Genomic DNA, 71,735 nt, shown 5'->3' with positions numbered 1-71,735 from the left:
TTTAGCTTGTATGAAACTCATACAATTTAATATACAGTATCAAATTTGACATTATATATCAGTTAAAAATTATTGTTGTGACAGACTATCACATGATGAGAAGACCTCAATATAAGAAGCTCATATACTAATAATTGTATTAATTGAGTTATTTAGCTCGTGTAAGAAAAGTGTCTCAACTCACATGTAAGATCTCCTCACATAAGAATTTGCATTAATTTAATCACTTACAATTTTAAAGTGATTAATTAGAGGAATGGGCTAATTATATAAATATGTCTCACCAGTCTCATACAAGTCGAGCTATTTTCGAGTTAGTTTCGTGTCTAATTGTTCCAGGTTCAGATCAACCTAAAGAACCAAGGAGTTTTAAAATACAAGTCGAGCTATTTTCGAGTAAGTCAATAATTCTCTATTTTACCTCTATTTTATTCTCATTCATCTCATTATTACTTTATTCTAAAATAGATGGAGATTTTAATGATAATTTGAAGAGATATTTAAATTAGAAAAATCAAAAGGAAAAGGAAAAGGGATTTATCAATTCTTTTGCAACAAAGGTCTAATCGCAACAAAAATTATGCAAAGGATGGAGTTTTAAAAATTTTTCAAAAGGTGGGATTAGTAGCAAAGAAAGGGCAATAGATTGGATTATTCGGGACAATTTTTCCTATATAATAATATTACTAAGATTCTAATATTTTCTCGAGCCGGGAGACTCCTTTGGCCGCGCTCTCCTTTATGAATATGAGTTGCCGCCGTCCTTTGCTCCAAGACCCTGCCCATAGTTTTTCTATGAACGGGATACACTGGATAGGATGATGACAATGATAATAACGACTAAGATTCTAATATTACACTCCATCTATAAATTTAAAATATAGTACATTTATTGTATTATACTTGTTATTGATAGTAAAAAAAAATTCATAATATGTCACAAATAGATTACAATTGCATATAAATATTTCAGAATGGAAGAAATATTTTATGTCCATTGACAAAAGTTAATCCTAAACCACATATCTCAATTTTTTTAGCGATAAGGTGAAGAGACAAATTTCCTAAGAAAAAGGTGAGAAGACAAATTATTTCATCTACAATACTCTTACACAACAAATATCGGCTACTTTATTGAAAACGTTAAAATCATAAACATAACTTTTAAATATTTTTTTTCTTGTGATAATTCTAGAAAATAGTTGAACTATAAAATTCAACATATAATAAAATTTTTGACAAGTCTTTAGTTGACATTTTAATTCTACAAATCTGAAATTAATTAAGGCCATAAAACTTAATATGACCCCAAAAAAATTATAATTTTATTATTTGACACCAAAGATAAGCAACTACGTCAACAAAATTCTTAAGAAAATACTTCTATAAAGATACATTGAACCTAGACATACCCATAATAAATCTTACTATATATAGAGATAAACAATAACATGATTTCTTTTGTGCCAAAAATTGTTCACCCAATTCAATTGCACCCTTAAGTTGATCTTCCTTATACTATCCTTTATCCAAACACTACACAAAAACCAACCAATCACTTTTTTCCAAAACATATTATTATATAGCAGTGTTCATTTGAGTCATTCTATGTGTTTTAAATCAGTTTAAAATCGAGTTTTATGTCGATGTTAGTTTTTACATAATTGTAAATCCGTTTTTGAAGTCAGGCCAAATCGAATTCAGTTACAACATCGAGTGAATATCAGATTGTCGGGTCTGTTTTGAACATATCTCACCTTTCCCGCAAATTAAGTTAATTTGGATATAATCAATGGGTCCCTCAAGTAAATATAGCAATATTTATAATGAAGAAAATGATATAAAAAAACGTAATGAAGAGTTAGAAAAGAAATTGAAAGAAAGCATAGTAAGGGAAAAGAAGATAAGGGAAGAATTAGATAGAGCATTGGAAAGGGTTAGAGTGGCTGAGGAAGGAGAAGAGATGCTTTGTTCTGAATTAGGGCAGCTTGAAGCTGAAGCTGCTGAACAAGCTCGTGATTTTCGTGCTCGAATGTTATCCATGATTGAACAACTTTCTCAAGCTCAAAAAAAATTACATCAAGTTCAATCAATTATCAGGATTTAGCATTAAAAGAGAAAGCGGATCGAGTATATTTAAGAAGATGTAGATATTTAGTAATTAAAAAATAAATAAATGAATGGTGTTAGATGAAATTTGAAGAGAGATAGTATATGTGGATTAATTTACTAAAAGTGATGGGTTTATTTTTAAAAATAGAAATGAAATAAATGAGAAAGATCGTCTATAATGAAAAAATGATGCTTAATGAAAGGTACATGGGGTGTATTAATTTAAGGTGAGTTGGATTTGTATATATGTTATACGTACTTATTTATGTTTGAATATGTTTATCTGTATGATATTGTAATTTGGATATATTATGTAACAATTAGAGTTTGTTTGGTTGACACCGAGCAACAAAGAAATTTGAATTTTTTAGTAAATGTCAAAATGAATTGTGTTTGATTATTAATTAACTTAGAAAGTTAAAATTACAGGAAAGTTAAATTCTAAAACTTATAAAATTCAATTACCATGGCATTTCTTAAAAATGGAAATTTCTATATTAATTTTGATTCCCAATGTGCTACCAAACACAAAATCGACTTACTAGAAATTTATTGAGAAAAGCTCAATCAACATTCGATGTCAACTAAACGAGTTCTCAAATTGAGACGAAGTTGATAATTTCGGCTTTTGATACCTATTTTACTGAAATTTTCATTTTTTATGATTTTGTATATGTTTTGCCTTTTTTTAAATTGTATAAGTAATTGAATTTATCAAAAAAGAAAAAAGAACTAAAAGCTCATTTAATTTCATGAATTAATCACATTGATTGAATAAAATGTGTTTTTTAAAATAAAGGGACAAATTAATGATAGGGAAGTTTATATATATATATATATATATATATATATATATATATATATATATATATATATATATATATATATATATATATATATATATATATATATATATATATATATATATATATATATATATATATATATATATATATATATATATATATATATATATATATATATATATATATATATATATATATATATATATATATATATCATGTAATATTAATTGACTTGATCTTAGTGACTTAGTGTGACAATAGTGCCTTCATGACTACATCTAACATCTTGATTAGAAGGTAGATTCTTGCTCTAGCTTTTGAGAGGAATGAAACGATTTAAACCGAATTTAGTCTTAGTTTTTATAAAATGGTCTTAATATTAGATGGTTATAGGTGAACTAACAATTGGAAAAATAAAGAAAAGAAAAAATCAATGCGTATATGCATGAGTATAATACATAAAGAATAGCAACTCATCGAATTTGATCTTAGTCATCTATAAAAATGTAATTTGATTTGACTATGAAAAAAAAAATTGACTTTTAATTTATTATATACTTAGACTTTAAGTTAGAGTTGAATCGACTTAAAATCCAACAATCAAACTCAACTTCAATTTTAACTCGAATTTCATTTAAAGAAGTTGAAAAAATAATCCACATGTTATCTCACATTGAAGAAATAGGAGTGGTCGACTAACATATAAACTTGATGGGTTACTCCTCCTATGACCAATTAGTTTTAGGATGGAACCTCATTGGGTATGTGTGCGGTCAACTCTTTTTTAGTGTAGGTCTTATGTACAAGCCCAAATTTATCATGGTATACATCAGAAGCCAAAGTGACAAAAGGTTACAGGTCCGAATTTCAATCACTCCTCATTTATAGTGGAATATTCAAAGTTAAGTATGAGGAGGGTTTGTGCGGCTGCATCCATACTTCTAGCCCAATGGGATCTCGTGTGAGGGGCACGTGCTAGAGTATGTAACATACCCTGGGGCCTCAATCATCACTTTAAGCTTTTGATGGAGTTGATTCCTTGACACGGTATCAGAGTCGATGTTTGGATCAAAATTTAAAATGGTAGGTCAAAAAAAAATAGCGTCCCTTCCCTAATTAATTGCTCTCACATGCACACTTGACGGGGGTTGCATGTGAGGGGAGTGTTGGGACGTTTTATCCCACATTGATGAACTAAAGATGGTATGCACACTTTATAAGTCAATGAAGCCTTCCTCCCAATGCCATATGGTTTTGGGTGGTATCACCTTGGCTTATAAAGTGTATGCATCTCAAATTTTTCCGATAATGTATTAGCATTCACAATGAATTCAGCTAAATTTAACAAAAAAAATGTCTGTTTTGATATTCCTTTACCTTGTCCCTTACTCATATCTTCCATTTATTTTCATATATATATGAAATACCCCTTAATATCAAACAAACCCTTTAATTTTTTAATCTCATAAATTTTTTTAAAATAGTAAAGTCATTTTTGCATCATCAAATAAATTATGAACTGTGATTTGAGCAATATTTCAAGTGGTATCTAATATTATCATGTAATGAGTGTATATTTATAGTAGGTATAATCATCCAATGTTATACCTCATAATAATAATACTAAATGGTAGTATCAATAATACTAAATGTTGGTATGAATAAGAATTATATTGCTATAGTAATAATCATCAATGTAGTAATATTGCATCCTGAAGAGGAAAAAAATCAAAATTAATGGGAAGGAGTAAGAGGAACTTCAAAGGGTAGTTCTAATATTATTAATGCGAATACTAAATGTTGATATGATATAAATGAAGTAGGTGAAGAAGAAGAGTAGTTTATTAATAATGATAAAATTTAATAAGAAAATGCAAGAATACATAGGGTTGTCCATTAAGTAGGTAATGGTTTGATGGATTGTTGTTGTTTGATTAAATGGGGGAGTTGAGTAGTTTCAATTTAACTTGAAAATGTAAGAATACATAGAGTAAATAAATACAATAATGCATAGAGTTGTACATTAAGCATGTGAGAGTCTTGTTGAAAGGAGTGATATGACACTTGACATTACAAAATGCTTATATAAATTGACACTTAGCACAAATAGTTATATAAGATGCCATTTAAAACAAATGCTTATATAAAATGACAAATGACATAAATACTTATAAATTAGTAAATTGTATAATACTGATTCGGCGATAAATGTACGTAGGAGCATGGAAACTGCCATGAAATTTCAACTATTGTCAATTTGTTACTCCACTTAATTATATTGAATATCGACTATTCAGTATTCACTAGTGCGGCCTTTAAAGGGACTGGAGATACAACCTTTCATTAAACTTTTACTTTACAAAAAGAAAATATTTAAGTGGAATTAAAGAAGAAGCATATTCCAGTATATTCTCCTACTTGTTGCATGATTCATGATTTAAACTTCTTGTTCTTGGACTTTTTTATTTGCAAATGAAATGAAATATCCTCTCTGTTTCTTTTTGTTCTTTTTATTTATCTTTTATATAGTATTCAATGTAAATTTTAAATTTTAATATTTTTAAATATATATAATAAAAAATTATTAAAAAATATATTTTAAGACAAATCTATTGAAATTTTATATGGATATATTTTATCTTTTAAATATGTGTCAAAAATATTAATTAAATTTTTCTCTCCTTCTGATGGAATATTCTAAATAGGAAGAACATTAGAAATAGAGAATACTAATTATCTCATAATTTTTCTATAATTGATTTTTATTGAATTTTCAATTTTGACTAATAATTGGTGGGGAAATTCAATTAAGAAAACATAATAGAGAGATGAAGAAGGAAAATGAGTATGTAGATGAGAAAAAAAAATAAAATAAAATAAAAAATAGAGGTGGATGTTCACAAATAACAATGTAATAAGTTAGTGGCACAATCATGAATGAAATTATTGTATGTACATATATCACATTTTGAGAAACCTAGGGAATATATTATTGTGGTTTTTTGATTAATTACTTTCAATTTTAATCAAAACTCCTTATAAATTTGTTGAATTTAGAAAAAAATATCCAGTAGAAGCAAGATTTTAAATGTTGTATAATTAATATAGAAAACATGAATATTAGCTGAAAATCAATAATTTCAAGAGTTAAAAGACCAATTTTAATCCATAAAATTTTCATTTCAACTTTAGGAGGTGTTTGGTTTAGTATTTATTGATATAGGTGACGGATTCCATTAACACAATCCATTACTTTTTGTTTGTTATAAAAATTAGATAACCATTACCATTACTTGAGGGTAATGGTTATCATTACTTTGTTACCTCTTAAAAAGTTGTGAAAACAATTATCCATTCTCTCCACATTCTCATAAAACTATATACAACAAGCTCCACCATTAATGCCCCCTTGTTAGTTCTATTGTTTGTTACCCAAACTTTTTAATTTCTTATACCAAAGAAAAATTAACAATAACACTTATTTTTTACCTTTACCCTTTCTTATCTATTCTCTTTCCATTTTCTTTCCACTCTTAATACCAAACACTCTCTTAAAGTAGTTCATTTAAATATTGAAATTAGTATTAAAAGCTTTAAATTTAATTTTTAAATCTTTAAAATGAGTTCTTAAATCTTGAAATTGACATTTCAAATTTTGAAATTGAGCTTAGATCAGTTGTATCTTTAACAGGAGACTTATTGCAAATTTAAGTACTAATATATATTAAAATATGATTTTTTTTTTTTAAGAATGATGCATACTCCATTTATCAAGTTTAATGTATTTTCATAAAAATCTAGTAGTCTCTATCATAGAGAGAACTGTATTTGAAGAAATAATTTTTTATTACACCGCGAAAGTCCTTAAAACCGGTAGGTTCGTAATTTATTTTACCTTGAACAATACTTTCTTTATCCGTTAAAATTGTTGCACTTTTTAATTTAGTATTTTTTTTACTATGCTATATTTTTTTATTTTAGATAGTGTCTTTATCATTTTCTTTGATTGTTATTCACACGTCTTTTCTACTTTTTCTTTTTTTTCTATCACATTCACATAATTTAGTTGTCCCGATCGTTTTCTTAATATTTGAATTTGGTGGATGTTATGAAAGGAGTGGTAGGCGATCAAATACAATTTTTACAGGTTTCACCCCGCTTCCTCTCCGGTTTGGAGCAATGATGGGTATGAGACTGGTGCGTAGTATGTGAGTATGCATATGAAAAGTCATACTCGCCACTTCATCCCATACCCACCTACCCCGCCTCATACTCATATTATATAATTTATAAACCCCGCCTCATATCCGTATTATATAATTTATAAAAAATTAATTTATATTTTTTACTATGGACAATAAAGTTAGTTTTTAGTATTATGATATATTATTATGATATGTTTAACTAGTATAATTGTGTTTTACTTAATTTAATAGAAAATATGTCAATACTTCAAAATTCATATGATGAGGTATTCTCTTTAAAAAAAACTGTATATAATTTAGGTGGAGTGGGGGAATTTTAATCTATGAGTATTTGAATAATGTACCTTTAGTTTTTCTCATTAAACCTCAAATGGGGTATGAGAAGGATATGGAACAGGTATGACATGAGGATGGAGAGGGTTTGAGGTGTGTATGAGCATTAACACACATTTTTCAATATTTTTCTCTTAAGCATTAACTGATTGTGCAAATAAGGCAGATAAATATTAAAAACATCCTGAAAATTAATTTATTTTTTTCCAGTATTCTTCTTTAGTCATTTGAGATTTCAATAGACATACTTTTCGGTTCCTAAATGTTGTTCCCATAAAAATGTTCATGTTCCGGTTGTGAAAAGAACTATCAACATTCTCGGCAAAGTTGAAAAGAATGTCTTTTAAAATTCACAATGGTTATGAACAACTGGAGAGATTAGAGTTTGCTTTTCCAGCTGTTTCACTCCATATCCTGCACAAGGAAGTAACCAAGGACCGGAGAGGGGTCCTCCTAGGGTCCTCCCCTGATGATAAAGTCAGTAGGGACTATGATAGAATCACTGATATAGTTTACTATATGAGCACAACGTATGTGTAATAATCTACCCCCAAGGATAAAACTAAATGCAGGTTCGTTATACAAAAGTTCGATGCATTTAATGTTAGCGGTTGCATTATCGGTAGAACAACAAAATATCTTATCTACACTAGTGGAAAAAAACGTATTTGCTGCTCAACATTTGCTGCGGTTTTAGTATATTAGCAGCAATAAATGGGAAAAAGATTTGAAAAAAAAAAAATTACTAATTGCTGCGGTTTTTGTTGATTGACCGCAGCAAATACCCCATTCTACCGTTAACAAATAGCAAAATTAAAAAAAAAAAAGCATTTATTGCTGCAGTTGGCTAGGGCCCGCAGCAAATAACCTTAAATAGCCGTTAAATTTCATCAAAATTAAAAAAAAAAGCCTTAATTGCTGCGGTTGGCTAGGGCCCGCAGCAAATAACGTAAAGCAACCGTTCAAATTCAGCAAAAATTAAAAAAGAAAGCCTTATTTGCTGCGGTTGGCTTGTGACCGCAGCAATAAACCGCATTGTACACTGCACGCTTCTTCAACTTCTCAAAATACAAGTATAGCAAATAAAGCCCGCCATTCTGATCTTTTCATTTCGCCATTCTCTTCTCAAAAACCCATTGAAAATCCTCGACTCAAGCAATAAACGCACCATTTTCGCCATTCAACATTTCATTCTTCATCTTCATCGTCTTCTAAAAAACATAAAATCATTTCAAACCCACCATTATTGAAAAACACTCGAAAAAACTGAGTGATTGAGTGTTTCTTCAAACTTGTTCTTCATAATCTTCGAACACATAATCTTCACAAACGTTTGCTTGCTGTTTCATTCGTGCATTTGCTTGTTCATCTGCGTGTGTGTGCATTCTTCAAAAGCGTTTGAAACCAAAGGCATTTGCTTGTTCATCTTCAAAACTCACGAATTAAGGTAGTATTTCTCTTTTTAATTTCAATAAGCATTGAAATATCTCATTGTTGCTTACTGTTCTTGTTGCTGGTCGCATTGCTTTGTTCTTGTTGCTGGTCGCATTGCTTTGTTCTTGTTGCTGGTCGCATTGCTTTGTTCTTGTTGCTGGTTGCATTTAATGTCAAAACCCTTCTGTTCTTGTTGCTTTGTTCTAATGTAGATCATGATCAAAACAAAGAAATGAAAATATCGTTTAGAGATAGGTATGGTCTGTATGATATGTATGATATGGGCTAAATGATCTGTATGATATGGTCATCTTATTTTAGAGATAGGATTGCATATAAAATATCATTTATCCAATCTTGATGAAAAAATTATATATATATACATATATATATATATATATATATATATATATATATATATATATATATATATATACATATATATATATATATATACATATATATATATATATATACATATATATATATATATATACATATATATATATATATATACATATATATATATATATATATATATATATATATATGGCATGTATTGTGAATTACGTTTAGATGATAGATACTACTTACTAGATAGACTATGGCATGTATTGTGAATTGGTTATAGTTGTGTTAGAGAACTACCCACTTGTGATCATCGTAGAATTAAAAGGGTCGAGGGAATGAACGATATATTAGTGCAACTTGAACTTTGTTAATGATAAGTAGACTATGAAATGTATTGTGATTTATTTAAGGTTAAGTTAGTGAGCTTCTCACCATCTTGATTTTCACTTGGAAAAGTTAGAGTAAATATGTTTTTAGGAATGTGGTTTGTTGTTTATTATTTATATTGTGGTTCGTGGTTTGTTAATTAATTATTAGCATATTTAGTAAATATGTTTATTATAAATAAGTATATATGTTTAAAAGTTGTGTATTAATTTTGTTTTGAATCAATTAATCACACTAATTAGGATGACAAACGATCGTTCTTGGATGTATGGAAGCATTGAATCGTCGAAATTTATTGATGGCGTATTAGAATTTTGTAGTATTGCGGTTGAACATCAAGTTAGGACGGGGGGAGTTGGTTTTTATTGCCCATGTGTCAGTTGTGGCAATGTATCAAAGGTAGATAGTGTTGATATCCTTAGGGAGCACATACTTCGACGTGGGTTTAGGCCTCAATATCATGTTTGGGTTTGGCATGGTGAGGAGGGAGTTTACAAAGAGAAAAGTGTTGTTGAGGACGTCAATAATGTGGCCGATGTCAATGAGGATGTAGTAGATCATGTTGATGGGTATGAGACAGATGAAGAGAATGTCGATGAGGATGTGGATCGTGTTGATGAGATGATGGAGGGAGTCGAGGATGAGTTAGGAAAACGTCCTCGTGTTTTTGACTTGATGACAGAGGCTTCTCAAAAGCCTTTGTACCCTGGATGTACAAAGTTCACCAAACTAACAGCAGTGTTGACAATTTTCAACATTAAGTCAAAGTTCAATTGGAGTGACGCTAGTTTCACAATGTTATTAGAAGCGTTAGGTGAGTTGCTTCCTGAGGGAAATGAACTTCCAAAGTCGACATATTATGCCAAAAATCTCATGTGTCCTTTCGGCTTAGAGTACCAGAAGATTCATGCGGTCCGAATGATTGTGTGTTGTATCGGAATGAAAACAAGAACTTAGAAGAGCGTCCTAGGTGTGGGTTATCGCGCTACAAGCGTAAAGGGGCTCGGGATGCTAAAGGGCCCCCGGCTAAGGTATTGTGGTATCTTCCAATAATACCTAGATTCAAGCGCTTGTTTTCTATAAAGAAAGATGCGTTAAATTTGAGGTGGCATGCAGATAGGGTGAAGAAAGGTCACTTGCTCACACATCGATCTGATTCTCCGGAGTGGAAGAGTATTGATAGGTTGCATAAGACTTTTGGGGATGAGGTTCGTAATTTAAGGCTCGGACTGTGTACGGATGGAATGAACCCGTTCGGCAATCTTAGTTCTCAACATAGTACTTGGCCGGTACTTTTAGTGATCTATAATTTGCCACCTTGGTTGTGTATGAAGCGTAAGTACATAATGCTTTCGCTTCTTATCTCGGGTCCTAAACAACCTGGCAATGACATAGATGTGTATTTTGCACCTCTCGTTGAGGATTTGAGAAAGATGTGGGATGAAGGCGTTTCAGTGTTTGATGCATATGCTAATGAGGAGTTCACCTTGCGTGCAATGCTTTTATGCACCGTTAATGATTTTCCGGCATATGGCAACTTATCGGGGTATAAGAACAAAGGGAAGAAAGCATGCCCGATATGTATCGATGACATAGAATCCACGTGGATTCCTAAGTGCAAACACGTATTCATGCACCATCGAAAGTTCCTCCCACGAGACCACCAATATCGTAAGAAGAAGAAGTTGTTCAATGGGGAGGTTGAGGACCGTGTAGCTCGTCGACCGTTGACCGGTTATGAGGTTTATGAACAGGTTAAGGGAGTTGAGACTATATTTGGTAAAACCGGGCAAGTGCAAGGAGGTGAAGGCCGATTATGGAAAAAAGAATCAATCTTTTGGAAGCTTCCATATTGGAGAGATCTACAGGTTAGGCATTGTCTTGACGTTATGCATATAGAGAAAAATGTATGCGATGCCATACTCGGGACTCTCATGAACATTCCGGGTAAGACAAAAGATGTTAGGGCCGTGCGAGATTGGTTTGAATGTAAGGGTCTTCGTCCGGAGTTGTGGGCACATGTTAAGGTGAGTAAGAAAAGCAATAGAGCTGATGATGAAGTTGGTGACAATAAGAAGAAGATGCTTAATGACAAAGTTTATTTGCCTCCAGCTTGCTACACATTGTCCAAAGCAGAGAAGCGGACATTTTGTGAGTGTTTGTATGGCATTAAGGTTCCGTCTGGGTACTCATCCAACATGAAGAGATTTGTTAGCCTAAATGGTGAGCTGAAGTTGGGAAGCATGAAATCTCACGATTGCCATGTAATGATGCAAGTGTTCTTACCAATTGCAATCCGTGGAATACTGCCAAAACATGTGAGATATGCTATTACCGAACTATGTTCGTTCTTCAACACAATTTGTAGTAAAGTTCTTGATCCCTTTAAACTTGATGCACTTCAACTCGACGTGATTGTAACTTTATGCAAGTTTTAGATGTATTTTCCACCTTCTTTCTTTGACATAATGGTTCATCTTATTGTCCATCTCGTTCGTGAGATCAAACTTTTGGGTCCAGTTTTTTTAAGGTGGTGTTATCCTTTTGAAAGACACATGGGTGTTTTACAAAACAAGGTGAGGAATCCAGCACAACCCGAGGGGAGTATGATTCAAGGCACTGTGAGCGATGAGATTAGTAACTTTATAGCCGAGTGTTTGGCCATGGCAAAGCCTATTGGACTTCCCACCTCTAGACATGAAGGAAGGCTTGAGGGAAAAGGAACAATTGGCTCCAAATCGGTCACACCTCCTCGAGAAAGCCTTCTACAAGCACACTTGTATGTGTTGCATCATATTCCGGAAGTTCATCCTTTTTTGAGTGAGCATTTTGATATATTGCGCGCAAAACATCCTTCTAAAGGGGATAGGGCATTGATGCAGTTGCATAACAAGACGTTTATTAATTGGTTTCATAATCGAGTAATATCCGAAGAACTCAAGGGTGTATCCGAAATTGTTAAGTGGTTAGCTTTTGGTCCTCGTGATGATGTCAACAAATATGAGGGTTACGATGTCAATGGCTTCACATTTTGGACTGAGGGTCAAGACAAGAAGTCATCGTATCTACAGAATAGTGGGGTTTCTATTTTGGCGTCATCTACATTTTACGCGAGTGCGAAGGATCAAGCGCCGGTTGATGCTAAATTGGTATACTACGGGCGGGTACATGAAATATGGGAGCTTGACTACTCTACTTTCAATATTGGTCTTTTCAAATGTAAGTGGGTAGATAATAATCGACGATGCATAAAAAATGACGACCCTTGTGGATTCACTCTTGTAGACTTAGCTCGTTTGCGTGATAGTGAGGAGCCATTCATACTAGCCACACAAGCCAAGCAAGTATTCTAAATTGTAGACCCGTCTGATAAAAAATGGTCTATTGTTGTACCGGGAAAAAGAAGCATTCTTGGTATAGGTGATGTTGAGGATGAGGAAGAATATGAAGCTTTTGAAGACTCCCCTCCCTTTATCAATCCAATATCAGTGGATCAAGATGATGTAGATGATGTAGATGTTGGTTATATGCGTGTAGATCACACGGAAGGAATACATTTGAATTAAGTGATTCACAAGGTATGAATTTAAAGCTTTTAAAAGTTTTTTTGGCACTTGGTTTGTTTTGCATGAAACTTTGCACAGAACACTTATTTGTTATATATTATTGTGTTGAACGTACGTATTAGAATTGTAAATCATAGTCATATTCTTAATATTACTTAGCTTATGTTCTAATATATTTCTATTCATACTCTTTCAGGTACTGATATATAATGCATCTATTCAGAGACGAAATTGTCCCCGAGATTGAGACCTCGGATAATGAGCATCGTAGTTACGACAGTGAAGAGGACCAAATTGTGAGATTCGAGCGTATGGCTGAAGACGCTCCACCTCTAGACAATGATTTTGAGACTGAAGACGCCCCACCAATGGATGCTCCCACTACCAGTAAGAAAAGAAAAGGGTGAGGTCCTACGAAAAACCTCAAAGTCACGGAACCAATGCATTTGGAATACAATGCATTGGGTCAACCCTGCGGAAAATGGCGTAGGCAATATGGAAAACAAGTGGGCCTATGTATCCGCAAGATTTCCATATTGCACGCATGAAACGAGGTTCCAGAGGGTTTGAAAAACTCTCTATGGAATGATACTGTGGTAAGCAACTTTACTATTTTTACTCATTTAGTTTCATTTTAAAATTAATTTAATTGACAGTAACAAATATAAATTTTTTTTGTAGAATCTTTTCCACATCGAGAGCGATGAGGACAAGAAGAATGTGTTTCTTTCAGCTGTTGCTGAAAGATTCAGAGATTTCAAATCCAAGCTAGTAACTGGCTGGATTACGAAGACCCGTGCCCGTACGACCAAAAAGGTCAAAACGGGAAACGAAGGTGGAGAGCAAGCACCTTCGAAGATGCCCTACGAAATATGGGGTCACATATCGAAGAGGGATTAGGAGGCCTTTGTTGCCAAAAGAACAACTCCCATAGAAGTTGTAAGTATTTCATATTATATTATAGTTTACCAATTTGAATTTACTTCTTTTGATTCAGTCATTAAACTAATACATGACATTCGATTTCTATTGATTAATTAGGAAAAGCGTGGTAAAGCTTCAGATTCTGCAAGCAAAAGGAAGTTTTACCATCGCTTAGGCCAGAAAACGTACGATGAGGTTCGAAAAGAGTGGGTGGATGCGGGTTTATACCCCAATCAAAGTTCATCCACACCCTCATCTACGACTACCTCCGCATCCGTACATACTCTTGCTGGAGATCGGGTGCGTGATTGGTATTGCGGGCTTCATTCCCGAGATGCAAGTGGTAAATTTACCATTAATGATCCGGGAACGAAGAAGGTTGCTGATGCTGTGGTGAGTTTTGAAATTATTAAGTATATTCTTCATTTGTTTTGTATTCTTTGGCTTTGATGTACTTATACTAATTACTATATATGTCACTTTTTATTTGAACAGATGGGCTGGAAGGAAAAAGAAGCTACGGGGGAGTTCACCCCAAAAGGCAATGTTGACGCATTGCATATGGTCTTGGGGAAAGACCACAGTGGGCGGGTAGTCGGAAAAGGAGGCGTCCGCGTGGGGTTACAGAAGGCATTCGGCAAAGAGTGTGTTGCTACTCAATCCCGAACGGCACTGCGGGAGGAAGCAGCAACCCTCCGAGCGGAGATTACGAAGGACGTTCTCACGAAGTTGGCCACCGTGTTGCAAAAGATGGGTGCACCCATTGTGGACTTGGCAAACCTGATTGTCGAGGATCAGGGAAGTCAACATGGGGATTCTGACGCTTTGGTCGAGCCAACACTCGAGCCCATTACCCCCGTAGCACCCCAGCTCTTTACTAATACCCCCGTTGCTCAAAATCCGGAGCCAACTCCGGTGCCAGTGCTACAGGTACATAGTATTTAATTATATAAGCACTTATTAATTTAAATTGCAACGCGTAATTAAAATTTTATTATGATGCTTATTATACTAAACGACACAATTTTCAGGAGGCGACTCCTTGTTCTCTTTTGCTGCCTCAGTTAGGTGTTGCTAGTGATGGCGACTTAACTGAGGTTGCATATGGTATGGCACAGCCAAATAAAGAGGGCCAAACAGTGCATTCAGTGCCTGTTACAAGTGGCCACATCAGTGTGGCCGTGGAGACTATTGTAAAGGGGTTTGAAGATTTCTCACTCCCAATTCCAATGCCAGCATGGAGCCTTGAGAAACTATCAGACGCCCTAGGTAGTTTCGTCACATGGCCATATGCTTGGGTCCGATTCACTAACACGGTAAGAATCATTTGTACCTTATTTATTTTTATTTTTTAATTGCATGCTCACACTAATTTAATTTTTATTTATAAATTGAAATAGCAAAAGAGTCCAAAGGGATCTTGTAAAGAGGTCGGTTTCTCAGCAAAGGTGTCGACTGGGTCAAAGTCGATGCCAAGCACTCCAATTTTGACTGATGAGGAGCTAAAAGATCTCTCTCAAGATTGCAAATGGCTGCATTATTGTGCATCTCGCATAAGTGAGGAGGACCCAATCATGTTGCCCCTGCTGAAGGAGCAATACTGCTTTTCAGAAGACCCGTATGTAATTATTGGTCCTAGTGACATCGGGCAATTTTTGAGAGGAGAGATGCTGAACGTAGCTCTTTTCCATGTCTACATGAGGTGATGTTCATTATCTTACAAGTTAGGCATTGTTGTTTAATTGTTTTAATGACCGAATTACTAACAAAATTCTCTTATTTGTGAGTTTAGTGCGGTTTACGAGGAGGTAAATTCTTGCGAACCTCCAATAAAAATTGGATGGTTTTGTCCGGAGACGATTTCGGGTAGTAAATGTAGAAATGATCCAGATGTCGTCAGAGCATACATTGAGACTGCTTTGACTAATTCCCTTGCATGTAAACACACATTCATTCTGGCTCCATATTGGGAAGAGTAAGTTTTATTTTTGAAATTGAACTTATCTTTTGATTTTTAAAGTCACCTAATCTCTAATTTGTTGATTTTAAATTTGTGTTTGTAGTTTGCATTGGATACTTCTGATCATATGTCCTTTAACGAACACCGTGCACGTCTTCGACTCATTACAAAAACCTAACAGCCTACCTCGCAACACAAGATTCAAAGCATTGTTGAATGCGTACGTAATATTAATTATTTTACCAATTTGATTTAATTAAGTGTTATATATATATATAAATGGTATTACTTTTCCCATGCGTTTCAGCGCAATGAAAAGAGTGCGTGGACAAATGGGATCTACATCCAGAGCCACATTTCCAAAATGGATAGCAAGAAAGGTACACAAATTCGATTTTATGGGTTTTGTATAGGTTTGGTCAAATGATCATGAAAAGAACACGAAACAACCACAAACACTTAAACATAATTCTGATCTAGCAAACTGTCGACCAGCCCTCCTTCGGCTCAGCTTCTAGGAGTCCACGGGGATTGTTAGAATGGTTTTAGGACCTTGATAGCTAGATCCAAGTACCAAGATTCCATTTCCACTTTAGCCTAGGTCCTGGATGCATAGGTTTGGTCTCCACGTGTCGTGCAAGGTGGTCTGGTCACTAGTTTGATGCTGTCAATTTCGCGTTTTTATTTGTCAATTTCGCGCGTAAAGTAGGTCAAACATGGTTTGTTATGCACGAAACTTGGCACACAACACTATTTGGCATATATTAATGTGTTGAAATGGTTAGAATTGATAATAATAGTCATATGCTAGAAATTAGAAGTTAAGTTGCAATTTTATGCGTTTTTAAGCGTTTTTGTCCATTTCGCGCGTAAAGTAGGTCAAACATGGTTTGTTATGCACGAAAATTGGCACACAACACTATTTGGCATATATTATTGTGTTGAAATGGTTAGAATTGATAATAATAGTCATATGCTAGAAATTAGAAGTTAAGTTGCGATTTTATGCGTTTTTAAGCGTTGTTGTCAATTTCGCGCGTAAAGTACTCAAACATGGTTTTGATGCAAAACAGGGGCTGATTAAGGCCTTGGTTATGCAAGGATTAATGTTGTGCGTAAGCTTTGATTAATGACACAGTCAAAAACTACAAATGATCATGAAAAGAACACGAAACAACCACAAACACTTAAACATAATTCTGATCTAGCAAACTGTCGACCAGCCCTCCTTCGGCTCAGCTTCTAGGAGTCCACGGGGATTGTTAGAATGGTTTTAGGACCTTGATAGCTAGATCCAAGTACCAAGATTCCATTTCCACTTTAGCCTAGGTCCTGGATGCATAGGTTTGGTCTCCACCTGTCGTGCAAGGTGGTCTGGTCACTAGTTTGATGCTGTCAATTTCGCGTTTTTATTTGTCAATTTCACGCGTAAAGTAGGTCAAACATGGTTTGTTATGCACGAAACTTGGCACACAACACTATTTGGCATATATTATTGTGTTGAAATGGTTAGACTTGATAATAATAGTCATATGCTAGAAATTAGAAGTTAAGTTGCGATTTTATGCGTTTTTAAGCGTTTTTGTCCATTTCGCGCGTAAAGTAGGTCAAACATGGTTTGTTATGCACGAAACTTGGCACACAACACTATTTGGCATATATTATTGTGTTGAAATGGTTATACTTGATAATAATAGTCATATGCTAGAAATTAGAAGTTAAGTTGCGATTTTATGCGTTTTTAAGCGTTTTTGTGAATTTCACGCGTAAAGTAGGTCAAACATGGTTTCTTATGCACGAAACTTGGCACACAACACTATTTGGCATATATTATTGTGTTGAAATAGTTAGAATTGATAATAATAGTCATATGCTAGAAATTAGAAGTTAAGTTGCGATTTTATCCGTTTTTAAGCGTTTTTGTCAATTCTGCGCGTAAAGTAGCTCAAACTTTGTTTGTTTTGCACGAAACTTGGCACACAACACTATTTGGTATATATTATTGTGTAGAAGTTGTTAGAATTGAAAATCATAGTCATATTCTAGAATTTATGTGTTAAGTTGCGATTTTATGCGTTTTTAACCGTTTTTGACACTAACTTCTATTTTCTCTTAGTGCTTTCAACAACCTCCTTCTTCCGTTGACTACGGCTACTACGCGCTGAAGTTTATGGACGATATTATAAATTCCGTGAAGGAATTTGGAGTCGAAAATATAGATGCCGTAAGTATTTGTTACGTTCTTAATTAAATATATTATTGGTAAAATCTAAATGTTTCTATATTAATAGCTTTTATTTTAATATTATAATATAGGTTTTAAACGACATTCCGAGGGAAACACGCGCTTTGAGAAGTGAAGAGATGCGCGAATCAAAAGACAAGATTGCCGTGTATCTTGCTAATATTTGTCCTTGATAAATTGTAATTAGTATATATTGATTATTTTTTATAGTTTATTTAATGTATATATATATATATGTACGTACATATTATATTATATATATATACGAGCGAGAGTTTATTATTACAAAGAGATTAATGTTGATTATCTGTGATTATCATTGGATTAATCACTGTTATTACATTGTAATATTATTGCATTATTATAAGGATTAAACAGAAAAAGAAAAAAAAAAAAAAAAAAGAGACTTATTGCTGCGGTTTTAGGCCTGACCGCAGCAAATAATGCCACACTAATTGCTGCGGTTTTTCACCCTGACCGCAGCAAATAGCACCCATTATTTGCTGCGGTTTTAGCCTATGACCGCAGCAAATAATGCCCTTATTTGCTGCGGTTTTGAACCGCAGCATTTAAAGTAGGACATTTGCTGCTATCACTATTGCTGGGGGCCAAAACCGCAGCAAATAATGGCAAAAAAACCGCAGCAAACGAGGTTTTTTCCACTAGTGCTAATAAGTTCCATTCTTAACATATCTCTACTAATCTGTATTTTATGTTTTCAACCGTATGTCTTTCGAGCTTTGTCTCAAAAGCAATTATTCTTTTTTGAATAATCCAATTTTGATCTATCCAATGTGCTGTTACACACATATAAGGTTCTAAATGTGGGGGAGTAGACCAAATATCAGTTGTTATGCTAACCCTACCATTAAAAGATTTAAACATTTCTAATAATTCATAGCGCACTGATTCATATAATTCAATTGTGCATCGTTTAAGAGTGTTCCTAGGGATTGCTCTATATTGTGGTTGCAAAGTTTTTCTAGTGTAATGCTCGTATGCCCTACTTTCACCATGGTTAAATGGCAATTCATCACAAATTACATATTTAGAAAATTCATCAATCATATCATTACAATTATATTTAAAAGGCATACATGTGCTGGGAATGTCCCACTGTCGGCTTCCACTTGTGGTCCCGCTGCCGCTTGCTGCATGAGTTTCTTTTGTAATTCCATGCTTCTTTGCTAAATGTTTGTTAAAAGATCTCGTACCACCACCTAACGCGTATTAACAAAACACAATAAATGAATTTTTAATACATTCTTGATTTATAAAATATGAATATATAATGTATGTATAAAAAACTTAAAAAGTATTTACCTCTGGTGAAATTATATGCAACTAAGGGCTTTATTTCTTGACTTTCACAAATTTGACAAGTGCATAAGAAAACATCTGGATTGTCGGTTGGTTCTTTTGTAAAATACGACCACACATGTGAAACAGCTCTACCACTAGGAGGTGGCATTGCCGGAAAAGGTTGTCTTACTGGTTCATCTTCATCTAAATTTAAATATAAAGACATACATAAATACCACAATATATAAATAAATAATAATTTAAAATTTAATCAATTTGAAGAATAAAATTATAAAACTAACCGATAGTTTGGAAATTGACTCGTTTATCACGAGCTTGTCTTTGTTGTTGTTGTTGTAATTGTTCTTCATGTGATCTTGTTGATGACTGTCGAGATCTATGTATCCCGGAAGGGGTCGTTGGTTCCTCTTCTTGTTCTTCTTCATCAATTTGTATTTCTCTTTCCACTTCTTCTACTTAATTGTGTAATTTTTTGTCGTACCCTCTGGATAATTTCGTTCATAATTATAATTACTAATCGAAGATGTTGTTGATACCAACGGAGTTGTTGATACCGACGGAGTTGAAGTGATCTTTCTTTTGGAGCTAGAACCTCCCAATGATTTTGCCACTTTAGTAACTTTTTAGAGGCTTTTTTTAAAAAAGATGACATGATAATATTGAAATAATAATAGAATTAAAAAATAATTAATTAATTAATAGACTAATTATGTAATTAACTAAATTAAAAAATAATTAAAAGACTAATTATATAATTAAGAAAATAATTGCGTAATTAAGTAATTAAGTAGAGAGAATAAGTAGAGAGAGTAAGAGAAAAGATGAGTTATGAATGAAAATGATTGAAAGTGATGTGTATTTATAGGAAAATTTACAACGGCTATAAATGGCTAGTATAACGGCTATATTTTCGGTCCAGTTCCATGGAACCGTTGGGCTGGTTCACCGGACTGGTTCCGGTTCCGGCCCGCGGTTCTTAGGTCCGGTTCAAGCAGTTTTTTTCCGGCGGTTTCACGGTTCTAGCAACTTTTTTTCCGGCGATTTCACGGCTCTGCGGTTCAGGCCTGTTCGGAACCTGTCGCAAACGGTTTCGGTTTTGAGACGGTTTCGAGCGGTTTGGGACTTGTTCGATTCCTGGTAACCCGCTCCGTGTCCATCCCTAATGCTTGTATACATATGCAGATGTTTTACTACTTTTTCATCTGATCAGGATGTTTCTCTCACCCTGACGTAAAATCCCACAATACTCAATTTTTTCTTAACTTTTTCACAATTGCAGTAAAAAAAAACACATAAATCCTAGATACATTGAACCTAGACACTCGAACTTAGTCCTATAAAAGTAGGCACCATTTCACATACACCACAATTCAACAATTCTTCACAAGTTTAAACTTCAAACACTCCCTCCCTTTCCAAAAACACATAAAATTACATAAATGGCTCCAACAATGGCCATGTATTCATCAGAAAACAACAGCAAGAAACACATAAAACCCATAAATAACGCCACCAAAAAACATGGCAGCGGGGAGAAAGAGGAAAAAGATGTGGAAGTTTCTAGAAGAAGAGAGGAAGAGTTAGAGAGAGAATTAAAGGAGAGTTTAAAGAGAGAAGAGAAGCTGAGATTTGAACTCCAGAAAGTTCTAGAAAGAGTGAGAGTTGCTGAAGAAGCTGAAGAGATGCTTTGTGCACAATTAGGAGAACTTGAGGTTGAATCTGTCGAACAAGCGCGTGAATATAACGCGCGTATTGCTGCCTTGATGGATCAGCTTTCTCATGCTAATAAGCTCCTCCAATCTGCTTCCATCCCTATTCACCAATAATTTTTTTCTTTTGTTGTATTTTTATTTTTATTTTAATGGTGGATAGATCATAAATATGGTTCAGGGAGAGTTTTGTAATTAGATAAGCCAATGAGTTTGGCTTAAAGCAAGAATATGTAAGATGAACTATCAATACTATATGAATATATATTATTCCTATGAGTTTTTGTAAAACTTGTGTTGTCTAGTTATTGAATTTTTTTATTTTTTTGTTTTTACTTATTTTTTAAAAACAAAATAAAAAGCTAATTTTGCATTGATTTAAATAATCAATGTTACAAGATGGTCGAATAAGCATCCAATCAGCCAAACATCTTTTCTTCATTTTGGAAGCGTTATTGACTGTATTGAGTAGTGTAACTTTACCACCCTCTTTGATTTGGAAATGTGATAAGTAGCGTTATTGAATGGGTAAATTATCCAGAATAATCCCAATAATCCCAATTATCAATTAACCATGAATAATCTCATGTATTGTATTATTTTATCCGGAGTGTAGTTGAATCCTTTTTGACCTATTGTTCCGGTAAAGATGTTGTTGCTTTGTTCTCTCATTCAACCCAGCATCATCATCTTCCTCTCTATTGCTTCGTGTTACTCTTCATTGGGAAAATATGTGTTTTGTGACTAGTTTTCAATTCTTTTTGCAAATTTCCTTTAAAAGATTAACTTGATATATACCTTTTAATTTTTTGCTACTTTAGTAATTAACCTGGGAAATCTTAGTTTGCCATGGCTGAAGTGAAAAGCGATTGAACATATATGGTTAAAGTGAGGTTATTTGCTGCTAGGGCTGGTAAGTGTTGTAGTGGTCACTGGTCAGAATGGCCGGTCAGGGTGGGGTTGATGGCAGTGGGGAGGGCAGGTGAAGGTGGTAACAGCGGTGAGGAGAGGTCTCGCCGGTGAGGGACGGTTGGGGAGGCGGGTGATATTCCTTTATTTATTTTTTATTTTTAGATTTGTTTAGATTTGTTTTTTATTTTTAATTTAGTTTTTCTAATATTTTTTGCAAAATTACCTGTTAAATAGGTTATAGGTCACTTGGGTGATTTTCAACTGGTTGGTGCTCAACTGGTTCTTAGTCAAACAAGCTAAAAATAATATTCGGTAAAAGAGTTTTATTGAGAGAGTTGATTGATATTAATAATATTTGCTAAAAGTAATACTCCCTTTTATTCATCTTAAGAGTCTCATTTGACTTTTAACGGATTTTCAGGAGAGTTAAAAGTGGGACCCTAAGGGTAGGAAAGAGAGTAGTATTATGGGTTTTTAATGTAAGGGAGAAAAATTAGTATGGGTAATGGAGGGTATAATTGAAAATAGGATAAAGCTACTAAGGGCATAAAGTCAAAAACCCATACAAAAAATAGAAATTGGACAATTAAGGTGACTTGACCATAAAAGGAAATGAGACACATAAGCTGAATAGGATTTTATGCAAATGGACCATTTTACCCTTTTACTATTCTTCTTTTTACCCTTCTCATAACCTGTATAATTAACATTTCCCCAATCTCTTGGCTCATACCATACGCGATTACCTTTTTTTAAAAAAAAAATATTCTTGTTATAAATATTAATCATGATTTTTAGCTACATAGTGCTTTGAGTTATGTCTATTGACTTAATATAATTTTAACTAAGAATATAATTTTTAATTATACTTTTATAAGTTTATTAATATTTTGTAAATTATTTACTTAAAAATTATATAAACCAATAATAGATGTTATTTATAAGTATATTTTTTTTTGAAGTGATTTATAATTATACTTTTATAAGTTAGTCAATTCAGTTAATAAAATCAGTAAGTCAAATTAATTTCTTTAATCAACTATTAATTTTAAACTATTAATAGTTTACTAAACATCCCATTATATTAGATTAGTAATATTAACATACGAATAATAGCATTGGCATATTTCTGCAACTAAATAAAGGATTAAAAGTCTAGAATCCAGATCTCAAAAGAGATGTACTCTATCATCCTTGATTCTATTATATTGCATAAATCAAAGTGATAGTTTTTTACATTTTGTTGTGATAGAAAAATGAAATGTACATGTGGCTAAACCAAACAACAAAAGACGGAAGAAATCAGAGTTTAAGGGGTGTTTAGTAAATAGTTGATAGTTGGTAGATTATTATATTGGTTAATTTGATTAATTTATTTTATCGGCTAGTTTGACTAATTAATTTCGAACTCGCTGTTGTAAGCAGTTTGTTTAAAAATAATTTATTTATAATAATTAGTTATTTCAACTAATTAATTTATCAAATACTAACATTAGATAATTTGACGTCTTAAACCTTTAATTATAATAAAATAAGCTAAAATTATTAAATAATTTTTTTTCCAAAATGCCCAAAATATCTCAAAATCAAGGTATCAGGAATAACATGGAAAAGACGGCAAGGAAATTGACTCAAACAATTGTAAGTGGGAATTCTCTGTTTTTTTTTTATCATTAGTTAGGAAATTGCTTACATCAACATTAGTGGCCCATATTTGCACTTCTTTAGTCTTACGTCCATAAGATTTATCGTCTCAGACATCATTTTATAATGAAGCAATTTTAAAATAAAAAGTATATAAGCTTAATATTTTTATTATTAAACTATTTAATTTAAATATGAGACATATCTCACGATAAAATTGTGTTATATAAGAATTTATGCTTAAAAATTAGGGTGCGACAAGTGCGAATTTATTAGAGTAATTTCATACAAGATTTTTTTTTTGCTACTAATTTATACCATTTCAAACTTTAGAACAAAACACCATTTAAATGTTGTTAGATATCATGACATGCGAGGAAATTATAAAGATTTCACTCATAAAGAGTAATGGATAAGTGATGAGTATGATGTCTTAACTATCCTAGCCATATTTATTCGTCCCGCATCATGTTCATAAATCTATTTTATATTAATTTTGTATATTTTTATAAAAACTATTGACAAAAAATTAATTAATTTTATGTTGTATTAGATTTTGTATGGTTTATATGTTAAATTAGGCTGGACTTATTGTGAATGCCTGCATATTAACGGGGATACACAAGTGCGCACACTTCATAAGCCAAGGAGATATATACCATCCCAAAACCATATGGCAATGGGAAGAAGGTTTCTAATAGCTTATAAAGCGTGCACACCATTTTCAGTTTATCGATGTGGGATAACTCATCCCAACATTATATGAAATTAAATGTACAATCAAATTTATAAAAATTTATAGAATATATAATGCAAACTTAAATGTAAATGACGATCATAAGGTTGATGTACCCATAATGAATATATTCAATTGACCATAATAAGTAGGAATGAATTAAATATATGTCTAGGTGGGCAGTTTTGAATATGAAAATTTTATCTACCATGAGTATGAAAATTTTAAATGGATATGAATATAAAAGACCGGGGAGGACATATCCAACCCACACCCATTTTAAATCCCTAAATGTTGTCAAAGAGCACCTATTGACTTTTATAAAGGTTACAAATTAAAGTATGAACCTTATTTAATTTTTGGGTTTGATTTTTGATCCATGAAATTGAAGATGAAAAGATCTAAACAAGCTCACATGGGAGGCAACCTCCTTAAATTAAGCAAAGAAAATAACGTTGGAGTAGATAAGCATGTAGATTAAGAACCAATTAAGAGTTTTGACGTATTTGTTTTAGCTCAATTTGGAAGATATTAAGTATTTAGAAAGACTAAAACTAGACGTAATTGGAGGAACACCATTGGATACAACTAGATGGATAGATTAGATGTCATAAATTAACTTCATTGCATAAGCTCTTTACTCATGGTTATCGCCCAACTCAAACTCTAATCTTTTCGCATTAGATTTCACTAATTTTAATTTAATTTATTATTTTCAGAGTCAAACAAACTTTCTCTAATTTTGCACTTTATTTCGAATTCATTTCAAATTTACTTTTATATGTTTAAAAATATATTTCTATAAAAATATAACATATGACAGTATACATAAGTTATTGTGAAAGAATCTTGAATCGAAAATAGTCCTTAACTCAACTCATAACTTTTCCCAAGACTTTCCCCTTTATCCCCAAGTCTTCTCCTAAAACTCAAGCTTAAGACCCTAGTGAAGAGAAGGAATACACACCCTCTTAAGGTTGTCTAGTGTGTTTGCCTATTTTATCTACATACTTGCTATTATGGTTCATTTGATATTTAATACTAAGTAGTAGTTAAACGATTTATAGCATAATTTTTCAAGAAGTGTAGTCTGTTATTTCCAAGGTAAAAAACTTTGATCAATAAAAAAAATTTAGAATTTTCCATTGTCATCTACACCTCTAAGTGGTAAAGTAATGAAATTAATATTGTAAAGAAAACGAAATGATTTAATTAGAACAATTATGACTAATTAACTTGTAAAAAAGTTTTCCTAATCATATTGTACTATTTTTTCATTATGATTTACACCATCTAACACTAACAGCTATAACGAGCCGTCAAACATATTGGGTGATAAGTAGAATTTATTATCTTCCAAACAATACCTACAAAGTTAGACATATTGACGTTTTATTGGGAAAAATTTTGTTTACCCACTGAGTAAATTACCCATCTAAAATAGTATTGAGGATATAAAGATTACATGCATTCATTTTTCACTAACCACTTATCTAAAACATATTTAATTATTTATCAAGCTAATCATCAATTGCCACCTCACACAAATAATCTATCTAGTGGGTAGATGAAACTAAGGTCTAACCTCAATTTTGTTCCCTAATTCCCTATTATCAACCTTGAAGTAAGTGAACTTTGCATGATATTTACTCTCATGTCCTTTTTAATTTGCATCATTTTTAAGTTTAATTTGACTCATTAATTTTGTACGCTTTTCTTTTTTGACAATAATTTTACTCTCTTTTCGATCTCATCCACAATCTTATCTCATCTCTATATTTCAAGTCTTATTCTTCACCATAATTTCCCATTACTCTCTTTTAATGAACTGTTAACCACTAAAACACCAAATCTCCAATACTTATGCATGAAAACTTCTCAAATTGGTGTAATTTGTTAACCTCCTAGTCTACATTTATTTATTAAAAAACACAATGTTGAAAATGGTGGAGAGAAAAAATCGCAATTCGGAGACCATATGAAATTTCTCTAATTTAAACGAGAGAAACCCAATGTTATTTATAAATAAGGTCATACGCAAACCAAGTTGAAACTTAAGGATTACCATGCTGAAATTTTAAAACTAGAAAATGCAAATTATGGTCACCAATTCTTGTGTGAGACAGTCTCACCATGAGACGTTCTTCATATACAGGTTGAATAGTCCAACTAATAAAATAATTAGCATATGGATTCCTTGTTTTGAGGTCGTCTCACCAAGAGATGATGTCCCACCAAAGTAACTCAATTATGCTGCTTTTATTTGTACTGAATTCAGAATAATACTGTCAAAAACCTAATTGGTCTGATTTATAGCATAATTTAATGTAAATACATCACATTCAATGAAAATTTCAAAGCCTCAATCTACCCTTTAAAAAGAAATAACTACATACAAGATTTCAATGCCTTCCTACCAATATTGTGACTCCGTGGATCGCCTAATTAGTTTGAAACCCGCGTAGGTTGCTTACTTTAACTTCTTCGCCTCTCCTTCAGCTCTGGATCCCTGATAAGTTCAAAAACCCAAGCAAACAAGGGTCAGTCCGTAAATGATTCATATAGATAAGATGAATGAATGAAAGAACGAAGCACAAGATCAAACCTTTCGATTTGGTCGAGAATTATAAGTCTTGGACCTGGAGGGATGTTTACGTCTTTAAGAGCACTGAAAAGAGTATCCGGAACATATAAAACGTTAGCATACATAAACAGACGAAAGTGGGCGCTATAAATGGACTAAATTCCAGGTCTCTTTGAATCACTATTTCTCCGCTATTGTTTTTTGTTTGCATGGTCTGAGATTAAAGGTACAGGGGGAGGCGGAGGGGGGCGGGCACTCTTGTGTTAACCTCACTATACTATTCATAGTTATGGGGCACTATGTCCTTGCAACTTCTACGAGAAGCAAGTGTCACCAAACACGTGCACCCGCAAGGGAGGGGGTAACAATGAGTGAGCTGCTCCACTCAAACCTCTTACTTTGCCCGCTGGGTTAGATTCAGCTCTCGCCACCTCAAACTGGATTTTCGGGATTTTCGGGGCAAAACACCGTGTTACTTATATAGATGTACAGGTTCATCGTTGATTTAGCAGCTAAGGTTGATGAGGGGGAGGGGGAACAAGAATATATCGAAGTAATTAACAGGATCACAGGCCAATATAATATAATCAAGCTATATCCTCCTTCCATTCAGAATAAAGGTCATTCATACTAAATCAAAATGAGAGATTATGTGCAATGATAACTTGCCTATCGGTGAGCAATGGCAATGTACGGTCATTAAGCAGTCCTTTTTTGAAGTTTTTTTCATAGCTCTCGAGGCCAAGCCTGATTAACATGCTTCTTGTTTTTGCATAAAATGGATCATCCTCTTGCACTTGCGACTTAGAGAACTTTTCTCCCAGCTGCATACATATATTATAAGTAAGCCTGGAAAAAAAGAGGGCGAGGGGATCTAGATAACCTTTCTGAAGCACGGCAGCAGCATGGATCGTTAGTGCGAGTAACATTGACTTACAACACTCAAGCAGGTAAGATGCTTGCTTAGGCAAGCACTTTTATTCAATAAAAAACAGTAAAATGAGTTTCAGTTGACAAATAACGGATGAGAAGATCTGTGCACAACAGTCCAAACCCCCAGTTTCTGCATTAACCTGATTCATTGCCATATTTCAATTTCGTAAAAATTGAAGTGAGTGGAACAAGGCACAACATCCCAAATACCCAACGCAATCAGATTCATGGCCATAAGAGGAACTTTAAAGCTCACATATAGCTAAGCGGGACGAAAACAATTCGTGCAGGGGCAAGTACAAACCTTGTAAATACCACCTTGAGCAAGGGCAAAGAAAATTCCAGACGAGATCATATTGGGTAGTTGGTTTGGACCACCCATGCCACTAACCAAAGCAAACATTGATCCAGAACCAAATGCTGCTATCATACTGCAATTTAGTACATCGAGTTAAATACTAAGCAAAGGAAAGACACTAGAAAGGTAAATGACATGCAGGGCTCTATGCCCAGAAACGTCAAAAACAATAACTTTAGGATATTTGACAACCAGCACATAATTACATGATTACATCCATAGACTCTTGTGAAGTCACCAACATTTACCAAATAATAAGATTTTAATGACTCACAATGGTCAATAAACTTTAAGGATCGACAAATAAACTGCATTTATAAACAGCACAAAAATATGGACAACAAGCTTCTTGGAAATATGCAAGTCCACAAATATAAAATGAAGCAAGTTTACCTAGACCACACATCCTCTTTCCCCTTCACTCTCCTTAAAACACAAGAGATGCCAACATTGACGCCCGTCATAACAGCAAAATTGCGAGCTTGAACCAATGGACCCCCTGAAAGAGCCTGCAAAAAAGGAAATTGATTTCATTAAAACTTGCACATAGACTAAGGACTAGTCAGTTATTGCATTAATATTCAAAATTGAAAGTAATATTCCAGTGACATTTGCATTGACAAGTAATAGCACATTTATGTTTGAAGTGACATTAAATGGAATAAAACAGCTAGATATATGGACATATAATAAGGAATCAAATCGTACTGCAGTGAACAAAGACATGAGTTTCGTTCCAGGTATCTTAAAAGACTGTGATTGTCGTAGGCTAAAAAGAAAAGTAGCTTCATCATTATTGTTGTTCTCTCTACCGATACGCTTCATCCCCCCCAAACCAAAGAACCACTTCCTTTTTTCACTATTTAGTTTCCATTTTCTTATCCAATTCTTTTGTGTTTTTCGTCTAAATGAAATGCTCCATCCCCCAAATAAACCAAGTGGTTGGTGATTACGTTGGGAAGTTGTAAGCTGACCTCACAACCCACAAAAAGTCTTTTCGGAGCATTTCATTCTCACATGTGTGAGCCTTAGGAATTTCCAATGAGATCACCCATCTTAAAGTAGTCCATACGAAGAAGATAAAGTTGCTTGAAAAGAAGATGTATCTTATAGATATGGTTAGTACTATTAATCCTTTAAAAACTTTTCTTTGTAATCTCAACTCTGGATATTACACAATAGGCACCAAGCCTCAACATATGAATAGAGGTCTAAAACCAAATAAGTAATTTAACTTCCCAACAATTAGTTCACTTTATTAGGTCCTACTAAACTCCATTGTTAGGGGATTCTATACCTACTAAACAATTCCTCTTTGCCAAATCCCATTGTTCCGAACATCTCATTTTCACGTAGTAAAATACTTGGACATTTTCTTACCTTATTTTAGGTGAAATGAACTTTCTTTTAACCATCACTCATTATTTTTCTTTGCATTTTTTCATTTTAATGAAAGTGAATGATTTGGTAGAATAGGATAAGACTTTATTCCTCAAACCACAATCAAAGCGCCCACAATATTGAACTTTCAGATTAAAATTTGTTGGTTGAAGAGAACAAGACTTTTGCCCTTTGTTGTTTATCTCACCAGAATAATCATTACAACATGACATTACCATATTGGCTGCCTAGGTGAAATTTGAGACTCAAATATACACAACCTCAGTCTTTAATAACAAACAGGCAGCTTTCTGTTGAAAAATGACATACAAACCAAAACATTAATACAAAAACAACAACAAGCCACAACACAAAGTTCAAGCCTCGAATCAACTCCCTACCAATAAAAGATCCCAACTAAATTTGGATCCATATCATCTTCTCTAGCCAAAGATTTGTAGTTATGGGTTTTGAGTTATAATGGATTATATTAAAATAGCACATTAAATCATGTACACGTCTCAAGTATGTGAATCTGCATATATGAAGTTTGCTACCTACTACCTAGCTTTAGTGGGAAACAACCTCTGGTGAGAGCCACTTAATGACATTGGATTAAGGGAATGTTGTTTTATTATATTCTCAGCAAGAACCCACATTATAATTTTTTTCTAATTTAGTATAATGAATTCTCAATAACAAACATAAAAGCAAAAGGATTAACTAAAGAATCAAATGACAAGCTATAAATCCTAGATGAAATTGAATATCCATTGAATACAGTGCAAAAGTAGAAGTCTTGGCCAAATTATCAAAGAAAACATAAAATTCAGTTAGTAACTAAAAATAACTATTCGAGATAGACCAAATTGAGAAACCCAAAGGAAAAAAAAAAAAGAACAATTGAAGTAAAAACCATTCACCTGAGCTTGTTGAATAGTAGCCATGGCCTTAGGGTCAAGACCAGGAGCAGGTTGAGGCACCATAGAAGAAGGCAAGTCTTGAGAAAAGGTTCCCATAAGAGCACCAATAAGGGCGCCTTGAGCAGCACCACCAGCAGTAACAACAGCAGCTTCAACAGGAAGAGATTGTTTAGAAAGCCAAGTTTTAAGGTGAATTTCCATTTCTTTGAATTTGGATTGAATTTGGACAATTGGGTTTTGTTGTATCAAACTCTTTATTGGTTCTGTCACCATTAATTCTTGCTTTCCTCCTCCCATGGTTGATTTGTAAGGATTCAGAGGGTTTATGGGGGTTTTTGAGAGGAGAGTGAAAGGGATAAGAAAAGGGGGATTTTGATGGAGGGTTGTGCGACTGAGTGGATAGATAAAACGAGAATCAGGGCTGCATACGACAAGTTTTGCTTATCAGTCTCAACAGATCTGGCCGTCTGGGTACTTTTAAGATACCTAATTTTAGGAGTAATTTTGGTCGTTCATGCGGTCTCGTATAAGACTTGTTTTTTATTTTGTATTAACTATTATTATTTGTAGTTTTATTTATAATAATAGATAATAATCTTTCAAGCCCTTTTATTTTGCACAAGTTGTAATATAGGGAAAATTTAGTAGAAAGAAAATTGAATTGAATAATGAGGCACAAAAAAGTAAATAGTGGGAATGAGTGATTAAGAATTAAGATGGAGAGACAATATAAATTTGTATTAATTAAGTTGTAATAATTTGTATTAATAATTGAGTTGTAATATAAATTTGTAAATGAGATTAAAAGCAGAGTAGGATTAGTGGCAAGAAAAGTGAACAATCAATGAGACAAAATAAAATAAAAGTTAGTGCAAATTCAATTATTCGTAATGTTTTTTCTAGGTTTTTCAAAGTTTTTATCAAATATTTTTTACTATATATGTTTGACATTTGTTATGTGTATGGCACATAGAAAATAATGTAAAGAATATGGTTAACAAATTTTGTGATGGTAAACAAAATCAACATGAGTTATTTAGGTGTACCTATTGGAACCTTTTGTTAATTGCTTTACAGTTGATGAATATGAACACCGTTAAAGAGTTATTTTTTCTTCCTAGTCCAAGAGAAATGAAAAGGTCATGTATTTCATAATGAGAACTTAGGTCAAACGTAAAGAGAAGTTTGTGTGTGTATGGACAAATAATTGTGCATATATGGGTAATTAGATTATTGGCCGAGTTGAGAGCCAGCATTCGTCATCTAAATTATCTTAGCAGTAATAGCTTATTTGATACCCTATTTGAGAGGTAGCACACAAATAACAAATCAACAATATAAGATACTATCAACAAAGTATTGGAGGAACCTATGAGTATCATTCCACGAGTGCTGCGATTGATGAGACCATTGTATCACAAATTATCCATTCATGCTTTGTCACTAATTCTAAGTGAACATAACCGTAAGCTATATCTAGGAAATTATGTGTTTGACATGTGCAATTGTGTTCTTCAAAGCATGCCACTCACGGATTACCTTAAGCTTATTACATGTAGAATCTAAAAATACACCTGGTGTTATATATGTGTTTGACAATTGTGATTGTGTTCTTCAGACCACTCGTACACACTAAGTCCTGCCGCATAGGTTGAAAAGATAATTGATGTTGATGCTCTCACCGGTAAACATCCCCTTCATCTGCAACTCACTCATTGGCTCCCCAAATAAGCTTATGAGAGCCAATGTCCATACCTCCTCTAAAACTTCTTTGGGCAGCGAACCACCAACAAACAACTCATGTTTATGTTGCACGTTGTGCAACTTGATGATCATCTCCCCTGGCGCATGTAAAAGGTAGTGGTATTCGGTTGCCACCTCTAAAAAAACAAAAATCAAAGAAAATATCAACGCGACGATGCATGATACACGACAATTGGACAGAAAGGCAACTCTATATACAACTCATTAGACATATCTCGAAGTCTGATGATGGTCTCCATCGTTTTCTTCCTAGTACGACATTTCAAAATCGGAGGCATATGCTCACTCCCCTGATATAATCCTAGTTATGTGCCATCCATAGCTAGAAAAACATCCTAATATTTGTAGGTCCACATGGTTGGGGTGTACTAATTACCCAATCCCATTGGCTGCCTGCCTATGTCTCTTAGTCCGGGGAGCTACATGTTCCTTTGAGCTTTTCGGTGGGGCATCAACACCACTAGAAGTACTAGGCCCAACTTTTGTGCACACAAACTTGTCTCTTAGTTTCCGTGCAACTCTCCGATATACAGATTGTTTACAAACCTCTGGTATTCACTTTGTCTTTCTTCCTCATCATTAGACCCCAAGAAATTATATGTGCTCAGAGCGTCATTCATATGTTTACGTAGCTATTCTAAGGTGTAAGATAACACCCTTTCACAAAGATCCTCTATAAGAAGCGTAAGTCTAAAAGTATTGTCAGATAATAAACCTTAACAACACCATTGCCTCTACCATGATTATTTGCCCTACTAACACATATCTTGAGTATATTTATCAATTAACATAAAATTGCATAACTAATAATACTAAACACTAATTAATTAATAACAACTAAAAAAAATTAACAAATAACAAAAAAATTAAACAATTAGTAATTGCATAATTAAGTAAGTTCATCTCCCATCTCTCTAACTTAATTCGCATCCCTAACTCAAAACTTCTTCTCTTCTGATTTTCGCCTTAACCCATTTCTTCACCCTTTTCCCTTTTCTTCACGTTCGATAGAGCACACCGGCGACGGCTACTTTACGTCCGACAAGAGGCGACAAAGCAGCACAGTATCAAGTATCAACTGCTTTTCGATTTATCTTCACCCGACGTCTTCTTCTATCTATGAGTATGATGGGTTCTGTTCTTATCTAAATCAGTTTGAGAAGTTTTTGTGATATAATACTGAAATGATGGATTGTTTCAGTAAAATTATTTTCTTATGCCTATCCTGAAATAGGCCTAAATTATTCTTTCGCTTGAGCACACCAAAAAGTTCTAGAATGGTTTTAGTTGTTCAATTTTTGTGCATAAACCCTAAACTCTGTGTTGCCTTTTAATCCCAGCACCTTGATTTCTCAATCTACAAATAATTGACATGGAGGGAATTCTGAAGAAATATCAGCAGAAATTCAAGAAAGTGAGACAAGAAATGGACAATTGGGAAACCCTCCAATCCCGCTTAATTTCTCAGTTTTCTAACGCTTCTTCCATCATTGAAAGAGTTCAGGTTTGCCATTTTACTTAGTTAATTCTATAATTTCTCTATTTTTGATTGTGCGAGAGTTGAAGTTTAAATCTAGGTGCCTTAGTTACTAAAATTTAGTATGTAACATTGCTGGGAAAACATTGTATAGGTGATTGGAGATAAAAAGAACTATGGTTGTTTGAAGGGTATTGATGGGATTGAAGAGGCTGTTTTGCAAAATCAAATGGAGGCGTTGGAGACCATTTTGCTTTCAATTAAGTATACTATGTTAGTTCTAATTAATTCTCCACCACTTAAGTTTTTTTTTTTTTTTTTGAGTTTCACTGTTTACTGTTTAGCATTCTTATCACTTTTTTTATTGTAGAATGCAACAAATAGGGGTTGTTTGGTAAATGACTTAGTCAAGTTTTAAGTTGGCTTTTAATCCAAAATAAAAAGACTAACTAACTTATTATATTGGCTTTTGGCTTGTTGTCCCTTTTTTCCTCATAACAACATGACACTTAATTTTAATTTTAGTCAAACATCTCCCTAAATAACTGACTTATCCAGCTATCTTAAAAACCAATGAAAACAACTAACACTTCAGCTCATCAAACAAACCAACAACCACAACCATTTACTAAAAAACCTAATAGACAATGACTTCATTAACACGAAGAAGGAAAGGGGAAAAAGTGAGCATTTTGAGTTATTGACATGCGAGCTGTTTGACTGAGAATCTGAAGTGTAACAACTATCCGGTTTCTTACAGCATGTATAAAGAAGACTATGAGTTCAATATTAAAAGTGAATATTGGATATTAAGTGATTCTATTGCTTACCTCTTTTGTAAAAACGCTCTAGGTGCTTGTACTTGATTGCTAGACGTAGTTTAAAATGTTTCCACACGTAAGTATAGTAAGCAACATTTTACCTTATTGGAGGAAATTTGTTAATTATGAAAATTTTGGTTAAGTTATTATGTGTTGATGACTTGATTTTTTTATTAAACATGATGTAAAATTGGCAACTACATTTGTGTAGTTAGTTGTGAATTTTGATAATGATAGATTGATTGAATATGATTGTTGAATTTGATAACACAGGAGGAACAAAATATTTTACTCTTGTAATGAGAATTAGTATTAGATATTGATACAATTTGTTTTTGTAAGATAAAAGGGAATAGTATATAGGAATAGAAGTGGCAAGTAAGGAGTCGTGTGGTGTCAAAACTTTGAACTCTGAGCAAGCTCCACATCTGTTCATGCGGTGAAATTCGTGACAGAAAATATTTTTGAAAACTTAGTGTATCTTAGCTGAAGATTGTAAGAAAACTCTAGTTTAGTTCTCGGTTTAGATATGTAAGAAAAAGAATATACGGTTGTAATTAGACTCTTTTAAATATGTTTCTCTGAAGATTGTCTCTTATCTGGTAGCTTATGTCCTAAGGTTTACACCCATGTTATGTTTTAGGGAAATAAATGATTGAATTATGATTGCGGAACAATGCTTTATGAGTTTAGACACTCAGAATTGGAACTATTTGCAGGGAAGATTTCCATAGCATTGTACTTTTTCTGGAAAAAATGGTTAAAGAGAGCAAGCATCTTGCTGGAGGAGGATCTCAGCCTTCTACAAAACAACTACAACAAAGGACAGGGATCAAACCAAGACTTTCAGATTGCTTAGATGGGCTTGCGATTCTGCAGGAGATGCACTACTCTGAGTATGTTCTACTTGGCATTTTCAGCTTGCTCTTATTCATTAGAACTTAAAAGTGTTATAATGAATATAGGTTTGCACCAACTTTTGTATCATGACCAAGGGGCAAGGAGTGACACAGTAGTGGTTCGAGTTGTTTTTGTTAGTCAATAGCTTTGTATTTTCTTGGATCTTGTTTTTCATTCTGTACTATGTTGAAGTTGTACCCTTATTTTGGGGGGATTTTGAGAAATGTTTGACAATTCAGTTTGCAATTTGCATACTCTGCTACATCTTCAGCCAACCATATTTCAAGTTTTCTATATTTCTTTTCCCTTTACTAGTTACAGGTTAACTGGCTCACTAATGCTTATATTCTATTTCTTTTTACGTGTAGGTACCTCCTTAAAGTATCAGTTGTTTCTGCACTCTCTAAAATTGCTTTAAAATCCAGGTATCCCAAGAGAAATTGTGTGGTTTGCGTTTAGAACATTTTCTTTTTAAAATAGAAAAAATTGATTTTGAATTTCTCAACTTTAGGTGTTCCAATTATAATGATCCCAACTTCTGTGTTTTTATCTAAAAATCCCAACTTTAAAAGTTGTCTTAATTAAAGTGCCGGATTATCTGGAACCGGTATAACATGTGAACTTTTGATACTTTCAAATTTGAAGTTTATTAAAAAAAGTTACCCAAAATAAATCTTTAAAAATAAAACAAATAACCTCCTCCACCCCTTTTACCACCTTGGCCATCTCATCTTAGCCACGACCTTCCGGTGACCCCCCTCTCCATTCTCCCCTACCTTTGTACGCTTTCTAATTCAAAAAGAACCACAAAACTCATCATTACCATACAAATTTTTTATTTTTCTTCATATCCTCCCAAGTTTAATCACTTGTCACTACTAAGTACTAACTCCATCATCACCCTGTACTACTATGAAGAAACATGAAAGCATTTGCAAAAGAAAAAAAATCACCTGTGAATTTAGAATGATGGAATCATTAGAAAAAGAATATGGACATTCTAAATTGAATAATGGAGATATTGAAATATGAATAGCATGAAATGGACATTCTAAATTGAAGCAAACATCTTTCGCTAGCATTTTTGATACAGTGATTGAACCAAAGCATTTGGCAGCGTCAAGGAGGTGGTGGTCCGGTGGTGCTGAAGGTCTGGGGTGAATGATGCTGGTGGATCTGTGAATTGTTGGTGGGCAGGAGGTGGTGCTTGGGTTCGGTGGGATTTCTGGTTGTCGCTGTTGCGGACGGGTAAGGGAAAAGTATGATTTCACTTGGACAACGGGGTACGGGTGGCGGTCATGGCTGTTGCCGCCAGGGTGGGGGGAGAGCAGGGGAGGGGGAGGTAGAAGGGTGGGGGTGGCTGTCGGGCTTGTGTTTGCTCTTTTTCTTTTTCTTTTTCTTTTAAATATGTTAACCTATAGAATGTGTTCTACAGGTTACCTACCAGTCAAGTGCTTTAAGATAAGACACTCCCTAAAGTTGAGATTATCATAAAACACCTGAAGTTTGGAGTTTTAAAATCAATTTTTTCTTTTAAATATCTGATGTTTAAGGAAAAGAAAAATGATGCTTACAAATGCTATGTATAGTTACAAATTAGTGACAACTAAATTTTTGAAAGCTATAGTATTCTGCTGTTACTGTCATTCCTTAAAGGATATGATGTACTGTGATAATTAATTTTCAGTTTTAATCTTTCAATTGTTTTGAGCATTATGTTTTTGTATTGCTCAAGTTTTGAATAGGATGTGCTTGTGATGGTAACTGTTTTTTTGCATTATCTATCTTTGGAACTTTATGATCTTGACTTGTGCAAAAAACTTTTTCAGCTCCAAAGATCTGGGAGCATTGCGCCAACTTTTATTCGATCAGCCTAACATTCCGAAAGATGAAGGTACACAATCATGAGATTTGATACTGTTATAAAGTTCCTTTATGAACATTTATGGTTTTGGTTTTTCATGTATATGACACTACAGCTAGAAAATTCAAGATTTGTTGTGTCTAGACCATGCAACTTGATGAATTTCTCAAATCCCCTAAAGTTGTCATATTTAAGTATTAGGGATTTTACTTTAAGATGTACTCTAATACCAAGTAATCTGGTCATTTATTGGTTGCCATGGTATTAACGAAAGTGATATTGAAACAGCTATGCCTTAAGATATAAATGACTGGTGCACTCTTGCCAAAAGATATACTCATTGGAACAACGAGATGTTTTAGTTCCAAAAAAAATTAAAACTAGGAGATGTATTAAACTAGATTTTCGGGCCCTAACTTTGTAATTAGCACAGGGCCTCTAAATATTTGGAACAACCCTGATCAACAGAGTTGCGTCTGATATAGACTTGACCTGGTGAGAATATTCTTTCTGACCCCAAGTATTAAGCACACATGCTGAAATTTCCTAGCCGACTTGGCTGGAAGGTGATAGATCGTGTGGAGTGAGTAGATGAAAATGTTTAATCAGTAGAAGTCTAAATTATACGATGAATTCAATTAAAAAGATGAAGTCAAAACTGTCTTCTCCTTGGTTTTCTTTTTTCTACATAATCTCTTGTTTATTTGAGCATTTTAACAATAATGAAGTTATGAGTCATAGAAAAACATGCTTATCTTATCTTTTGTTTTGGATTGCAGTACAGCTGATTTATGACATTATATTTGCAGAAGACATTTGTTAAAGTGCCTAAGCTATGAATGAGTGGTTTGAGCGCCTCCTTATGATCTAGCTGCCAAATTATATATTGACATCAGATTACCCCCTTGTTGAAGTATATTTAGTAACAATACATTTAAGTTCGCATATAACTCGCACTATTCATGTGCAGATGATATGCAATAGGGAGTAGACTCCTCAAGTCTCAAAAGGTATTCTGTTGAGGGAGTTGGAATTCCTGAAGAACCGACTGTTAGTTCGTATACTACTTTATATAATACATTTTATGTTAGAATTTTATATTGTAGCCTTATTTATGACCGAGAACCAAAGGTGAGCTATAAACTCATTGGAAGCTACCTTAAGACTCGAGATCTGAAAAAAATTGTGGGAGAAACTCCCACTTTCTATTGGAATACATACAATGAGAAAAAGCGATGAAACGAACATCAGCATTCACAGCTGGGTCCACCGTCCTCATACGATTTGGAAGAAGGCACATAAAGGCGTTAGTATGTGAGTCTGTGACATTGCCGTGATGATTTAAACCAAGTAATTCACCATGATTCTCTGCCATATACGGTTTGAAAGAAGGTTCGACCGTCTTCCCCTTCATACGGATCAGTCTTCTGTTGCTTTCCGCTCCCAGTAGCACATAGAGTCGAGGAGATGAGTGTTATTGTCATAGCACTCATGCCTAGCAAGAATATTGTTCCTGTGGCCAATAAAACAATGGAAAACATTTTCTGTTTGACTGTATTAATATTGGGTTTCTATTACTTTTAGTTGTCATTCTAAAGAACCCTTTTTAGCTCATAGGTGCTTGTTTATATAATTCATTTCCTTTGAATTTTACACTTTATTTACCATTTCAAAGGGTGTTGATGTTTTCTATTTGGCCTTTGGGAATTCAAACAACCCTTTTATTCTTTTGGTTTATCTCTTGTCATATTTGTGTTATACCTTTCTTTTTGAATTTGTCTTCAATACTTCGTCTCGACTTTCAATATTTTGCTCTTTAAAGAATTGTCATATCTAGTATTTGTTTTTCAATTGAAGCAGTATTAGATTTTATTTTTTGTGGGAAGTAATTGTGGCATATTATAGTAAAGTTGTTTTGACTTTTGACTTATAATTTGACTATTTGAGTAATTGAGTAGAGAGAGCAAATTTCTATTTTATGTCAAAATAATATAAAAATAATTAAATATAGTAATAAGCGGGATAGTGTAGTAACTTTTTATTAATCAAATTACATCTTACATAATTAAATCCTCTTTAAAGTAGGTAGCAATATAAAAAGTCAGAGCAAGCTCACCAGTCATAACACATTTAAAAATCTATAAGTTAAAGTTCTGTATTGAAACATGTATATTTTAGATATGTGCATATTAATAAAAATACGTTCAATTAATTATCATTCAATGATTCAATCTCATTCATAAACAATTATAAGAAGTGAAAATTGCAAATGTAATATCCATCGTATGAGATTCAATATAATTACATAGAAGTAAATTTTTGTAATGTAAATTCAATATTATCCATGTAACATGTTTTTTTGAGAGATAGTGTTTGTTTTTCCGCTTACTTTTGCTATTCTTTGCAGAATTCCGGTAATTACATAAAAGTAAATTTTTGTAATGTAAATTCAATATTATCCATGTAACATGTTTTTTTGAGAGATAGTGTTTGTTTTTCCGCTTACTTTTGCTATTCTTTGCAGAATTCCGGTAATTACATAGAAGTAAATTTTTGTAATGTAAATTCAATATTATCCATGTAACATGTTTTTTTGAGAGATAGTGTTTGTTTTTCTGCTTACTTTTGCTATTTTTTGCAGAATTCCGGTAATTACATAGAAGTAAATTTTTGTAATGTAAATTCAATATTATCCATGTAACATGTTTTTTTGAGAGATAGTGTTTGTTTTTCCGTTTACTTTTGCTATTTTTTGCAGAATTCCGGTAATTACATAGAAGTAAATTTTTGTAATGTAAACTCAATATTATCCATAATCCATGTAACATGTTTTTTTGAGAGATAGTGTTTGTTTTCCTGCTTACTTTTGCTATTCTTTGTAGAATTTCGACGTAATACGTTTTTTAAAAGGAATTTGAATTCGTTCATCGAACACATAATACTCCCTTCTATTCACCTTAGGAGTCCCATTTGACTTTTCACGGATTTTAAGGAGAGTCAAAAGTAGGACTTTAAGGGTAGGAAAGAGAGTGATATTATGGGTTTTTAATGTAAGTGAGGAAAATTAATATGGGTAATGGAGGGTATAATTGAAAATAGGATAAAGCTACTAAGGGCTTAAAAGTCAAAAACCCATACCAAAAATAAAAATAGGAAAATTAAGGTGACTTGACCATAAAAGGAAATGAGACACATAAGCTGAATAGGAGGGAGTAATTTTAATCAAATAAATTGTATATTGAAAAAGTTATGGTTATTATATAAGAGATCTAACATTAAAGAATTTCCTCTATCACATAGCTATTTGATACAAACATCTCCGAAAGGATCCTTATATCTGGTGTGACTTTGAAATAGAGATATGTTTAATTACTATTGAGTGTATTAGTAGAGTTGACACCCGTGATGACGTTATATATCTTTTTACTATTGAATTGATAACAAAACTCCAAACTCTCAATATGAGAGACTTTAAAACCCAAATATAAATAAATTAAATCTAATAAATAGATAGAATAACTCAATAATATAAGAAAAGAATGGGTTTTAATTCCGATGTAACACTAGTAAAGAAAATCAGTAAGTAAAATTCATAGTTTAATCGAACGGCTGAAAATATTTCCCTCCAATTACTTTTACCAAAAAACCTCCTTCCGCCACTTACCGCCTTTCTCCGCCACTTTCAGCACAAAATTAACTCGTCCAAATCAAAACCCTAGCAATTTCAGTTGAACATCAAAGTTCATACTTCTTTTAGTTCTGATTTAATCTGGTAAACCCCTAATATCAACATTTTTGTTGTTCATTTTTCGTTGTAATTGCTAATTGGATCCAAATACGACATCAATTTTTCTTGCAGAAATACTGAAATAAGCTTGAAACATAGTAATGGGAGGTTCTAGGGAAGCGTCTCCAGATTGGTTGCGAGCTTTTCAGGTATCCTGTGTCAATTTTTACTTATAGAAAGTTGAAATGTGTGTTAGCCTCTAAAGGCTAATAATAATATTAGGGTTTTTAGTAGAATGTACTCTTTTCCAATCTTTGATAGATCATAAATTGGCGGTGAGTTTGAACTTTTTTCTGTTCTTTTAGGGTAGTAGGCTGTTGATATTGCCATTTGAAGTTGTTATTGATAGCCTGCGATGAAGGTTTTCAATGAGTTGCCTGTTCATTCCGTGCTTTTTTTTTTGATAAATTATTTTGTGGAACAGGCCCCAACTCAATCGATTACAACTTTATCATCTGACTCTGAGCTTTCTGGTGACAAAAGTCCCGCAAAAGATAATAGCACCGATTTTAATAAAGATATGAAGCTTAGAAGTTCAAATACATTGGAGGCAGATGAGGAAGAGGATGAAAAAATCTGCAGCATTGCCTTGAAATCACCTAACAAGAAGGCAACTAAAAAAATAGTAGGTGGTGTAACACCTGCCAAAAGGAAAAGAACAATAGAACACGAAAATGGCGGTATGTCTATGATTAGTAGTTTTAATTTAGATACTAGCTCATATGAACATCATGGCTACAATTGTTTCAAGTGATTGAAAGTTCAAATTTTTTAAGTTTACATACTTCATAATTTTGTTATGTTTTTCCAATTTATTGTAAAGAAAATGAAATCCATTGCTTTTCTCGCTGATCTGTGGTATTGTTACTTAACGTTTTCTATTACAGGGAGTGTAGATGTTGAGAACGTTAAAAGTGAAAAATATCTTGACAAGTCAACAGACACTTCTGCAAGTGTAAGCGTCTTGTCTTGCCATTTATCTATATTTTTAAAGACTAATTAGTAGTATGAAGTAACCTTGGAAAAAGCAATAATTGCTGTTGCTTGCTTGCTTGAAACTTTTTAGAGGTATTTGATTTGGGGTAAACTTTGTACCGGAAAATTGTTTTCCCAATGTTTTGTTGTTTGGTTTGACATGAGATCTAAAATGAAAATCTTGGGTGGAAAACTGATTTTCATTCTTTGCAAGCATCTTCTTCCAAATTTGGAAGCCAATTTTCCGTCACTCTTCCATTCCCAACAACTCCGATTTTCTTAAGAGTTTCCCATCACATCAAACAAAAGAAAAGCAATCATCATTTGCATTTTCCATTGAAAAATAGTTTTCATGAAATGTTATTTTCCAACAAAAATGTTTCTTCATCAAGCCAAACAGCCCCTTAGTTATGAGTGCACCATTATTGCTACCACTTAAAGAGTCAAAAATGCCATATTATTGCTTATATGTGTTCTCTTTAAAGCTTGCGTACTCGCTAATTTTGGATGACCCTTGATACAAATGAGTGTTTTATGCCGAACCCCACGATGATCATGATTGGTTTTTCTTTAACAGGCACCAAATCCTTCAGTTTTTGAACTTTCTTCTGATTCTGATTCAAAATCAGATGCAACAGTAAGAAAAAAGAAAAAGAAAATTGATGATGAAGAGTCTGTACCTAGGAGTACAGTGAAGGGAAAATCTCCAAATAAACGGATGAAACAGGAAGACGTTCAACTTTTAGATAAAAGGAAAGCCGACAAGCCTGTGAATATAAAAGGTAGCAAGATTTAATGAAGATACTATGTGAAGAAAAATAGAACTAATTTCATGATTGTATTGACTTAGCCACTTGGCCCCTATGCTTCATGATAATTGGAATTTGACCTATTTTATTTATAACAAGGCGATTTTGTGGTGAATTAAATGTGTTAGGTATATTTGTGTTGATAGGAAATAATGACAACACAGAAGTTGCAGAAGACAGCAAACCTGAGAAGCAGACGGAACCTGCTGTGAGTGACATTAATATATAGATATTGTATGTGTCTACTCGTTAATTTTCTAATGCGCATTATTATGAAAATTGTAGGTTAACTCCTCTACTTTGCCTTTGGTACTTCCTGAGAAAGTACATCGTTCTAAGGTATGTTCTTTCAAGGTTTCAACTTTTTATAGGTTCTAAAACTGAAGTGTAATTTTCAGTTGAACTTTGTTATTTCGTTTGTTCGTTTGTTATCTCCAAGCCCCTTCTCCCCTATTTTCTCCTTTCCCTTTCTTGAAGCAAAGTTAATATTAGAGCAACTCGAACAATCTGGAATCTTACTTGAAATATTCATAATTTCACCTTTATGTATTTTTTAATTAACTAACGTGTTGTTTTGTAGGCACTTGTTGAGTGTGAAGGTGAATCAATTGATTTGAGTGGTGATATGGGTGCTGTTGGGAGGGTAATTATTTCAAAGACGCCATCGAAGGAATCTGAAATGTTTTTAGATTTAAAAGGTTTGTACACATTGGGCATTACATAACTTGATTGTTAACTGAATATATATATATATATATATATATATATATATATATATATATATATATATATATACATATATATATATATATATATATATATATATACATATATATATATATATATATATATATACATATATATATACATATATATATACATACATATATATATATATATACATATATATATATATATATATATACATATATATACATATACATATATATATATATACATATATATACATATACATATATATACATATACATATATATATATATACATATATATATATATATATATATATATATATGTAGAGCTTTATTGAATACCTGTCTTGTTTCTTGTGTGTGAGGCTGTGAGCTTTGTTTCTGAAAAATAAATTTCTAAATTCAAAGTCTTGAAATATATTGATTATCATCTTTGATTAAATATTGTGAAGCTTTTTAAACTCTGTAAAGCAATGGTGATATTTAGGAGTCTCATCTTGTGTCCCATAACATCTATGTTTTCCATATTGTTGAAGTTGCAAAATCAAGGTAGGACGTGGACACAATAACACAATAATATATCACAGCCTTGCCTGATGTGCGAGTTTCTTTTGTACTCATCTTTTTTAGTTACATTCTTCTGTTTTGGTGGTATTTCAGGAACCATTTACAAAACTACAATTGTTCCATCAAGGACATTCTGTGTGGTATGTTGGTTCTTGCTTTTATATTTTGGTTAAGAACATTTTTACTCCTTGTTGTCAGCCTTTGCAATTGAGAAAGGAAAAGCTTTATTAATTCAAATTCATGTTTGAATATATGAAATCAGCACTTATTTACAAGAATCTTGTGTAATTTTACCGCAGGTCAGCATTGGTCAGTCGGAAGCCAAGGTATGGTTGTATGTGCCTGTATCCTTTTTTTATTTATTAGTCGTGTCCATTTTTCTTTATTTCTTTTCTGTATCAAGTTTTGAAATTTATAGTTTGCTCCTTGCATTTTGACCTAGACACTAATGATATTTCTCAGATTATGTGAAATATGTCAGTCTTATCAACCAGAATGATTTGCTTAGTCTTGCTGTGGAGGCTGAACCTCACAATATTTTTTCATCTTATCAGAATTAAAAAGAAATATTTTTTCATCTTATCAGATTATGTGAATTTGTTTATCATGCGTTTTGATAATTGGCTGACTTGTTCTAGTGTCCCTTGAGCAGATAGAAGCCATCATGAATGACTTTATACAACTAAAACCGCAATCAAATGTTTATGATGCGGAGACTATGGTTGAAGGTTAGTTTTATCTTTTGCAATCTCTTTATTCTGCTAAGTTTTACCGTGCAGTATGCTGCTAAGTTTCTTTATTTAATACAAAATGTTTTATTTTGAGTAGGAACACTGGAAGGATTCACTTTTGATTCTGATGAGGAACCTGAAAAGATGACCAAGGAAGTTAAAGGTGATCAGAATGAAGGTGCCGAAGAGAAAACAAACAAGAAAGCAAAAGGAAAAGTTGAGAAAAAGTCTGTAAAATCGGTACGTACTCTACTTTTCGGCATTTGCAATTGTACATTTTTTAATTTCCATCAGCAGAACTTTTTTCTTACGCATGGTGACTTAATATAATGAAGCCCACGACAAAAAAGAAGGGGAAAGATGTGGGAGCAAAGCAGCCAAAGAAAAGGAAACCTCAGGCACCAAAGAAAGGTAAGGCTAAGAAGTAGAGAATGAGATTTGATTTTCTGGTTGATAGATTTACACTGGTATCACGGTATGTATATTCTTGTAGCTACCAAAATAAACTAAGATGGCCAATTTTATTTTCATATAGTTTAATTAAACCCAAAGGTATAGGAGTTTTAACATTGTACTACTTTTTTGTTTGTTTATTAAAAATCATTGCTTTAAATTGTCATCAATTTTCAAATGGAGAACACTGGATACATACATTTTATAAGAGAACTCCGTTTTGTCCTGTTCTGTATAATTCAAAGATGTTAGCAATAATGAATGAATTGTGTGATAGTGAATTAAGTATTTACCATCTGCAACGACTCAACTGGGCCAGCCCAATAAACCGTCGGTCCTATTCACATATACAAGAAAGAGAGCAGCTAAGAATTGAGGAATTAATTAATTAATATTTTGGCTGTATTATGATGTCATTAAATTGTTAGTGATGTCAGCAGGTTGTTATTTTCTTGTTTTGTTTAAATACCTGATGCATGCCTTGTATTGGGTATCAAAAAGTTTGTTATAGAGCTTGCTCACCTGGGAGAAAGCCTCCTCTCGAAGTGGGGTATACTCTCTTTTTTTATTTTCATACTTACAGAGAAATATAATCAAAAAACCTAACAACTTCTCTATTCCTCACACCATCTTTTGTACAGATGTTATTTTTCCCTCAAAATTTATAAAGACTTGTATGGACTTAATCCACATTATTTTAGTGTGCACTAACTTTAAAAGGGATTGAAATATTAAGTATTTTTACTTGATAAGTAGAATTGAGTACAAGCATTGGAAAATACTTACTATTATTAGTTTGGTGCACGCTGAAATAGTGTGGACCAAATCTATACAAGACTTTTACCTCAAGATTCTTTGTAAATCTCATCATTTTGTGTTGAGCACCTTCAGACCTTGTCCTTGCTTCATTTATCTGCTTCCACTCAATATCTCTCCTGCCGTTAATGGAATCATTTCAGCATCATGATTCATGACAGAAAACTGAAGGTGAGAAATATATACACAGGGTATGGTAGAATGTCGTATGAGGAGATCTTCCCCTCAGATGCCCTATAACTGTTCTTTCTGGTTGTCGGAGGTGAATCGTAAATGAAGCTTGATGGTCTACCTTCAGTTGGTGGTGAATTGTTGGTAAACCTTGGTCTAGTTGGGTTTCAATTGTGGGTGAAACTTGTTGGTGAATTATAAATGACATGTGGTGGTGACTAGGGGCGTTCAACGGGATGTGAATGGCCTATTTTAGAAGGGCTTAGTGAAATCGGACGGAAAAGTGCTTAGAATATTCTATCTGGATTAGGGTTTTAAAAGGTTGTTAAAAAGGGTCAAAAAGGGCTTTGGTGTATTCTAAACTACGGGCTGAAAATGAGTTTGGTGTATTATAAAGCTATTAGCATTGTCATTAACTAGATGGTTAAGCGCTATAAGATATTTACGAATTACATTTTTGATCAGCTCTAGACTATATCATCTGAAGTACTTGCTGTTGATATGATTCGTCGGTGAATTTAGTTCACTCTGAATTACTAGCAGCTGAATTGAACTACATGCATGATGCATGGTACATCATGTACATGAATTATATTTTCCTTTGTTTCTTCATTAAACAAGAACATGGTTCAGATTTTCACTAATTTTTCTGAATGATTTCATAATTCACACTGGAAAGAAGCAAAAATAGCTATACTTAGCTTGTTTTACGGATAATGAATTCATATACGAGTATTCCATGAATTAAAAAGTTGCTCAAAACTTGCCCATTTTGATGTCAGAATTACATCCTGTTTCATTGCAAGCACCACCACTCACCCCCATTGGTCAAGGCAACAATAGGCAAAATATAGCAAACCCAACAATGCTAACATCATAATAATCCTTCTCGTTCCTTAGCCACCACCATCATATTCCTATGTCTCTCCACAGTCCCCAGTCAGACATTCCCTTGCATCCGTCCTATCCCATATCATACCCGACCAACCAAGAACAGCGTCAAGCCTTGCACTCTTCCCCGGCCATATTGTAAATGGGCAGTTGTGAGAAAATTTGAATAAAATAAGATTATTTAACAACTTAATTCCAAAAATAAGCTTCGTGAAAACTTAATTCCCAAAGTAAGCGTCGGTACATTCAAACCTAGCCTTGGAGTAAATCGCTATTACTAACAGCGAAAGACAAAAAAAAAATAAAATAAAAGCCATAAGTCGCTGTTACTAACAGCGACTTAGGGAGTTGACCAGTCAACTCCTTAAGTCGCTGTCAGTAACAACGACTTTAAGGTTAACTGGTCAACTCTTTAATCTCGTAGGTTGGAATGAGGAAGCAATTGAAAACTGAAAACTTAAAACGCATTAAGTCGCTGTACTAACAGCGACTAAAATATATATATATATATATATATATATATATATATATATATATATATATATATATATATATATATATATATATATTTTTTAAGTCGCTGTTAATTTTTTTTTTAGTCGCTCTCACTCCAAGGTTAGATTTGGATGTACAGACGTTTATTTTGGGAATTAAGCTTTCACGAAGCTTATTTTTGGAATTAAGTTGTTAAAACATCTTATTTTATTCAAATTTTCATTGTGTGAAAGACAATAACAAAAATATAGGTTTATAGAATCGGATCTTGTCTTGGTTGGATAGATTACCACTTGGTTTGTGTTAGAATTTATAAAATGAGTCTGAGTAATCCAAACAAAGAGAAGAGGTAATTCACATATAAATTCAAAGGAGATTTTCACTATTAAAACTAATTGGTAGTAGTAGGAGTTTCTCCTTAAGTTTATTAGGTGATGTATACTCTTCTCTTTCTCGATGTAAGACAACTCACATGTGAGTAACAAATTGACACTTTTTAACAGTTCGATCTCAACTAAGTCTCATCTTTCTTTGGCCTACCCTATAATAAAAAAAATGTAAGCTTAAATAAAAGTTTGTTGCCTTAAAGCAGCTTCTCGTTTTGGGTATCTGTAGAGAGAAAGGTGAGTAAGGAAAGGCTAAATTGCTAGATAGTCTAATCTAAGCTATATAGTCTAAAGTCTTGAAAGGGTGCCTGGTGGGAAATGGAAAACCCAACAATGGAGTTCCTAAAGGCTACGTTTGACTATTACTGGCAACATCAGGTTATTCTTTTTTCTTCCTCTGCCAAAAAAATTCCCTTAAATCACTCTTGTTAGGGAGGCCTAAGGAGTGAAAGCAATAGCTTAAAGGTGCTTAAAAAAGATTGTAATCATAGCTCCAAACCTTGAAGGTATTCTAATAGCACAAGATCATTTGCAAATATTAAGGTGTGTTGAGCATGAAAACTAACGCAAACAATTACACGAAGATTAAAGGTGTTTCATTATTAAATAGGCTACATCCACCATCTTAGAATGTTGTATTTCATTACGTGTTTAAAGGATAAAAAAATTGAAAGCTCAATACAAATTAAAAGAATTAAATCAATGAAGCATTCGAGTGTTTGTGAGAAACTAAGTAATGAAAGTCAAAGAATTAATCTTTGATAGAGAGGATAAGCTATAGATTTAAATAAGTTAGGACATTGAATATATGACATCATAATTAAACACAAAGGGAGTTGCAGAGGACTTACTCGTCCGAGCAGATCAGATGCTTATTCGAGCAGGGTATTACTAATAGCTTTTGATTCGATTTTTGTTGTCTTCAACGAGTCACTTTGGCTACTTAATCATAGCAACATGCTACAATTGTCCCAAGCACATTTTTTTATTGGTCATCAAGGAGTAATCCCATTTCCATTACTAACCATTCAAAGTATACCTAAGGTCTTGATTGACCATTTGTTGCACTGAACCTTTAGGGTCCAAATATTCATCTAACAACATTGTCATACACATCATGACCAAAATAAAAAAGTACTCAACTCACACTCTTTCAACTCCAAAAATTGGATTATGATAAATCATTCTATAACTCAATTGATAAGAACAATATTGAAGCCAAATACATTGCATTTGAAGACCAAAAGTCATTACAAAAACAAAATAGATCATGCCCTAATCTTAGGGTTAGCTTCACTTAAAAGGAAAAAGAAATCATACAACAAGACACTAAAAACTACTCATCCTACAAAATCAATCACAAATCTAGGCCTAATAATATCTCCTTTAAGTTTTACGCCTTCCAACAAAAATCTACATGCTTCAGGGTTCAGAAATAAGAAATGTCTTAAAAGGAGCAGTAAGCTTAAGAACCTTCATATATTTGTATGAGTGTATGACGTTGACGACTCTTCATTTAAGAAATCCTTTAAGCCTCCAAACACATGCACTCAAAGCTGCCTGAGATATATATATATATATATCTGAAGCATTTCGTGTGCAATGCTAGTAAGGGGATCATATTGAAGTACTGATAAGATCACAAACCTTCGTATGCAATACCATTCAAAATTTAACCCATGGATAGATCACAGTACCAAAGCACCTCACAAACATAGAAGACGTCGAGTTTGTTGCTACGGTCAAATTTGTAATATCCATGGATACATCGATACGCAAGATCAGAAGCTGAGCCAAAGTCACTGAATCTCCAAAGCTGCTTCAAGGATTGATAGAGAGAAGGGTCAGATAGTGATATCAAAATCAGAACGAGCCCCGCAGAAGCATGTTATGGCAGACAGCTCCAGATTGCACACATTGCCAAGATTCATTTTGTGGATATGATTTTGGAAGCAGGAGTCAATAACCAAACTGCCATAGCCATTCATAGATTACCCACCTTATTGATGCTGATTATGACACCTCCATCGGAAGCCACAAATAGCCATATCTAAGCATTCCTGAAAGGGGAAGGAGAAAAACGCATCAGTGAAATCATTGCGCTGAAACTACAAACAAGGAAGAAATCATTCAGTAATGCAGCGATAAGCTAAATTTGAACTCCCTTGACTAGTTTGTGAACCTGCAAAATAACACCAAGAAACGCACGTATGTCAAAACTCAAACAACAATTTGTTATTATCCGAATAGGAAGTATCAAACCACTATGTGCTCATTTTTCTTCTTTTTTTCAAATAAGGGGGATAAAGAGATTGTAGGTACTCGGTCTAATTACAAAAGGGTTCCTATAATTTGCGACCAGAACAACAACATCATTACAAGAATAAGGCTATCTGAGGCATATCTCAACGGAGTAAACAAGAGAAAGGAGGTGTAGAATAATCCACATAAAACCCGCAATATGATACTATCGCGAATAAAAATAAGAGTAAACATCAAATATGATAACATAGGAGCACCAAAGTAGATTAAAGTCTCAAATTATTCTACATAGATACTAAATTAAGAAATATAAGTCTTCTGCCACACATAAGGGGCGCGCTAGGTTCCGCACATACGATTCTCACATAGTTCACCAACATGAAAAGGTTAAAAGCACTAGAAATGAGTTAGAAAGAAAAAGGCTCATAGTGCTTATTGGAGTTATCTAGTTCAGGTCCATGCCATCTCCAACTTGACTGCAGATCGGGCTGAAAGCAGAGAAGGATCTCTCGAATGGTGAAGGATGTAAGTTTGCATCCCGACGACGCTTGAAAGAACAGGTTTCGGAAGGGCAAGCTTCGGCTTCAAGCTTCCTACGAACACCTCTTGCAGCTTGTTGCTCAGTAGGTGAAAGTGGGAAGACCTGTCCACTGACTCTGCACAGCGAGTCGTGATTACCATAAAGGATTCGCTGGTCACAGTTTTGGTCACAGATATGGGTCAGCCCGGTCAGCCTGCATCTGTACATGTTTCCACAAACGTGCTCGTTTTGACATTTCCAATCACATTTGTGGCCCGGATTTGGTCCATCCTGACCCACGATACTCGACAGAAAGATAACATTTGTCGAGCTAGTCATCATTGCTGCATTGTGTGCCTCCATCGAAAGTCTGTTGAACCCCATCACAGGAAAGGAATTGTGTCAATGGGGTTCTCAACCAATTGAAAGTACAAGCATAAACTACCACCCACCCTTTATCTAATCAAGTATAAGCACAAATAACTATCCCTCAATAAAGAACTATCTCTAACAAACATGAATTTGATGAAATAACCTAAATATTCTTATCATAAACAATTAGATTATCAACATTTAAACTCATTTAAAGAAATGGTCTAACTCTATTCAAGATCATCCTAAATCTAAGAATAACTATTGACAATGATGGGTATGCGACATTTGATCCTCCTTGTGATTTCCAAATTGTCAATCATCTTTGGCTTGGAAAGATCATAAGGTAAGACAAAAAATTTTAATCAATCACCCTTATTTGTATAAAAGGAAAAAATTTTTTTTAGTAAAATAAACAAAATCAAAAAAATAAGTTAAAATCATAAAACTCCACCCTATCAAATTCTACCAAGGGGTGATTGACCTCCTTACGATCACACAAGCTCTTATCAAATAAAGAATGTTCTAAAGTGACCATAATTAAACTTGCATATCTATTCATGACTGAAAAACCCATTAAAGTTATCATCAAATATAAATATAAAGCCAAATAGTCATAAATATCTACATAAGCAACAAGATTCTCCATGAACAAGAAACCCCATTAAAATTACAACAAAATACTAACACTACACACATGAAATGAAAAGTACATCTATTCATCAAGAAACTGTCAAATCACAAAATAAAGGTCATTAATTAAATTGTTGTTCATTACCTTACAAGAAAATACTTCTAGCACCTAAACAAATAACAGATCTAAACATCAAGTAATTGAAGAATAAATATCCATGCAAGCAACAACCTTTTTGGGTAGATAGAATTCCATAATACATCCAATTCATTAATTAATTTTTTATATCACCAAATAATACACAAATAAATATTCTTACAATATTATAAAAATCTAGACTTTAACCCAAAGAGATCTTTTCAACAATATTTGAAGAAAAACAAAAAACCATTTCATTATTGAAGGTAAATAACAAAATAAAAGCAAAACTTACAAGTTTAAATTAGAAAAATACTTACTTGTTAGCTCAATTAGACGTTGACCCAAAAAACCCAGTTGACGAACCTACAAAACAAACTGTAGGAAAGACAAAAATACCACTATCCACACACACACTCTATCTCTCTCTTACTTTCTCTCTCTTCTCTTTCTAGGGAAACTATGGAAAATGGGAAATGAAAAGTGAAGGGAAATTGAGTATTTATAGACTGACTGATGATAAGGAAACAAGATTTAGAATTTGGGGTGTTGTCATTGATCGTAATATTATGTAAATTTATATATTTCTTTTCATTTATTATATTTATTATATTTGATATTTTATGTAATATAACATATTATTTTAATTATTTATATATTAAATTATGTACATTTAAGAATTATAAAAAGTTATTATTATGAAAGTATGCAATTAAACGATTCAAATAAGATCTCACTTCACTATATACTTTCTCCATTTTGAAATACTTACATTTCGATTATAAGTATTGTTTATCGTTCAAGTTTATTTTATATATTGCGGTTAATGTGTAACTAAAAATATATTTAAGTGAGATCTTTTTTAAATCATCTAATCGCTTACTTTCATAATATTAACTTTTTGTAATTTTTAGATGTGTTTAGTTCAACTTATAAATAAATAAAATAACACATTGAATTGTGTAAAATGTCAAATATAGCAATCATAATGAAATGGAGGATGTATTTTTTTTACATATTAACCGCAATATATAAAATAAGTTTGAACGATATATAATGTTAATAAGCATAATATAAAAAGTATTTCACAAGAGAGGAGTATGATAATTTTTAAGAGTAGATGTTGAAGATTTAATAAGACGGAGGAAGTAGATGAAATTCAAGTGAAATTTCCTCAAAATGCAACTTAAATTGAATTTCCTATAATAAATTGCATTTTTGTCTCCATTTGGTTAACTTTTTCTTATAATAAATTAAAATAAATTGGTTATAATTTATGATATAATTTATTTTTATTTTATGATAGGCTAAAAGAATTTCTATAAGTAAACAAATAAGCAATTGAAAATGAAGACGTTGAGAATTAAATATTTGTCATAAGAATTTAAATTAAAATTTAAATGAAAGTCCTCAATCACATAGTTAACTTATGCTATACTTATTTCTTCAATTAGAGGTTTAGGTTTACAAATTCATAAGTTGATTATGTATTGGTCAAATAATCAATTTTATTAATATGTTTAGTTAGCTTAGGGAAAAATTAAGAATTTAAATTATGGAGTAAAAATAGTCAATATATTGCGCAAAAAAAATTTATTGTTCAGAATGAATTTTTGAGTTTTTGTTTTCAAAATGAATTTTTTTGTAATTTGCCTTTTTAAAAGTTGGAAGGATATAAAGATGCCAATTATAGATGCATTAATGTTCAAGAAATCTATTAAATTGATTGTTCAATTTTTTAATCAAAATACAAGTTGCGTTTTATTGAGATTGAGAACCAAACTTCAAGTTTTATTTCTTCTATTTGATCCATGAATTTAACTTAATTTTGTGATACATAAATCGCTTTTACGTGATAGTAATATATTATAAAATTATAAAATTTTAAGGGTAAATCGCCAAAAATAAATTAATATTTACTCGATTTGTTGTAAATAAACTCGATTATTGATTATTATTATTAAATAATCTTATATATATTTAGTTTAAGTGTTTATAAACTCAACTATTATATATTCTTGATTATTTAATTAAAACAAAGATTTAAACATGTATATAAACAATAAGTGAGTTTATTTTTAGCAAATATATATTTTTTTAATGTTTATGGTTTTCACTTCCTCCATCAAATTTATTATTTAATGAAAAAATATATTCTATTTAAAATATTTATTTTTTTAAATTACCATGAATATTTCTTGTCATCATCATTATCATCATTATCATCATTATCCTATCCAGCGTATCCCGATTATAAAAAACTATGAGCAGGGTTTGAGGAGGAAAGAACGGCGACAACTCATACCCATGAAGGAGAGTGCGGCCAACGAACTTCTCCGGCTCGAGAAAGATATTTAAGAGGGAATATGAGAAAATCTTAGTAAATAACAGTTATTTATGAGGTTAATAAATCACCCTTATGTGGGAGAATTTAATATGGTAAGAGTTTTGTTGTTTTAATATATTTTTCTTTATTTTATTTATTTTATTATTATTATTTTTATTTTTTATAGTAATTTATATAAATTACATTAATTAAGATTTTTTTAAGGAATGACAAGTGACAAGTGGGAAGTTGGCGAGTAAAGACGAAGGTGAATTTTGGTGTGATGTGCAATGGGATGACTTTAAGCTTATCCATTGAGATGATAACACGTGATGGAATCTCATTCCATCTTGGATGATAGTACTTTTTTTGAGATATCTTGGTTGATACTTTTGATTTGAAATTTCTATATTGAAAATTCCTACATGTGTGGATGTAGCCGTTAGAGTGTATACTTGTATACGTATACATTCACGCGTTTAGTAGTCCCTATTAATAGTGTGAATGCTTGAATGGTAATGAGTTTGTGTAATTTTAAGTGAAAGTATTTTTTAATAAGTTTAATGATTATGTTTGTCATTTTGTAATAATTTTATTTTTTTTATAAAATTTATTTAAATGTATTAAATATTTGTGTTTGTTTATGATTAAGATAAACTTTTATAAAAATTAGTTGATGAATTTGATCGCTAGAATGATTCAGTAAATATTGATTACGAACTCTTACGTGAATTTTCGTTGCAAATGGAATGAAAAAAATAGAGGTAAAGTCGCACTAAATGGGCAACTAGTTATGCGACTCTCACCTCTATTTTTTTCTTAGGGAGGATAAACCACGATATTTTCTTGCATCTTATCATATATAAATGTTTTTTCTTTACCACGCTCATAAATTTGTTGCTTTCATTGCTTTCTAGTATGGTTTTATTGGTTTGTAGGGTAGATTCATGTCTTGCTTTTGTTGGTTTAAGCTATTGGACCATTAGAAAGGCATTGTAAGTATGTTGCTATCCTTTAAGTTTTTTGAAAACTTGTAAAGTTCTTGTGCATAAGATTGATTAATCAACCCTTTGGTGACACTCCTTAGACTAGGCCTTATACTCTGATTTGTGGTAACACTTTTAATCTTGAGCAAACAATTATAAATCCTTGTGAGAATTGAGCCTTGACATCTATTGATTTTCATAAGAGGTGCTAAGCATGTTCAACAGATTCGATCACACAAGGTCTCAAAAAATTAGGGGTCTCAAAATTAAATTATGTAGTATATGTTAACTGTTTAAAGATATAAATTTGTTAGAAAAATATCTAAAAATTTGCATACAGGGCCTTCAAAAAATTTATCAGTTTTTTCTCCGTCTTTGTTGATTTTTATACTTTGAGCTGAGGCCATGCATAGCATGCTTATAGGTTGGTAAACTTATATTTGTCTAACATGACTTCAATGTAAATTTTTTCATACTCCTATATTTAGCCAATTTGAGCCATATTTCCATTTGTCTTGATTATATTTTGTTGGACATTTAGTGTATATTAATCCCTAAGAAATATCACCAAGTACTTCAAATAGTAGCGGGACAAAGTGTATTAAAAATACAAGGTCCAAAGAGAGTCAAAGGGAAGGACAAAGGCAAAACAGGGTACCGAGTCAGCAGGTAAAGCCAACTCGGCTTTTGGTTTTGCCGGGCTTAGTTTTTCCTTTTCGTCTTCTTTGATAATTGGGCATTAGATTCCTTTCTTCTTTCATTCTTATTCAGATGTTACAATGGGTCTAGTAGATTGTAATAATGCTCATGAATACCACAATTAACATGGTATTGATGTATGGTCATTAAACTTAGGATGGGTGACCTCCTGGAAAGTGTTCCCGGGTGCGCACGAGTGAGGCCTAAGTGCGTTGGAAAGACTTGTGTTGGTTTGTGGGGCCAGTCTACAGTCTCCATGAGTAGTCACCAGCGGTCCGAGGGGTCGGGGTGTTACAAATGGTATTAGAGCAACCCTGCGACCGTGGCTGATAATGTTTAGTGCATCTAGCGGAGGAAAAGATCCTGAAGTTACGGTCCAACGAGGACGTTGTATTCTTAAGTAGGGGTGAGTGTAATACCCTAGATTTAGCTTGAAAAAGGATTGATAGACTACTCATACTAACAAGGTGCATCTTCTTTTCTAGGGAGCCCATTTGTTAAAAACTCCACAATTAAGCGTGCTTGGTGGGGAGCAATCTTAGGATGGGTGACCTCCTGGGAAGTGTTCCCGGGTGCGCACGAGTGAGGACAAAGTGCGCTGGAAAGACTTGTGTTGGTTTGTGGGGGCCAGTCTACAGTCTCCATGAGTAGTCACCAGCAGTCCGAAGGGCCGGGGTGTTACATGAATAGCGTTCCAAGGTTGTATTTTGAGCTGAGCACGTGGGAATTTGTAGTTTTGTATTAGGTTTTTGGAAAAATGTATATTAGATTTGGTTGTGTTGGTTATATTAGACTTGTAGGGAATTGTATGATTATCTTGTGTTTTAGTTAGATGTTTGGTTTGAGAATTAGCTAAGTTAGTTACGTTAAAGAGCTGGTGACCCCTTTGCTCAAGGTTTCGAAGTGTGATTTTAATTTCTTGGGAAACAAACCCAGTGATGATCCTGTTTACTCAGTCAATGGTAAGTCGGGTTGTTACAAAAGGGTTGAAACACGTTGGTTTGATACATGCCCAAAAATATGAGGTTTGCTCTTTTATCTTAGTGCTCAATTTGAGAGCCTTGTTAAATACTCCCCCATCCCATATTATAATAAAATTTGTTATAATAAAATTTCATGAAATTAAATACTCCCCCATCCTATATTATATGCAAAAGTTTTATTTTTGGAAATTTCAATTAATTACTGTACTAGATATGATAAAAACTTTATTAATTAAAAGGATCAATTACCAACTACAGCCTTGAAGTTTAAGCATTTTAGAATAAATAGCCTTGAAGTTTTTTTTCACAAACAACAGCCTTTAAATTACCAGACACGAAATTGATACAGTCACTTCACCGAATGACTTGCTAAATGATCGTTGACCATGCTAAATGACATTTGATTTTCAATTAAATTCATTAATCTAACCTAATTATCCAATTACCCCCAATTAAACCCATCTTCTCCAACTGCTCTCTCTACCCCTCCCTAATCACCACCGTTCTCCCACCACGACATCACCACTATTCTCCCACTTCGACATCACCACCACCACCACCATCACTACCATTAAAACCGCTCCTTTAATAACCTCTTCACAATTGCCGGAGAAGAACAAGGATGTTTAGTAAATTTAAATGGATACGGATAGAATTAAAATTCTCAAAGTTTAAAATACAAATTGTGGATTTTTGATGGCCTAAATTCCGATTGGATTCTACATTCTGAACTTACTTATGGGTTCAAGTTCAACAATGAACAATTCTCTTTCTAATCCAATTATCCATTTCTCAAACTCAAATGCTCAATCTTGCAGTCAGCTTCGCATTAGTTTCACTTTTTCTCGGCATAAAGCTTCAGCAAGTGACCTTCTTTCAGGAGATATTCAGTAAGATGGTTGTACCATATTCTTCCAGATTGTTTTAGCCCATAAAGTGACCTTTTCAGCTTTATGGAAAACATATCTCGTGATTTGTGGTTTTCTGGTAATTTAAGTCCTTCAGAGATTTTCATATAAATATATGTATTAAGTGATCCATATAAATATGCAGTCACAACATCCATAAGTCGCATTTACAACAGGTTTGAGACAGTTAAACTTATCAAAAATCTTAGTGTAGTTACATCTACTACTGGAGAATATGTTTCCTCATATTCAATCCCCGGTCTTTGGGAAAACCCTTAAGTCTTGTCTTATATCTAACCACTTTATTTTTCTCATTCCTTTTTTTTACAAATACCATTTGTAACCGACTGGTTTTATATCATTTGGTGTTTGGATAATTTGTTCAAAAACTTCTCGTTTCTCAAGTGACTTTAATTCTGCTTGAATTGCATCTTTTCATTTTGGCCAATCATTCCTATGCCGACATTCTTTTATCATTCTTGGTTCTATATCATTTTCATCAAGTGTTATTTCAATGGCAATTGAATGAGCAAATGCGTCATTAACATTAACATTCTTTCAATTTAGTTTCCTTTTAGTTGAAATGTAATTAATCAAAATTTCATTGTTATCTTTTATATCATTATTTTCTTCTTCTATGAGATTTTCATCCTCATCTCCAAAACTTGTTTCTTTAAAATTTATTGAAGAAGTAATATTGATAACATTTGTCATTTTATTTAACCTTTTATATTTTCTTTATTTCAAATCCTTTGAACCAAGTTGCCTTCTACGCTTTCGGCGTGCAATAGATTCATTTTTAATGTCTGTGTTATCAATGGGAATTTCAATTCGTGCCGGAAACATTTGCCGCAGGAATATATGATTTTGTCACTTGTTTTGTTTCTATAAACACATCAGGTAATCTATTTGCAATATATTGATTATAGACAATTTTTCTAACTTCTTGTTCAGAAGCATTTGTTTTTGGACTATATATTTTCAAATGCATTGCATTCCATGTGAGATCTATTTCCTTCTTATTTAGGTCCACTTTCTCTCCCCCTAAGGATGAGAATATTGTCTCATTAAAATCACAATATACAAATCTAGCATCAAATAAATCTCCAGTCATTGGTTCTAAATATTTGATAATTGATGGACATACAAATCCAACATAAATTCTCATCCTTCTTTGTGGACCCATTTTTGAACGTTGGGGTGGTGCAGTAGGGACATATACTGCACATCCAAATATTTTCAAGTGTGATATATTTGGTTCTTGACCATGGACTAATTGTTGTGGTAGATATTTATGATAAGCACTTGGTCTCAATCTTATCAATGATGATGCATGTATTATTCCATGGCCCCACGCAGATGATGGTAATTTCGACCTCATTAATAATGGTCTTGCTATTAATTGGAGTCTTTTAACAACGATTCAGCCAGACCATTTTGAGTATGAACATGAGCTACTGGATGTTCTACGTTAATTTCAATTGACGTATAATAATCATTAAAAGTTTGAGATGTAAATTTTTCAGCATTGTCAAGCCTTATTCGCTTAGTTGTATAATCTGAAAATTGATTTCTCAATCGAATGATTTGAGCAAGTAATTTTCCAAATGCCACATTTCTAGTTTGTAGGAGACTTACATGTGACCATCGTGTTGAAGCATCAATCAACACCATAAAATATCTAAATGGTCCAGTAGCGGGATTAATTGGCCCACATATATCCTCATGAATTCTTTTTAGAAACTTAGGAGTTTCAGTAGCAATTTTATTTAAAGATGGTCTAATTATCAATTTGCCTTGTGAGCATGCAGAACATGATAATTCATTTCGTTGGGGAATTCTCATTTTCTTCATTGGATGCCCAATTGAATTTTCAATAATTTTTCTCATCATTCCCATACCAGGATGACCCAATAGATCATGTCATAAATTCATCATTTCTTTATTATCTAACTTTTGGTTAGACACCATGTTTATCTCAACCGGTTTTATATCAATACGATATAGTCCTGATGAATATGCTGGTAATTTTTCATGAATGCTTTTCTTGCCGCATTTTTCAGATGTGATGCATAATTATTCATTATGATTTTCGATCATTGTTTCTAAATGATAACCATTTTAGCGTACATCTTTGAAACTTATGAGATTTTGTCGAGATTTACTCGAATATAAAGCATTATTAATTACTAGTTTTGTCCCATTTGGAAGTATTATTTGAGCTTTTCCACTTCTATTAGTTTGGTAGTTCCAGAGATTGTAGTGAAATCTGCTTTCACCATCTTCAACTCAGAAAAATTCAACTTATTTGCAATCCGTTGAGAATAAATCCAGCCATGGTTTATTTTTTAATAAATCCAGCCATGGTTTATTTTTTAATAAACCCATCTAAGAAGTGTTCCTTGTTGAGAATAATACAACTTATTCGCGATCAGCTAAGAATAAACCCTTAGTTACATGTTTGGTAACCTATTAGAAATTAGGTGAGTTTATTCTCAACAAGAAACCCCTTGGGTGGGTTTATTCAAAAACGAATTATAGATCAGTTTATTTTCAGCGGATCTCGAATAGGTTGCATTATTAATGACAAATTTCCCTAGATAATATCAATACATAAAAAAAGATACAATTAAATAAGCATGACAACATTGTTAAGAAAAATTCAAATATGTTCGTCATATTCTTTCTCATTTTCATTGCCTTTTAAATAGAAGTCTGAGAGGTCAAGATTAGGCATTGACGTGCTTGCTTTTTTAAAAGGATTAACATTAGATATTGAGGTGCTTGCTTCATTAAAATTTGCTTTTACACCTTTTCCCTTTTTCTTTTGGGAAGCTAGATACAGCTCCACTAAATGTTTGGCAGTACGACATATACGTGCCCAATGCCCTGTCATGCCACATTAGTAACAAATACTTTCTATCCCTTCTTGATGCCTATTTTTATTGTGATATCCAACTTGTTTTCCCCTTCGAGAATTATTATTGTAATAACCATTTTGACAATTTTAGGGAAAGTGGCCTCTACCGGATCCTTGGAACTTTCTACCATGCCCATGAAACTTTTCACGACCTTGTCCTCGTCCTCTTCGTCTTCCTCCGAAATTTTCGCGTCTCTACTACGGTTATTATAATTTTCACGGCGTTTATTTTCAATAGCATGTGCTTCAGGCACATGTATTTCCATAGAGTGTGTCTCACAAATAGCCTGAGATCCAAGATGTTTGATATCATGATTTTTCCAGACGAGATCATTATGTTGTTCAACCAGTGAGAGTACTACACTCAGATCTGAATATCTTTTGAAATTTCTTTCCCTATATTATTGTTGCAGAATAACAATTGATGGATGAAAAGTAGATTATGTGAGTTCAATTATTTCTGCATCAGTCACCGAGTGCTCACAGTATTTCAACATTGACGCGATTCTGAATTGTACTCACTGAGAGGTTTAAAATTAGAAAATCTTAAATTCTTCACTCATGGCTAGCTTGTGGAATAAGCACCATTTTGTGGTGATCAAATCTTTCAACAAGGGAGTCCCACAAAGTTTTGGGATATTTTATGAATAAATATTCAAATTTAAGGCTATCATGTATATAATGACTTAAGAGGTTGGCCTTTTCTTGATTTGTAACTACCCTTATTTTGGTAGCTTGAGTTCCATCTGTTGGATCTTTTTCTTTTACTTCCAATACAATATTTTCAAGTCCTTAAGCTTCTAAGTTCATGATGGCATCTTCTTTCCATTCTAAGAATTTTAAATTTTGTCCAATTAAGTCTAATATGTTGAATAATCTTTTGGTAATCTCTATCATACTTGCTACATAATATATAATTGTTTTGTAAGTATATGACAATGCAATAATTCTTATATTTTCATAATAATAAACCATAAGAAAAACTGTGATGTTTTAATTTCATAATATTCTCCCCCTTAGTTTATTATTTTGAATTTGTTGTAGATAATAAAGTTAGGAATAGATCAGAAACAAGAGAAAAAAAATAATAATAACAATAATAAGCATGAAAAAAATAGATAAAATTAAAGACAATAAATGTTAAAGAGGGTAAAAAAAATAGCATATACACAATATATTAGTATATTTTATCATACAAAATGCACTAATAAACAAAAAAAATATGACAAAGAAAATCATGTGCATTTTGTTTCTTCTTCTTCAAAATAAATCACTTCTTCATAATTGTTATAATTTTTAATTCTACAAGAAGATCACTAAACCCATAATTAAGGAGATATATAATTTGAGTTTGGCAAAATTTTCTTCAAATCTATAAGTATGGGAAGAGGAAGAAGATGAGTTGTTTTTGTTATGGGAGTACATTGTCGGTGGAAGGAGGAATGAGAAGGAGGATATTTGATGTAAAGAGTAAAGTTGAAGGGTAAGAGGTATGTGGTACAAAATTGGGGTAATTCGTTTTTATAGAGGGTTATCCCAAATTGTACAATATACCGTATTATTTATGTATACTTAAAAAAATATGTAAAGTAAAAGGTAAATGAAAAAAATGCACATTGATATAAATGCAAATACAACAAATAAAATTGCATATATAAAATATACGAGAATGAAAAAAAATAATGCTAACCGTCCATTTAGGCGGTAAAAGAAAAACAATTAGCTAGCCATATAGACGGTTTAAAGAATAATAACAAAAGAAATAAACAATACTAACCATCCATTTAGGCGGTAAAAAAAATAATTAAACAACCATATAGGAGGTATAAAATAAAATAATAACAAAAGCAATAAAGTGTCCTTGCCATCCATAAAAGTGACGTATTGTCCAATATATTATTTTATGGGTTATTTGTCTTGCAACGTTTAGTATTTGTTTCCCCTTCATCATCTTTAGTTTTTTTATTATTTGATGTGGGTTTATTTTCAGTTGATATTGTTAGAGCATTATTAGTTGGTTGTATTGATGAATTATTTGATGGTCGTACTAGTGGAATATTAGTCGGTGAGACTAATGGATTATTAGTTGGTCGTATATGTGAATTACGAGTTGGTGGTACCGGTGGACCATTAGTATTATTGGGATTATTATGTCGGAGCTGATTTAAATCAGTCCTTGCTGGGTTTGTAGTGAAAGGTATGAAATTATGCTCAATTAAAAAAATATAAAAATGTGTTAGAAACACCTTGGATGGCAATGTTGATACCATTTGATTATTTGTCCATTAGTGGGTACCGAAGAAAAAAAAATGATTAATTAGGTTTAAAAAAATATTTACCTTCTTGATTACTAAGAGTAAAAATGGTGCTAATAACGTGTTAAAACTTAGAGAAATAGGGAAGAAGCAGAATAAATAAAAGTTAGAAGATATAAAGATTTTTAGATTTTTTACTCATTGGTGTGATTTCTACATTAATGAACTTCCATATTTATAGGCAAGTTCTACCTACAATTATATTAAATGCATTTACATTAGGTAAATCCATTAATTAACTTTTATGTTATATTTCAACACATTGTATCATTCAATCATACAATTAAATAAAAGAGTTGCTAAATGACAAATGTCATGTTTATAGCACTTTTGCCAAATGACAAAGTTTTTACAGAGATGTGGTGCTTATGTGACATTACTTTTACAACTAGAATTTAAAATCTACATAAAATTAAACAAAAATAATTATTATCATATTAAAGATCATTTGCGACAATTAAGTCCCTATAACAAGTTGTTTTAGTAAAGTTTTCGAAAATGATATAATCACAACATTATATATCTTTATAATTTTAGGTATATTTTTAAAAATTGATGAACTACTCTTGAATGTTTATTGTAAAAATTCAAATAAAAAACTAAAGATAATTTTTTTTTACAAGTTATTATATTAGTTTTCTTAATTTACTCTATCCTAATTCGCATTCTTAACTGAAGACTTCTTCTCTTCTGATATTCGCCCTAACCCATTTCTTCCTTTTCCCCTTTCTTCACGTTCGACAGAGCTCACCGGCGACGTCTTCTTCACGTCCGACAAGAGGCGACAGAATAGCACAGGTATCTAGTATTAACTGATTTTCCATTTTCCTTCACCCGAGCTTCTTCTACCTGTAGGTGTGATGGGTTCTGTTCTTATCTAAATCAGTTTGAGATTTCTTTGATATAATGCTATATTTCTATTAGAGAAATAATGTTATTAGAGATATAATGCTAGTTTGAGATGTTTTTCCTAAACTGATACAATGCTTTCATTTTTTTCATTTTGATTTTCGTTTTAATTTTCGTTCATGATAATTTTTGAGTATGTTTTTTTTTTCCTGTATTATTTCTTGATGTTTAACTGTGGAGCATTGTTGTTTGAGTAATTTAGTATTATTTCAGTTTGAGTGTTTTTCTATTGTTTCTGTATGATATCTTTTTGAGTATTTACCTGTAAAGACTCATTCATAATCTTTACAAGTAAAATGTAATGCTTTGATTTGTCTTCAGAGGAATGCAAATAATGACATTATTATCATTTTGTTCATACTACCGACTTGCTTCTAATCTAGCTAGTAGAACTTCTATAAAAGTATTCCTCACTCATTCCCCTTTATGCTTCACTTTCGTGTAAAATGTGAGAGCTTTTCTTTTGAATTGGTGTAAGAAAATGGGATTCAGGTACTATTATTTTAAACTATGAAGTGTTCTCCTAAACTATCAGTTACTTCTATTTTATTAGCAAGTATCATACACTATTTTAGTACTTATTAATCATATATATTCATCTCTAAGATAATAAGTAAAAGTATTAAATATGAATACACTATTGTATGGGTTATCATATATTCATATTTCCAATATGTTAGTATCAAATTTCAATACTCTATTGTATGAGTATTGTCTAGAACCTTCAGGATATATAGATCCTTTTGCTTAAATAAGCAAAACATCTGTACAAGAGTCATTAGACAACCTCAAAAAAGATGAGTTGATGTTGCCGGTTGCAGATCGTGTTTCATAAGCGGATGTTGTAACATGATTCTTCTAATTTGCTTTTTTAATTCATGATTTACTCAAAATGACAAAACTAACAAGAAATTGCTGTTTTCTATGCGTGATTCGCAATTTGCATGGAAATCAGACAATCAGTGAATCATGAGGCTATGACATTGAGAACGGACTGGTAAAAGACACGTGTTAAGTCAAGGACTTGCAATCGCTTTGATATGCGAATGTTAGGGAATGTTCACTTGCATGACCCAATTACTTACCTATACATAGGGTCTTCTTACTTCTTAGAACAATGTAATTTGACACCATATTCATCTCAAAGATATTAAGCAATGAACTAATAAGTACAAGTCCATATTCATTTAGTTTTACTTAAAAGGCGTTTTTAAAGTATTCTTTCATAAACATGCTCAAGTATCTTAAATAATATTAAAGAAATTTTGGTGCATACCATTGATGCATATGTATCGAGGATGAATATATTGCTCCTTCATTATTCGAATGTTGTAATGATAGAGTATGAAGGGATTATTAGTTGTTACTAATGTCTATAGCTAGTCAACTATTTCTTGCAAACAACATCTTCAACATTCTGATAATGTTTTTAGTCATAAGTTTGATTAATAATGAATTGATGTAGGAAAGCTTTTCTTGTTGTATGCAATCCAAACAGGTCAGACATCATGGTGGGATTCAAAAATAGGTACATGGTGTTGGAAATTTTTTTAGATCCAAACAAGGATCTCGTGGTAGATGATCCTATTATTGTTACCCAATTCAATGTGTCGAAAGCAATTAAAGACAGCATTCTTGTCAACTTTGGGGAGTGCGGTTTGGCTTCTTCACTTGGGTCCTTCCAGGGTATGTGTCTAATGGTTTACATTCTTGTTCCAATAATAAATCAGTTTGCCCGCTTTTGACTTTAAGTGTGTATTTTTGTAGTTAAGTATGTGAATCCAATCACAAAGTTGTGTATTATCCGGACATCAAGAGAGGACTACCAGAAAGTCTGGTGTGCAATTACTATGGTTTCAAGCATTGGGAATTGCCCCGCTTTATGCAATTTGCTTGATTTGAGTGGTGAGTTCCATATCTACTATTGTAAACTGGAATTGATTAATCACGTTCAACTGAGTATTGATAATCGTGTTGTGACTTGTGTGTACATGTCCTCATTTAAACTCTGAACAATTACATTTTTCTCCAAGATTTTTTTTATTTGATATGTAGATGAGTTTTAGGGGTTTATGTTAACTTCTGTTGTTTCAAAGCTTGGATATTCAAATGCCTCCTATGTTTTACCATATTTAAGTGGACTAATTATACAAATTATACTTAATAATCTTCACTTTTTTGTTTGTAGCTGATATGATTCAAGTGAATATTTAGTTTTTAGGATTGGAAGTTAGGAGGCAAATGGAGTATGCAATCCAGATTTGACTTGTTTGTCCTTCTATTGATGAATTCATTAATTTTTTAATCCAAAAGGTAAGAAAGAAAGTGTTTTAAGGTTGTCCATTGGAACTTGGAAGTTCTGTTGGTCTCAAGTCTTGATGTCTGACTCTCTGTCATACATGGCATATTCTTAGGGTCTTAAGTAATGTAAATAAATAAAAGTTAGTTAGAGTTGTATTTTAGGTTGTTATGTTAGTTAGTTTTTTATTAGCTTTAATTCTTGTTTGTATTTCCCTCCCATATCTTATAAATAGAAGGGAGTATGGGATGAAAAAGGATAGGAAATAACTAGAGAGAGAAGTGGAAACACTTAGGAGTATTTGGGAGACTCGAACGTCCCATAGTATCGTTCTTGTATTTATTAATAAAGTCAGTTTTTGTTACTATCTTGGCTGATTTGTTACACTCTGCCATCAAGATTTGTATCTTGATAATGTGATGCTCATTTAATGAAAGCCTGAATTAAGTCTAGATAATGTGATGCTGTGTGTGCTCAATTAATGAAGATCATATGCTCTATATGCAATTACCCTATAACCCTTAGGAATACTCGACTCAATAGGCTTAAAATCTTTGCAAAGAGGATAACTCGACTCTTAAACAATGGAGTTTCAAAATGTGTGTATGATCGAACTTATGAACTATCAAGACTGTTTACTGTGTGATTCACTCTCAGTCAACTCACAACCTCTTCAACCATCGTGCTTCACACAAACTTAGATTAATGGATGCAATTTGACACTATTTCACTCACAATGCTCAAATAACCATTTGTATATTCTGGTTTCACTCACCTAGGATAAACCGTTTTTAGGTAGAATTGTTCTAGAAAAATATACTTCAATCTCTAACATGTACAAATTTTTCAATCAAGCATCTATAAGCTAAGACTCCTAGTCCTAGCTAATCTGTGCTTCTAATTACTTAAGAAGCAACAATATAAAACTTCATATGAACTAAACTAGCTAGGTTCCTTGTTGCACGTCACACACGTTGGACTCTAATTTAACTAGACTACCATGATTTGCTCCTAATCATGTAATTGTACACTGTGGCTATTTTATATGTCCCAACAGAAATGGCAGCCAGTTCGTCAACACCTCACGAAATGTTGGCTTTGGACACAAAATTAGCCAAACCCAATGATGAATAGGCTGGCCAATAATCCATTTTAAGGCCTTGCTATCTTTGGAAAATTTGACCTCAAATTTTGTTAAGGTTAGCACTAAACCTTAGGAACAAGATCAAATATCCTTCACATGGCTCCATCACCATCTGGATACCCTGAAAACCCTGCCACTGTATCTGAAATTCCAGCAGTAAATTCAAATTTTTGTTTTGTAGAAGTGTCAATGCATGCATTCCTTCTTAATGTTGTCAATCATTAGAAAAATCAGAAGATACTTTGGTGTATCAAATGACTTGCTTCACTGTGTAGCTACTGTGTCCTCATCAATATTTAGTGTCATAAATAACACTTGTAGGAAGATCAGAATCAAAATACCTTTGTCGTCGACATCGTCAACCATGAGTTCAGCCAAAAGCCAATCACCTCTTTGACAACTTTCTCATGGATAGCAACTTCCACCCGTTCAGCTTGGATATGCTCCGTTCTGTGTATTTGTGGACGAAAAATATTTGTTGAGACCATAGTTACATGGAACGTAGAACGTAGCCATGTTCCGCGGTCCGGGAATATTCGTTCCCAATCACCACAAAACGCAATCCAAATCGCTAAAGGTGACGTTCTGATGTATAAGACCTTTTTCAAAAGGTATTTTGGCCTTCATTTACACTTTAAAAGAAAAAAGAAGGGAGGAAAAACGAGATGAATTCTAGAAAGCTAAAAAAGTTCCACTTAAAAACAACTTCTTAAAGAAGAAAAATCATTTTAATTCAATTTTGTTTTCAAATTTATTTTTTTATACACAATGTATCTTGTACCTAATCGTTCCCAAGTCAATTTAGGTTGCGTTTCTTGTTTCCGTTCCCGTTCCAATTCGAATGTCGTCTCAGGTAACAATAGTTGAGGCATCGTTGACTACCATTTCTTCATCTAGATCATTCAAACTCATGAAGCATCCCAACCATAACCATTATATTGTTAACGTTGTAATTCTTTTTAGTGTGTGCCGTCATCTTGGTAAACATAGCTGACGTTGTCCATCTGCTGATGCAATTTACATAAGTCTACCTCCATTGTGATTTAACCAACAACAATCAAGTCCACCAGGCACCAACGATCAACACCCTAACTGCCTGCTGCTATGTTGCGGAAAGTCTTATCTTGACAAAAGATTACGCCGACTCATTGGATCATCAATGATGAGTCGTTGCCACAATCTGCTTCTGTTCTTCTATATGAACCCATAACAAATTGGACGATTACTAAGGGATGCACTATTAGAAACGAGCCATCGTCCCTTACTGCTTTGCCGTTCAGAGTTTTTTCTGTCTGTTCACTAAAATTACACAAGCACAAAAGGACACTGCGCAACTTTCGGAGTATTGCACCAACTAGTGACCCGACAACAATTCGTGTTCATTTTACCTAACAAACAACCAAAGACAAGCGATGACACTCTAGCACCCAGGTACTGTACTCCACTCGAATCTGCATTACAACCAGTGTATTAGTGTAAAGACTCTTAGCAGTTAGCACTATTGGAAAACTTATGTAAACCTTCACCAAAACCAAAATTTCTCAACACAAATCAAAATAGGCAACAAAAGAAATAATTTAAAGGCCAAAGTGTCGGATTTTATCCACTTAAATTCACCACCCACCGAAAACACCAACTGTGTTTGCTTCTTAAATTAGCCATTGTGAAAAGTTTCAAATTTTACTTGATCTAATTTGCTCAAGAAGAATAAAATTACTTAAATGGATTCACAATTGGACCAATTTTACAGTAATGGGAAGCCAAAAATTTCACTGTTGAAGTCCTAAGTATGTTTCTCACTGAACCTAATTTTCATGGCAATTTTAGAACATGCGAAAGCTGTTTGATCTTATTTGCGCCAATTGTACACAACCTTTCCGCCCAAATTTCTGACAGAATTTTTGTTTTTCCCTTGTACCAAGGCGCATTGTAATTTATAACCCTTGGGAATACATCACTTAGAAAATAGACTTAAAGATACTTGCATTGAGGATCATTTGACTCTTTACTATGGTTGTTCAAAATGTGCGTGTGATCTAATATATGAACGATTATGTCCGTTTGTTGTGTGATTCACTATTACTAGAGTTGATTCTCTCACATTTAGATTATTGGATGTAATTTGATGTTGCTTCACTCAAATATGCTCAAATAACAGTGTATATTCTAGTTTTCACTCCCCTTGGATAAACTGAACATCAAGATAAGTAGTTCTTGAACAATATAGCTCAATCTCCAATGTGTAAATTTGTCTGTAACACGAGTAGTTACAAGCCCAAGACTTCTAGCTAATCTGCACTTCAAATTATGCAGGGAAACATTAATAAAAGACTTCTAAATGAACTGAATTTTCCAAGTCTTATCACCCATTTTGCAGGCAAACCTCACTCACGTAGGACTCTTGTACTACTTGAACTTCTGGTACGTATAGGAGTCCAGCCTGACTAGACTTTTATGACTTGCCCCTAATCATGTACATGTACATGCACTTGTAACAACTGGCTGTTATTTTAGCCGACAGAAATGATTGACAAGTCAGCAACACCTGGTCCGTTGTCGTCGTCGAGATCTGTCTTCTGTCAATATGTTTTCTTCTCACAAGTGACCACTCACTAAATGAGTGACTTTAAACTCAAAATTATTCAAACCCACTTGTTGAATAGGCCAGTCAAAGAATCTGTTATTGAGCCCTTGCAATGCACTCATCTATTATAGTGCAGAATTTGTCTTCCATAAAATGGAATTCTTTATCTGAAGTTTCTAGGTTTATTATGTTAACAGAAATGAATTGCATATATTAAGTACATAGAGTGCACCAAAACTTGTTACCTATCTCACCAACTGCACATCCTTGTTTGTTGAATGTTGCATCAGAGGCCTTATGCTTCAGTGTTTCTGGTTGATTCTCAAATTTTTCATTCATTATGCATCCATATTTGTTGTAGGGAGTATCAAAGCGTGTAAAAAGGCTGCCCTTAGTTGTGAAGAAGGAAAATTTGAGCAGTATAAGCTTGTAAAGGGTGGTCAAGTTGCAGACGAGTTGAATCAGCAAATGCAAAATTGTTTGGAGAAGATTAAAGTACTGGAGCATTAGGAGCATTTCTATTTGCTGTATAGCTTAATCATGTCAAGAAAGCAATATCCTTTGCTTTTATAGAACACAAGGTATGGTTGTGTGCATTTATATACAATTCAGTAATTAAATAAAGCTTGCAGTTTGTTTTACACTTGACTTCTCTTTTTCTAAAGTTCCTTAACCATGCTTTAGTCTTTAGTCATGATGTGAGTAGCTTACCCCTTCAAAAAACAAATTTGTTTATATTTTGTGCATAGCTTAATCATTGAATGGTGGAAGGAGGGCTACGGGAAATTTAGAAGTTAACAATATGGTCGAGAAACTTGTTTTTTGGATCATAGTTCCATTCTCACCCGAGGATTGTGATTTATGATTTGTTAAACTCTACCCGTCTTGACCAAGCTGCTAATTGCTAAGTACATGTTCTTTATTTACTTGTTCATGGTTCAATGTGTTTCTTCACTTTATGTTCTTTATTTACACTCTGCACCCCGATTCAAACTTGTATCTTGTATGCTTTTAGTAATTGTTTTAGCCTTAGTCTTCGTCATGCATTTGATTAGGCAAGGGGAAGTATAAGCTTGTTGATCCATCGATCAAAGTTAGGATAGCCGAGAAAATAAAATTAGATTGTATATTTTGAATCCAAAAACTTAATAATAAAGTTTTGTAGTGTTACTTTTGTGTGAAAGGTTGTGTTATTTTGATTGATTAGTAATATAACAAGTCGAAGATGCAAAAATATGCGCAATGCAAATTGTGCTTGCTAAGTGATTTGAATTACCAAGTGACATCAACC

General features: G+C 33.0%; 7 protein-coding genes across 12 annotated transcripts in view; 5 read left to right on the top strand and 2 right to left on the bottom strand.

The window, feature by feature from the left end:
- The first annotated feature begins 1,434 nt into the window (after window positions 1–1,434).
- LOC130825730 (protein RESPONSE TO LOW SULFUR 2-like) lies at window positions 1,435–2,469 on the top strand. The gene has a single exon (XM_057691112.1). It carries the CDS (start codon window positions 1,793–1,795, stop codon window positions 2,105–2,107), a length of 315 nt encoding a protein of 104 aa, XP_057547095.1. The 5' UTR covers window positions 1,435–1,792; the 3' UTR covers window positions 2,108–2,469.
- Window positions 2,470–21,003: 18,534 nt separating this feature from the next.
- On the top strand, window positions 21,004–21,659 carry LOC130825760 (protein RESPONSE TO LOW SULFUR 3-like). Its single transcript, XM_057691156.1, has one exon. The coding sequence runs from the start codon at window positions 21,086–21,088 to the stop codon at window positions 21,470–21,472; it is 387 nt and encodes a 128-aa protein (XP_057547139.1). The 5' UTR covers window positions 21,004–21,085; the 3' UTR covers window positions 21,473–21,659.
- A 5,228-nt stretch (window positions 21,660–26,887) lies between these two features.
- On the bottom strand, window positions 26,888–31,270 carry LOC130825905 (chloroplastic import inner membrane translocase subunit HP30-2). Its single transcript, XM_057691366.1, has 6 exons — window positions 30,826–31,270; window positions 28,916–29,031; window positions 28,469–28,595; window positions 27,901–28,055; window positions 27,253–27,315; window positions 26,888–27,156 (listed from the first exon to the last, which is right to left on the bottom strand). Exons 1-6 carry the CDS (start codon window positions 31,120–31,122, stop codon window positions 27,123–27,125), a joined length of 792 nt encoding a protein of 263 aa, XP_057547349.1. The 5' UTR covers window positions 31,123–31,270; the 3' UTR covers window positions 26,888–27,122.
- A 2,217-nt stretch (window positions 31,271–33,487) lies between these two features.
- On the top strand, window positions 33,488–39,331 carry LOC130825892 (uncharacterized protein At5g43822). Of its 4 annotated transcripts, XM_057691350.1 has the most exons (8): window positions 33,491–33,712; window positions 33,930–34,093; window positions 34,221–34,339; window positions 35,607–35,783; window positions 36,156–36,212; window positions 37,617–37,681; window positions 38,431–38,497; window positions 38,622–39,331. In XM_057691350.1, the coding sequence occupies exons 2-7, from the start codon at window positions 33,962–33,964 to the stop codon at window positions 38,472–38,474; spliced, it is 594 nt and encodes a 197-aa protein (XP_057547333.1). In that variant the 5' UTR covers window positions 33,491–33,712; window positions 33,930–33,961; the 3' UTR covers window positions 38,475–38,497; window positions 38,622–39,331. The 4 variants fall into 4 exon arrangements, with proteins under 4 accessions (XP_057547334.1, XP_057547332.1, XP_057547333.1 ...); XM_057691351.1 differs by having other exon boundaries at window positions 33,488–34,093; XM_057691348.1 differs by having other exon boundaries at window positions 38,431–39,331.
- Window positions 39,332–41,187: 1,856 nt separating this feature from the next.
- LOC130825979 (DNA-binding protein BIN4) lies at window positions 41,188–48,006 on the top strand. Of its 2 annotated transcripts, none has more exons than XM_057691442.1 (13): window positions 41,188–41,423; window positions 41,511–41,587; window positions 41,863–42,118; window positions 42,326–42,393; window positions 42,991–43,195; window positions 43,351–43,430; window positions 43,508–43,561; window positions 43,803–43,920; window positions 44,596–44,642; window positions 44,802–44,828; window positions 45,155–45,230; window positions 45,331–45,473; window positions 45,569–48,006. In XM_057691442.1, the coding sequence occupies exons 2-13, from the start codon at window positions 41,540–41,542 to the stop codon at window positions 45,659–45,661; spliced, it is 1,215 nt and encodes a 404-aa protein (XP_057547425.1). In that variant the 5' UTR covers window positions 41,188–41,423; window positions 41,511–41,539; the 3' UTR covers window positions 45,662–48,006. The 2 variants fall into 2 exon arrangements, with proteins under 2 accessions (XP_057547425.1, XP_057547426.1); XM_057691443.1 differs by having other exon boundaries at window positions 43,369–43,430; window positions 45,569–48,003.
- Window positions 48,007–49,596: 1,590 nt separating this feature from the next.
- LOC130825774 (uncharacterized) lies at window positions 49,597–52,896 on the bottom strand. Of its 2 annotated transcripts, XR_009046958.1 has the most exons (3): window positions 52,692–52,851; window positions 50,445–51,597; window positions 49,597–50,261 (listed from the first exon to the last, which is right to left on the bottom strand). XR_009046958.1 is itself a non-coding variant. In XM_057691176.1 (2 exons), exon 2 carries the CDS (start codon window positions 51,588–51,590, stop codon window positions 51,153–51,155), a length of 438 nt encoding a protein of 145 aa, XP_057547159.1. In that variant the 5' UTR covers window positions 51,591–51,597; window positions 52,692–52,896; the 3' UTR covers window positions 49,597–51,152. The 2 variants fall into 2 exon arrangements, 1 of the variants encoding a protein (XP_057547159.1); XM_057691176.1 differs by having other exon boundaries at window positions 49,597–51,597; window positions 52,692–52,896.
- An 11,273-nt stretch (window positions 52,897–64,169) lies between these two features.
- Window positions 64,170–71,735, top strand: part of LOC130825944 (probable ribonuclease P/MRP protein subunit POP5) — an 8,201-nt gene continuing 635 nt past the window's right edge. Inside the window, exons 1-4 of the mRNA XM_057691396.1 lie at window positions 64,170–64,306; window positions 65,916–66,103; window positions 66,185–66,322; window positions 70,806–71,025. Of these exons, the coding sequence (XP_057547379.1) occupies window positions 65,926–66,103; window positions 66,185–66,322; window positions 70,806–70,954 (465 nt within the window). The 5' untranslated portion in view covers window positions 64,170–64,306; window positions 65,916–65,925 and the 3' untranslated portion in view covers window positions 70,955–71,025. The remainder of the gene's footprint in view (window positions 64,307–65,915; window positions 66,104–66,184; window positions 66,323–70,805; window positions 71,026–71,735) is intronic.

The sequence above is a fragment of the Amaranthus tricolor genome, chromosome 10 (genome assembly GCF_026212465.1).
Source record: "Amaranthus tricolor cultivar Red isolate AtriRed21 chromosome 10, ASM2621246v1, whole genome shotgun sequence".
NCBI classification, from domain to species: Eukaryota; Viridiplantae; Streptophyta; class Magnoliopsida; order Caryophyllales; family Amaranthaceae; genus Amaranthus; species Amaranthus tricolor.
This window is presented reverse-complemented; position numbering and strand designations above follow the sequence as displayed.

What these genes read in the sequence shown, in the direction of transcription:
- LOC130825730 (XM_057691112.1), top strand. Translation starts at nt 1,793, where the DNA reads ATGGGTCCCTCAAGTAAATATAGCAATATTTATAATGAAGAAAATGAT.
- LOC130825760 (XM_057691156.1), top strand. Translation starts at nt 21,086, where the DNA reads ATGGCTCCAACAATGGCCATGTATTCATCAGAAAACAACAGCAAGAAA.
- LOC130825905 (XM_057691366.1), bottom strand. Translation starts at nt 31,122, where the DNA reads ATGGGAGGAGGAAAGCAAGAATTAATGGTGACAGAACCAATAAAGAGT. An exon ending in CTCAAGGTGGTATTTACAAG is followed by an intron (nt 28,056 to 28,468) that starts GTTTGTACTTGC and finishes ATATGTATGCAG; the next exon opens with CTGGGAGAAAAGTTCTCTAA. An exon ending in TTGCCATTGCTCACCGATAG is followed by an intron (nt 27,316 to 27,900) that starts GCAAGTTATCAT and finishes TACTCTTTTCAG; the next exon opens with TGCTCTTAAAGACGTAAACA.
- LOC130825892 (XM_057691351.1), top strand. Translation starts at nt 33,962, where the DNA reads ATGGAGGGAATTCTGAAGAAATATCAGCAGAAATTCAAGAAAGTGAGA. An exon ending in CTTTCAATTAAGTATACTAT is followed by an intron (nt 34,340 to 35,606) that starts GTTAGTTCTAAT and finishes AACTATTTGCAG; the next exon opens with GGAAGATTTCCATAGCATTG. An exon ending in AAAATTGCTTTAAAATCCAG is followed by an intron (nt 36,213 to 37,616) that starts GTATCCCAAGAG and finishes AAACTTTTTCAG; the next exon opens with CTCCAAAGATCTGGGAGCAT.
- LOC130825979 (XM_057691442.1), top strand. Translation starts at nt 41,540, where the DNA reads ATGGGAGGTTCTAGGGAAGCGTCTCCAGATTGGTTGCGAGCTTTTCAG. An exon ending in CAAGCCTGTGAATATAAAAG is followed by an intron (nt 43,196 to 43,350) that starts GTAGCAAGATTT and finishes TAAATGTGTTAG; the next exon opens with GTATATTTGTGTTGATAGGA. An exon ending in TGCGGAGACTATGGTTGAAG is followed by an intron (nt 45,231 to 45,330) that starts GTTAGTTTTATC and finishes TATTTTGAGTAG; the next exon opens with GAACACTGGAAGGATTCACT.
- LOC130825774 (XM_057691176.1), bottom strand. Translation starts at nt 51,590, where the DNA reads ATGGAGGCACACAATGCAGCAATGATGACTAGCTCGACAAATGTTATC.